At 37.5% G+C, this 72,089-nt stretch overlaps 2 protein-coding genes and 2 pseudogenes across 4 annotated transcripts; 2 read left to right on the plus strand and 2 right to left on the minus strand.

Moving 5' to 3' along the window:
- Positions 1–26,856: 26,856 nt before the first annotated feature.
- On the plus strand, positions 26,857–30,478 carry LOC143568125 (NADPH--cytochrome P450 reductase 2-like; annotated as a pseudogene). Its single transcript, XR_013141524.1, has 16 exons — positions 26,857–27,089; positions 27,179–27,238; positions 27,317–27,393; positions 27,512–27,569; positions 27,639–27,722; positions 27,852–27,888; positions 27,975–28,044; positions 28,118–28,294; positions 28,392–28,484; positions 28,560–28,869; positions 28,955–29,106; positions 29,193–29,289; positions 29,378–29,605; positions 29,692–29,814; positions 29,893–30,006; positions 30,312–30,478. The product of XR_013141524.1 is annotated as an NADPH--cytochrome P450 reductase 2-like (transcript).
- A 1,045-nt stretch (positions 30,479–31,523) lies between these two features.
- Positions 31,524–34,352, minus strand: LOC143568126 ((DL)-glycerol-3-phosphatase 2-like). Its single transcript, XM_077054359.1, has 6 exons — positions 34,184–34,352; positions 32,402–32,626; positions 32,265–32,325; positions 32,036–32,183; positions 31,861–31,940; positions 31,524–31,788 (listed from the first exon to the last, which is right to left on the minus strand). The coding sequence occupies exons 1-6, from the start codon at positions 34,350–34,352 to the stop codon at positions 31,650–31,652; spliced, it is 822 nt and encodes a 273-aa protein (XP_076910474.1). The 3' UTR covers positions 31,524–31,649.
- Positions 34,353–42,787: 8,435 nt separating this feature from the next.
- Positions 42,788–43,645, plus strand: LOC143568117 (DNA repair protein XRCC3 homolog pseudogene; annotated as a pseudogene).
- A 541-nt stretch (positions 43,646–44,186) lies between these two features.
- LOC143568118 (uncharacterized) lies at positions 44,187–47,230 on the minus strand. 2 transcript variants are annotated; one of them, XM_077054353.1, is made up of 6 exons: positions 47,148–47,230; positions 46,790–46,904; positions 46,180–46,686; positions 45,969–46,080; positions 45,106–45,157; positions 44,187–44,369 (listed from the first exon to the last, which is right to left on the minus strand). In XM_077054353.1, the coding sequence occupies exons 1-5, from the start codon at positions 47,228–47,230 to the stop codon at positions 45,132–45,134; spliced, it is 843 nt and encodes a 280-aa protein (XP_076910468.1). In that variant the 3' UTR covers positions 44,187–44,369; positions 45,106–45,131. The 2 variants fall into 2 exon arrangements, with proteins under 2 accessions (XP_076910468.1, XP_076910467.1); XM_077054352.1 differs by having other exon boundaries at positions 44,188–44,366.
- Positions 47,231–72,089: the final 24,859 nt, after the last annotated feature.

Raw genomic sequence — 72,089 nt, forward strand, 5'->3', positions numbered from 1 at the left:
TTCCCGAGCCGCAATTTCCCGAGTACGAGTTTGATGATGGGGTCCCGAGGGCATTTGTTCCACCGCACGTTCAGGGAGTTGAAAGCCACTTCATTCCACAAGTGGCCACGAACCCGCTCCCCATTGTGATCCCGGTTAGAGAAGAAGAACGTTTTCAGTGAGACAAAGCAACTTAACCGGGATGCCTACTTTTCATGGGAAAGCATCTGAAGAGTCGTACTTGCACTTGAGCTAGTTTAATGCTATTTGTGCCACCATCTCAAGCCAAGGGTTCATGCCGATAAGGTCAAGCTAATGGTTTTTCAGTTCAGTCTTAAACAACTAGCGAAGTAGTGGTTTTTATCATTACCGTCAGTAAGTATTTACATGTGGCAAGATCTGGCTCAGCAATTCTTGGATGAGTATTACACACCGCAAAGAAATTCCAAGGCCCGAACCTCCATCAGAAATTTTTAGCAGGGGTCGGGTGAGACTTTTCATGAAGCGTTTACGAGATTCAAGAGGTTGCTGAGGACTTGTCCTCATCATGGGATAGCATTGTGGGAGTTGATTAAAGCGTTTCATGACGGGTTGTCGAGTGACGAACGGGTTGTGGGAGTTGATTAAAGCGTGATTTTCAGTTGAACACAAATGGGTCGTTTTTGACAAATGATGAAAATGAAGATTGACAACACTTAGAGCGGCATGCAATGAACTCGAAGAGACAAACTCAGTAGAACCGCATGGTTAAAAGAGCGGTGGTGAAAGCCGTGGATAGTGGTGAGTCGGATGATCGTATGGATAGGTTGGAGAGAAAGTTGGATCAGTAGATGGGTGTGGGTGCGAAGGAGAAAGGCAAGTCAGGAAAGACGTATCCAGTTTATGAGGGTTGTGGAGGAATAGGCCATGTAGTGGAAACTTGTGGAGTTGTGATGGAAGACAAAGAAAAAGAGGAAGAAGAGGAGGTGAATTTTGTTCAGGGTGAGAAGAGGTACAACAACAATGGTAACATGAATTCAAATGCCTATCACCCTGGCCTCCGAAACCACCCCAATTTCAGTTATGGGAACCCGAACACACAACAAAACTCGAATTTTCAAGGTAATTCCTAAAAAGCAGGCTATCAGTCAAATCAGAGGCAGTATGGGAATGAGAGGGGTAACAGTCAAAGTGGGTACAATCAAAAGGAGTCGGGGGGTTATAACAAGAGTTATCAGCAGGGTCAGCAAAGTCAAGGGGCGGCTCAAGGTCAAAGTTCTTTGCAAGATTCGGAAATCCTAACACTACTAAAAGACTTGAGCCAAAGAATGGAGATTCAAGAAAAAAGCAAATGCCCACGAGATAAGCAAATGTGTCAATTGGCTGAAGAGATGGCCACCTTGAAGAAAGACCCGAAGAAGTTACCGAGTGACACATTGAAAAATCCGAACCATCAGAGTAGCAGTTTTTCGAACGGTAAGAGTGCCCAAGTCAACCAGGTAAGTACCCTTACGAGCGGAAAGGTTTATAATAATGGCGTAGCTCCACCACCTTTGGTTGAAGGTAGGGTGAAGGACTTGGGGGAAGATTGGAAGAGTGAAGATGAGGTTGAAATTGTACCGAAAAATAAACTGAAACAGATATATAAAGATAAAATTGAAACTAAAATTAAAACGGGAACACCAAACGCCAAGGAGACGGGTCCGACGAATAAAACCGTTCCGTTTCCTCGGGCATTGGTGAACCCCGAGACCTCATCGGCACTTAGAAAGAGGGGCCCACAGCAGGAGGAAATGTGGGAAATATTTAAACAAGAAAAATTAATTTACCCCTCATAGATGCAATTAAACAAGTCCCTGCATATGCTAAATATTTGAAAGACTTGTGCACTCAAAAACGAACTCATAAGTTGCCTAAACAAGTTGACTTAACTGCAAATGTGAGTTCGGTTTTGACAGGTATCCTCCCACCCAAGCTACAAGATCCGGGAACGCCAATTATATTATACCCATTCAAGTGGGTGATTTTAAAATGACTAGGGCGTTGTTAGATCTTGGGGCTGGGGTGATTATTCTCCCGGGAAGCTTGTACGACCAATACGACTTTGGTCCACTTAGAAAAGCCGACACCACCGTGGTGTTGGCCGATTTGACACTCAAGCTTCCTAGGGGAATCGTGACCGATGTGATTGTGATGATAGAAGATTTCTATTACTCGGTTGACTTCCTGGTTCTAGATTACGTAACGGTTGACCCGAAATGGCAACCGAACGTGATTCTCGGTCGTCCCTTTTTGGCCACCATGAATGCTTTAATAAACTGTAGAACCGGGGTAGTGGACATGCCATTTGGTAATAAGAATCTTCGGCTTAATGTGTTTTCAAACGTGCCTAACCCTCTGGTGAGTGACGAATGATTCGCGGCTGAAGTCATTGACGGGTTGAACCCTCACGAAAGTGAGGATGATGCCACAGAGGAGTGTGCCATTTGTTGCAGGAAAACTGTTGAGCATGTCTTACAGTTGCAAGAAGAAGAAAAGGCAATAGAGTTGTATGCTGCAAGTATTGAGAAACCGCCATGGTCTCAGCAAGTAGAGCGGTTGCCCGATACTATTGATTCAAAGTTGAAACCGTCATTGGAGAGTCCGCCTGCTGTTGAATTGAAGGAGCTCCCAAAACACCTGAAATACGTGTTCCTGGGGGAAGGAGAGACTTTATCGGCCATCATCGCTGCAAATTTGAATGACGAGCAAGAGAAGGCGCTGGTGGAAGTCTTGAGAGAGCATAAGGCGGCGATAGGTTGGTCGATAGCAGATTTGAGAGGGATCAGCCCATCCATTGTCATGCATAAGATCATCATCGATCCCGAGGCAAAACCCGCTCATGATGCACAAAGAAGGTTGAATCCAAAGATGCGGGAGGTAGTGAAGAAGGAGGTCTTGAAGTGGTTGGACGCGGGCATTATTTTTCCCATCTCAGATAGCACATGGGTAAGTCCAACACAAACGGTTCTGAAAAAGGCGGGTATTCAGATAACTCGTAACGAGAGAGGTGAGTAAATCGCCACCCGACCAGTAACCGGGTGGCGGATTTGTGTTGACTATAGGAAGTTGAATGCAGCAACATCTAAGGACCATTTTCCCTTACCGTTGATTGACCAAATCATCGAGAAACTTGTAGGTCAGAAGTTCTATTGTTTTCTAGATGGCTATTCGGGGTACAATCAGATTGCTATTTACCCCGATGACCAACATAAGACCACTTTTACGTGTCCATACGGCACTTTCGCATTTAGCCGAATGCCTTTTGGTTTGTGAGCCACCTTTCAAAGGTGTATGATTAGTATCTTTTCAGATATTGTCGGGGATTCACTTGAAATTTTTATGGACGATTTTTTTATTTTTGAGTCATCTTTTGAAAAATGCTTAAATGAATTAACTAAGGTTTTGTAAAGATGTGTGGAAACGAATTTGGTCTTAAGTCGGGAAAAGAGGCAATTTATGGTTCAAGAAGGGACAATTTTGGAACATGTCATCTCAAGTAGGGGGGTTGAGGTTGACTGGGCGAAAATCCAAGTCATATCTAATTTACCACCACCTACTAATATAAGGGGGATAAAGGCATTTTTGGGTCATGCCGGTTTTTACCGACGGTTCATTGAGAATTTTAGTGTTATATCTAAACCGTTGTGTAATTTGTTGTTAAAAGATGTGCCATTTGTTTTTAACAAAGAGTGTCTTAATGCTTTTAATGTATTAAAAAACAAATTGGTTGAAGCCCCGATCTTGTTGTCACCTGATTGGTAACTTCCATTTGAAATTATGTGTGACGCAAGTGATTATGCGGTCGGGGCTGCGTTGGGTTAACGGGTGGATAAGAAGCCTGTTGCCATATACTACTCGAGCAAAACCCTTTTCGATGCTCAAATTAATTACACCACTACGGAGAAGGAATTGCTTGCGGTAGTATATGCACTTGATAAGTTTCGATCTTACATTTGGGGGAGCAAGGTTATTGTTTTTTCAGATCACAGCGCAGTCAAGTACTTAATGGAGAAGAAGGATGCGAAACCGCACTTGATTAGGTGGATTTTACTGCTCCAGGAGTTTGATGTAGAGATCCGTGACAAGAAAGGAAGCGAGAACGTGGTAGCGGATCATTTGTCAAGAATTTTAGGACAAGAAGAGGAGGAGAAGGATGAGAGGGCCATCAATGAGTCATTCCCGGATGAGCAATTGTTTTCTGTTTCAACCTTACCATGCTATGCTGACATTATTAATTTTCTTGTTGCAGATACAATTCCGGATTTTTGGCCAAGGAAGAAGAAGCTGCATTTCCTTTCGCGGGTGAAGTACTACGTATGGGAAGATCCGAACTTGTTCAAAGTAGGTGCGGACCAAGTGATGAAACGTTACATACCGGAAGAAGAGATTCGGAGTGTTTTGCATCTTGCACATTCATCAGCATGAGGAGGCCATTTCAGCGGCCTGAATACAGGACATCGCGTGCTTGCATGTGGATTTTATTGGGCTACCATCTTTAAAGATGCAGCAGCTTTTGTGAAGAATTGTGTTAGATGCCAGCAGATGGGGGAGTATTTCAAAGAGGGACGAGATGCCCATGCAACCAATCCTCGTTGTCGACATCTTTGATGTTTGGGGGATTGATTTCATAGGCGCGTTCCCAAATTCATTTGGTAATCTATATATCTTGGTGGCGGTCGATTATGTGTCTAAATGGGTAGAAGCAATCGCCACCAAGGCGAATGACCATACCGTTGTTTGTAAGTTTGTCCAGTTTAATATTTTTTCACTTTTTGGTGTCCCCCGCATTATCATTAGTGATGGGGGTTCACATTTTAAAATTTTAAATTTTGGCAAACTACTTAAACGGTATGGCGTAAATCACCGTATTGCCACTCCATATCACCCTCAAACGAGTGGGCAAGTGGAGGCTTCTAATAGGCAAATCAAAGAGATTTTACAAAATACGGTAAGGCCCGATAAGAAGGATTGGTCAAATAAACTAAACGATGCTTTATGGGCTTACCGTACCGCTTATAAAACGCCTATTGGAATCATTCCTTATCGGTTGGTTTACGGAAAAGGGTGTCATTTACCTGTTGAGCTAGCCCATCGTGCTCTATGGGCAGTTAAGAATATTAACCTAGATTATGAGTGTGCAGGTAAACAAAGGATGTTGAACATATGCGAGTTAGAAGAATTAAGAGATGAAGCTTATGAATGTGCATCCGCATATAAAGACAAGAAGAAAAGAGTTCACGATGCTAAGCTTAGAAGAAGGACGTTCGAGGAGGGGCAACGAGTGTGGTTGTACAATTCGAGGTTGAAGCTTTTCCTGGGCAAATTAAAGAGCAAGTGGACGGGACCTTATCAAGTCAAGAGGGTTGGAAAGTTTGTAGAGGTTGAGATCGAAGATTTTGATTATCATCTGAGGCAAGTGGTGAATGGCCATCGGTTGATGCCCTATTTGGAGGATGCGGATTTGAACAAGGAGATACATGAGTCGTAGGTTTGCTTCTTGGTAGACGAGCCGGCCTATTCAATTGACTGAAAAAACAAAGGATGTCGAGCTGTAGACATTCAATTCAGCGCTAACCGGAAGGCAACCCGACATTTGTAAGTTGTAGTCTTTGTATATTGAGTCTCGTTAGCTAAGTGTTTTCCTCAAATCGTTCAGTGTAGAACAAGGATCAAGTGTGGGGAAGCGACACGATGATCAGCATTGGTGTAAAGCCCCGAACCCGGTAGCCTTACTTTAGCGTCGGATTTACTCATAAACACAGTTCTTACAAATCAGAGTTCATTAAAACTTTCGCGAAAACGTTTACTTGAAGCATTCGTTACAAAACATTCAATCTCTTCTTTGATATTATAAAACAAATCATTATATTTAAAACATCTTTTCTTCCATCTTAAGATGCCAGCTGTTCAATCCATGCCATGTGCCATCCTCATGCTAGTTCTTTGGTCTGATCACCTGCGTGCATACTAAAAGTCAGCTACGCTGAGTGAGTTCTAGTTAATCGGACGCCATACAATACATACACATACATACATATCCGAAGATACATATCCATACTTAACTAGTTACCCTTCTATTCTACATACATACTTACTACCATACATACATACATCTACAATCACTAACCTCAGTCTACCGAGAGTACGTTCATAGTCCGCCTTCTATACCTGTACTCAAGGTCGTGAACACGTAAAAGGTCCACAGTCCTTACCTATGTTCACCATTCATGGTACGTGCAAGGTCCGCGGTCCTTCCCTATACCATCCCACTTCCACAACACGTACAAGGTCCACAGTCCTTCCCTATGTTGCAACCTAATTCATAGCACATATGAGGTCCGCAGTCCTCCCCTATGCTACCACAGCACGTATAAGGTCCACAGTCCTTCCCTATGCTGATGCCTATCTATAATACGTATAAGGTCCGCAGTCCTTAACTACGTTGTCGTCTATTATCTGTAACACGTATAAGGTCCACCGTCCCTATCTACGTTTACATCTATCATCTACATTACGTATAAGGCCATCAGTCCTTAACTACGCCATCACCAGCCGAGTCTATGTCCGACAGAAGCTAGAGGGATTTGCCATCCTAACTTACTATGTCGAACGTAGAACTCACATACCATTCGTGTACCTGTATACACATACTTCACATATACAATAATTACATTATAGCATAAGAACACTCTAGGCGTTCTTTACATCCTTCATTTAGCAACCATACCCCTTGTCGTTACGTGCAATATCCGAAGATTGTTCACGCCCCGACAAGTATTCATTTGTAATATTCATACATCTTCGATATATAATATTCGTACCTTTATTTTTAACCTGACAGTACGCGCAATATCCGAAGATCGTTCGCGTACCGACAAGCAATCATTCATATCCATCACATATATCACATATGGCATACACTTATCACTTAGGATAAATGTATTAACAACACATCGAGTATACACACAGCCCCGAAAACATAACAAGGAAATGGGGCTAGAAACTCACCTGAACTCTGCTTCTTCCTCCGATAGTTGTAAATCCCTTCTTTAACTGAGCTCGGCTGACTGTATAAGTTACACGTATCAATACTCGCCTGATCTAATCTGGTGGCCTAGTATTAGCTTACTTTTACTTATCATTTTAATTTATTTTCTAATCGAACTTGACTTTAGGCGAAGTTAAACCTTAGGCGAACTTGGCTTTAGGCGAAGTTGTCATCAGGCGAACTTAGCTTTAGGCGAAGTTGTCATCAGGCGAACTTAGCTTGAGGCGAAGTTGTCATCAGGCGAACTTAGCTTTAGGCGAAGTTGTCATCAGGCGAACTTAGCTTTAGGCGAAGTTGTCGTCAGGCGAACTTAGCTATATGCGAAGTTGTCATCAGGCGAACTTAGCTTTGCAGGCGAAGTTCATCAGGCGAACTTAGCTTGCAGGCGAAGTTGTCGGCTGCAGCTACTGTTCGTTCTTAAATCCTTCGTTTCTTAACCAAATAACTCGATTTAGGTATCCACAGAATTGTCTGACCAGCGCCTACAAACCCCAACCATCAAATCGACCTAACATCGATGTTTAAAGGGTGCGATTTAGGCATATAGGTTACGGGTTCTTTTATCAATCGATTAACCCATCAAATCATAACCATTTTCAGTAAGTTTAGCTTTGTTGGATTCGTTTTTACCATACAAACACAGATCTATCATTTCTATACTAATCCAAACCTAAACGAACAAGTTCTCGATATAAACGTACCGTAAATGAGTCGAACTATGAACACGAGCTGGTCTTGTTGCTTTGGTTCGTCACGACGATCTAGCACCAACAAGCTCGGGTCCTCGCCTTTGGATCTTGGTTCGGGTTGTGTGTGTTTTGGGTGTGTGTAGAGATTAGGATGGATAAATGGATGGAATGGAAAGGATTGGGGTTTAACGGGGTATTTATACTCCCTCAAGCCCATGGACCGAAAGCCCATATTTCCTTTTGGTCCATATCCAAACCCATCTAATTATCCTACTAAGTCTTCATATTATGCTGTTCCACTAACTCGTTTATTTCACCCGACAAAATAATATATTAAATATTACTTAGAAATTTCGGGATGTTACAATTGGAGAAGAATTGGTAAGCACATGCGTCGCTAGAGGGATCCCCAGGTACGTAAGTGATTGGTATTTAGCGACCGAAGTTGGTGGCGAGGGAAAGCATCTCAAAAGTCACTTAAAAGATTGATATTTTAAAACGTTATAAGCCGTAAAAAGTTTTCTGTAAAACTGCAACTTCGCGCGTCGCGAAGTTGCTGGGCATGCATCTTCGCACGTCGCGAAGAAGCCGGAAGTCAAACGGTCAGTCAACAGTCAAAAGTCAAAAGGTTAACTACATCTTCGAGACGCGTGAAGATACAAGACGGGATGCTCGAATCTAACAAAAAAATATATAAAATCGGATTTCCGGCCGCCAACCCCTGTCACATCTTTTATCTATAACCCTATCCACACATACAATTCCGGCCGCCACCACCCCTGTCACCACCGTCGCCGGCCGCCACCATCACCACCGTCACTATTATCGTGTATTTTCATCCTCTGCACTTAGCCCGATTGAAAGGTATGTCGTTCGTTTCAATTAAAATTGGTTTATCTATGTTTAGAATCGGGTATCACAGATTGTTTAGGGGTATGGAATGCATGTTAGTGGGTATATATTTGGTCGGGATTGATGGATTTTGTTGATTCAGTGGGTATTTGATGTCGATTTTACCGGGTTAAGTTTACCGGATTGTTTGAATTTTTGGCCGGATTTTGAAATTATTGTTGTAGTTTTTGAAGAATGGTCGTGTTTTCAAAAGGTTTTTGGTTATCAGAATAATTTTCCAGCAAGTTGTTGAGTCGAAGTTTTGAAAAAGTTACCAAAAAAGTGTGATTTTGTGGTTGTTTGGGTCGGTATGTTGATAGATGTTGGTGATGTTGTGTGTGTTTTTTACTATTGGAAATCTTTTCGGCAGAGGGTTCTTAAAAAGTTTTGAAAATTAACAAGTATGTGTCGGGTATAATTTTTGGACAAAGAATGGGGTATGCTTATACATTTTGTTTTGCACGTGCGGTTTGGGGGTTCTGTTTTTATTCTTTTGAGTTTGAGTTAAAAAAAAGAAAAAAAGAAAATTTTTATGGTGTAAGTTTTATCTATTGGAGCAACCGCGACCGAAATGCTATACGGTTGTCGCCCGTCATTGTTTCAACATGGACTTACTTGGTATATTTATTTTCAGATGTCGAGGAAAAGATCTAAGTATCAGCAAATGTTTGATTTTACTTCTCAGCAGTATAGGCGTGTACAGATCAGATATGCAGTTAATGAGATTGAGGTTTTCAGAGCAGCAGTTGAGGATATCACAGGGGGAGACGAGGAGGATCACATCATATTACGATATCTCCCCGGCACTCCAGAATATGAGAGGTTTGATCAGATTCTTGGCATGACGTTATTACGACATCGTACGATTGATTGGGAGGTGTTGGAATCCATTGGACAGGTTAGGAGACTTAATAGTCTATTACCGGGACGTTGGGCCAATATTCTGAGATTTGATGATAAGCAGTACGTGGAGTTGGTCTATGAGTTTTATTCTACTTTTCGACATAGTCCAGGTGATTTTGATGAGCCACATGCAGTAAGCTTTTCGTTAGGGAAAGAATTGTTCCAGTTCACGGTGCCCCATTTTGCGGTGATAGCGGGATTGTACGGGGAGCATAAGGTTAATGGCCCCGGGTTTCGGGAGAGTATTCGGGGGTTTACCACGGGTTCTACTGCGTCTCGCCCGTTTTGGATTTCGACTGCTGAGTTGGCTGAGTTCTGAAGTAATATTGCAGTTGGCGCGCATTCGAGTAACGCTGTCTCATCAGCCATTCGGGATCCACTCCACAGGTATATGCATAAGGTGATAGATTCCACTATCATGGGCCGACAGTCGGGACGCGATAAGTGTAATAATATAGATTTGATATGCTTAATGGCCACAGTTGGGGGTAGGAATGTTAATCGGGTCACGTTGTTGTTGAGTTAATTGGCAAAAGGAGGTCGTAGAGCAAGCTCGGCCATGACGCGGTTGGCATTGGGACCGATTATTATGAGAATTGCTCAGTCATTGGGGTTTTTGGACGTTATCCGATAGAGTATTTTGAGGAGGGTCCGGATACCGATGTTGTGACACTTGATGATGCCCAAAAACCGAGCATAGTTACTTATGGAGATCCATCGCAGATGACAGATGTGAGAGTAGCATATAGTTCTAGGCAGCGTGTGGAGAGACCACCTGCTCGGCCACGTCAGAGATGACATCCTAGTCCACCACCGGTACAGCACCCGCGGCCCATGACCTTAGACTACATGTTTGAGCAGCAGTTGCAAATGAAGGATGAGTTGCATGGGTATCGAGATGAATTTCATGAATATAGAGATGAGTCACTGGGCTACTTCAGGACCATGTTTGATCATTGGAATATTCCACTGCCGGGTACTTTGCAGCAGCAGCTGCATGCTACTTGTGGCTTTGATAAGGGTGGCACTGATTATGGATATGGTGGAGGATCTGGTGGGTATGGAAATGTGTCTGTTGGGATATATTTTGTGGTTTATGCTTGTACTTTGGGCTTAGTTTGGGTGCATTATGTAAACCGAGATCCTTATGGATCTCGGTGGGCTTTGGGCTTTTGTTGGGCTAGTATGTTGGCTACCTTATATATAGATCTCTTTGTATAGGATTTAAAAGGTCGTTTAATTAGGTTTTGGCTATCTAGTATCGTTGTTGGTAGAACGAGTATTGAAAGCATAGTGCTTAAGCACCCGACGTTAATAATAACGTGTGTTTTGAAGCACTCCATCGTGTGTTTTACGTGTTCTTGCTTATTGTCTTGAATCATCTTGTGTTAGGATTCCGCACTAACATCAAGATACTTGATATCATATTGTAGTGATCCAGATTCGGGACTTACAATTGGTATCAGAACCTTTGACCTATTCAGGCTCGTTATTGTGATATCAAAGGATTCAAGATCTAAGTGTTTGGTGGTTTGGTTGTATTTCCGGTGAACTGTTGATCGGAGAAGAGAAAGGATTGCTTTTGGTGAAAGATTGATTTTGTTTTGGAAACAAATCAAATCCTACTAAACTCGGGAGTTTGTTATATTCAAAATCCAACTGAATATCTAGTTTTCGGCCAAGGAAATTGGTTCTCAGTTAGCTTTAGGGTTTTCAGCAATTTGCTCAAGTTTTCTTCTGAAATCTGATCGTTTTCAATTAGATTTATGGGTTCTCGGCCAAAATTCTGTGGTTCTCGGTCAACAATCTCTGTTCTCGGTCACCAACCTTTATTCTCGGTCAACATTCTTTAGTTCTCGGTCAACTCTTTCAGTTCTCGGACATCTTTGGTTTTCGGTCAACGCATACTGTGAACGTAGTTGGACCTGATCAATTTGATTTGGACTTTATGTATTGGAATTTAGAGTTTTCTGGACTTAAGATTTGTTTTGGACTGATTAAAAATAAAATGGATCAATTAACAATTAATAATGGGTCATCCAATGCTTCACTCCATCAAGAACTGGATTCCATAATGGGGACCACCACTCGTGTGCCTCTTCTACTATCTCATGAGGGGTTCAGCGAGTGGAAATTTCGATTCGAGAAGTATGTCAAGATGAAAGATGCAAAAATCTGAAGAAGCATAGTTAGGGGACCCCAAATCATCACGTATCAACGTGAGAACTCAACTGAAGTGTTTGTGAAGCCTATTGCTATGTACGATGATGATGATCTTGCTAAAATTGAAGAGGATGAAAAGGCGCTCTCAACCTTAACTATGGCACTCTCACCTGAGATTGCTCTGGGTTTTAGAGAACTCCAATCTGCTAAGGAGTTGTGGGAGGCGTTAATTGAGGTGTATGAAGGAAACAAAGACATGAAGAGAAGTTGCCAAGACTTGCTGCGACAGAAATTCAATATGTTTAATCATGTTTTGGGAGAGTCGTTGGAAACTCAACTTCAAAGGTTCATAGCTCTTGTGACTGAGATGAGATCTGCAAGCATCTATCTGGCAACTTCTGAAATTAACAACAAGTTGGTGAACTCACTGCCTAAAAGTTGGGATATGAATGTTGCCGTTATCAAGAAGACAAAAGATCTCAACAGAATGTCTATATCCGAGATGATGGCTACCATTAAGGCATGTGACATGGATGACAAGCAACGTGCTATAAATCATGCAAACTCCTACAGTGTAGTTGGGTACAACGTTGCTTCCAACAATGCCCTCATCTCACAAGACAGCTTCTCAATGTTTAAGGCCACTCAGCAACTTCCACCTCAAGGAAACTTCCAAATGTTTACGTCCAGGTAAATCTTCTTCCATCCCACCTCAACCAGCTCTAGTATTTTTCACCAAGTCTGCTCAATCTCCTGCTGCTAATGTTCAACCTCAATCATCTGGTGTTGCTCCCAGTCAGAACTCCAATCAAATTCCCACTATCCAAAAAGAAACTCAAGAGAACATAGCTTTAATGGCGGGATTCATGAACTGCTACAATGCATTTCTAGCTGGTGATCTGGTTCAACCTGTAGTTGCTGCGGAGCTTGATCAAATCCATCCAGATGATGTTGAAGAAATGGATATCTCTTGGCAAATCGCCATGGCAGTGTTTCGGGCCAAGAAATTCACTAAGAGAACGGGAAGGAACAATCGGAATATGCCAAACAATCAGAAGGTGGGTTCTAATAAGGACACTCTGAGATGCTACAACTGTCACGAGCTGGGTCACTTTGCTCGTGAATGTACCAACCTAGCAAAGGAAGGAAACTCGGAGAGGGGGCTGGTTCCAGTGGAAAATGCTAGAGGTGAAGTTGGGGGTAGTTCGGGAAATCGTGAAAGAAGTTTGGTTGCTCAACAATTTTCTTGGGATGATCAGATGGCTGCTCTCAACATTGGCAATCAGACCGCCAATTATGCTCACGTAGAGGATGCTGAGGAAGAAAATGCTGCTGAGGAGCAAATCAAGGAACTTCAATTCGCATTCATGGCCTTCACTCCTCCCAGCTCATCTGAGGTAAGCTTTCAACCATGTTCTCAAGATTGTGTTGATAAAATTAATTTATATAAACTCCACAATGATAACTTGATCAGAGACATGGAAAGAGTGAAATCTGAAAATTTTAAACTTAAGAAAAATGAAAAAGCTTTCTTAGATAAAATAGAAGCAAATCAAAAGGATTTTTCTAAGCTTAAATCTGAATTCAGCATAAAGTGTTGTCACCACTTAGATGCCAAGCAGGAAATTGCTGAATTAACCGCTAAACTGAAAGCCTCCGAAATAGAGATTTTGAATTTAAATGCTAAATTTGAAAGGGCTGAACTTGATTTCAAAAACTTCGAGGGCTCCAATAAAGTAGTTAGTTCAATGATTGATAATCAGTTATGGTGGAAGGAAAACGAAGGTGAGGTATAGGATATAGTCGGGTACCCCCACCTTACAATGGCAACTATGTTTGACTTCTTGTCACCAAAGAACAGGAAGAAAATGTACAAGGCATGAAGTACGGTAAACAAGATAAGAATGACAAGTCTGATCCTGTGAATACAAATGTATCCACTTCAGGAATGAACGATTCTAACGTGTTTGCTTCATGTGCAGAGAAAGTAATTGTTGAGGAATGGATTTATGAGGATGATGACTCTTGTGTTTCGTTTAATAAAGACATTAATTCTTATGTTTCTTTAAAACTACCTATTTTGAATTCTATTAGTTCGACTGTTTGTATGGGCTCTGGCTTTAAGAGCAAAGACAATTGAATGGTTAATTCTGTTAAAACTGTGAAATATGATGAGGTGGTTTTTAATAAGAAAAATAAAAATAAAACATTTGCTAAAAACTACCCACCACCCAAGTTCATTAAAGAGGGATGCTCAAATGAACAAAAGGGTATCGAACCGAACAACAGGTCTAATGGTAAACATCAAGCTAAGCGACCTGACCCACACAATAGGTCAAGACAAAAGGTTCACCACAATGATTTTTATATAAAACGTCAAACTTGTTATAATTGTGGGATTCCTGGTCATATTGCTAGAAACTGTCCACATCGTCCATATGTTCCATACTATGGATTTTATCAGAGGAATATGCCTCGTGATACCTATCGACGAAATTTCGGGCATTATAAGGCAAATCCCTCTGACGGTGATTGGAACAAGAACAAATCTGGTAGGTTTCGTCCTCATCAGACCAAGCCTAACATGTTTAGTAGAAGTGATAGAAACCATGATTCGACTTCAAAAACTAACTCGATTTCTAAATCACGGCCTGTCGGGAGAACAAATTCGTCTGTTCCCTCTACACGCAAACCAGAGACTGAACCATCCATTCGTACAAACAACAGTAAATCTTACAATGGTAAACATAAATGGATGCCTAAGTCTCCGGTAAAAAAGGTTACTTCTTCCATTTTAGATAATCGAGAAGATATGTCATGGCAGCCCATAACGAGTGTAGATGAGTCAGGTGTACCCAGTGTTACTATGGATTGGGTGCCAAAGTCTAATTAATCCCGCACTTCGTGCAGGAGCAGCTATGGAGGAATATCATCAGACCTTGGTATGTTGATAGTGGGTGTTCCAGGCACATGACAGGAGACATTTCCCAGCTACACGACATTCAAATTTTTAATGGTGGGTATGTGTTCTTTGCGGGTGGAGAAAAAGGGAAGATCACGCAGAAAGGTACTGTAAGTAACGGTGTTCTAAAATTCGAAAATGTTAATTTTGTTCCAAAGCTGAAGCACAATTTTTTGAGCGTGTCACAAATCTGTGGTAAAGGGTTTTCAACTCATTTTACTAAGAAAGAGTGCTTGATTTTGAAACCTGGAATCATTATACCAGAAGACCGGATTTTTGTTCGATCACAAAGAAAAGATAATGCTTACGTGATCGACATGAACAAAAATGTTCCTGATGAAATAACCTGTTTGTTTTCAAAGGTGTCTGAACATAATGCCATGCTTTGGCATCGTCGTCTTGGTCATGCTAATATGAAAAATCTGAATCGTCTTGCTAAAAATGATTTGGTGCGAGGTTTACCCGTCAAAGATTTTGTTACTATTGAAAAGTGTGTGACTTGTGCTTTGGGTAAACATCATCGAAAAACTCATAAACCAAAATTGCTTAACACCATTTCATCTGTGTTTCAATTACTGCATATGGATCTTTTCGGTCCGGTTCATGTTTTGAGTCTTTCTCGCAGCTCGCAGCTCTTATTGTCTCGTTATTACTGATGACTACTCACGTTTTACTTGGGTGTTTTTCTTGTCAAATAAGAGTGAAACTGCAGAATTGATCAAGCGATTTGTTGTGCTTATGGAGGATTAGCTGAATCTGAAGCTGAAGGGAATTCGGTGTGACAATGGTACAGAATTCAAGAATGCATCATTGAATTATTTTTGCTCAGAAAGGGTGGTGCTCCGTCAATACAGTTCAGCTCGGACACCACAGCAGAATGGTGTGGCTAAAAGGAGAAACAGGACTCTTATCGAGGCGGCAAGGACCATGCTGTATGATTCTAAACTGCCATTATTCTTCTGGGCAGAAGCTATCAACATGGCCTGTTATGTTCAGAATCGGGTGATAATTAACAAATCACAAATGAAAACTCCATATGAGATCGTATATGGTCATAAGCCTACTGTTGCACACTTCAGAGCCTTTGGTTGTCCGTGTACTCTACTGAATCTCGAGTCTACTCCGAAGTTTGGGGCCAAAGCTGATGATTGTTATTTTGTTGGGTATGCTGGTCACACCGCCTACAGAGTCTACAATAAGTCAACTAAACAAATTCTAGAATCCTATGATGTTCGTTGGTTGGAAGAAAACGAGACTGATGCTCGTGTTGGTCCGGACTGGTTATTCGATTACAATTAACTCTTCAAACCGTTCAATGTGCTTCCGGTCATCAACACAGAAACTTCAGGTGGTGCTACAGCAGATACTGAGAAAGAAGACCCACATGCAGTATCTCACATCTCTCCTCTTCTGGATGATGATGTCTCAGAACCACTTGATGACAACCCACCCACGTCCGTCAGTCAGCCGAAAGAAGTTACGGAAACTGTATATTCTCCAAACTCTTTAGAAAATGCTTCAACAGTTGTGGGGGAGAGTCCTATTCGTCAAATCTTTTGGAGCACCTTGTTTCCCGATATCATTCCAAATGAATACGTTGCCAGCACTTCATACTCACACAGTACTACGGCTTCTGGATGGAAGAATCCCCTCGCTGAGATTGATGAGAACCTGTCAAACTTACCTCCTACCGGTACCGTTCCCGAACATGTAATTCCATCAAGGACCCAGCGAAATCATCCAATTGAGAATGTCATAGGTCTTCTTGAAACAGGCGTGTCCACCAGAAGTCAGACGTGACACATAAACAGTTGTTTGTTTTCTTGTTTCATCTCTCAGATTGAGCCGAAGTCGGTGGAAATGGCTCTTCTAGAACCAAGTTGGGTGGATGCCATGCACGAAGAGTTGAATCAGTTCGATAATTTGAAAGTGTGGAGGTTAGTTGAACTGCCAAAGGGAAAGAAAGAATTAGATACGAGATGGGTTTTCCGAAACAAGCAAGATGACACGGGAGTTATTGTTAAAAACAAGGCACGGTTAGTTGTTCGTGGTTTTCGTCATGTTGAAGGTTTAGACTACACTGAAGTATATGCTCCTGTAGCTAGACTTGAGGCCATTCGGATTTTTCTAGCTTATGCGTCTTTCATGGGTTTCACGGTATATCAGATGGATGTTAAGACCGCCTTTCTGTATGGCGAAGTTCAGGAAGAGATTTACGTGGATCAGCCACCGGGGTTTGTAGACTCTAAGAATCCTAATCATGTCTACAAATTGGACAAAGCATTGTACGGTCTTCACCAAGCTCCTCGGGCGTGGTATGCTACGTCGACGGCACATCTTCTGGGTCATGGCTATACAAGGGGGACCATTGATCAAACTCTGTTCCTTAAAGCCATCGGGAAAGATTTGATTCTGGTTCAGATTTATGTGGATGATATTATCTTCGGGTCTACCAGTGCTGGGCTGTGTTCAGAATTTGAAGAGGTTATGAAGAAGAGATTTGAGATGAGCTCATTGGGAGAGATGACAACATTTCTAGGATTGCAGGTTCGTCAGAGCTCGACGGGAATTTTGCTGCATTAAGGAAAGTACGTTGAAGATATGCTTGCAAAATTTGAATTTCAAGATTCCAAGAGTGTCGCCACTCCAATGGTAGAAAGGCCTCTTTTGTCGTCTGATCCTGAAGGGAGTCCCGTAGATCAAACGTACTATCGATCGATGATCGGGTCTCTGATGTATCTCACCGCCAGTCGTCTCGACATCATGTTTACAGTCAGTCAATGTGCTCGTTTCCAGGCTAATCCTAAACTCTCTCATTTAATTGATTTAAATGCATTTTTAGATATCTGAAGGGACAACCGAAGTTAGGTATTTGGTATCCCAAAAACTCAGAGTTTGATCTTTAAGCTTTTGCTGATAGCAATTATGGTGGAGATAACATTGACAGGAAATCCACATCTGCCGGCTGCCAGTTTTTAGGAGATCGTCTCATTTCATGGCAGTGCAAGAAACAACAAACGATGTCTACTTCGACTGCCGAGGCGGAGTATGTTGCTGCGTCAGCTTGCTATTCACAGGTTATTTGGATGCAACATCAATTGCTGGACTACGGTTTGGAATTTCTTAACACTCCCATTTTTTGTGATAATGATGCTGCTATTGCAATTGTTAAAAATCTCGTTCAGCACTCCAAAACCAAGCACATTGACATCAAAGTCCATTTTATTCGTGACTGTTACGACCGGAAACTAATTCATCTTGAACAGGTCCACACTAATAATAATGTGGCGGACCTATTTACAAAACCGGTCGGAATAGCCAGATTTAATATGCTTGTGGGATTTCATAAGATGCTGCGTTTTGATGACTGAGTATTTTTGAGGTTTAAATTGTGTACATAAATTTTTCTTCGTGTCATAATTTCTGTACAAATTTAGGGGGAGAAAAAGGAAAACCACAAAAAGAGTGTGATTTTCTTTTTATCATTTAATAAAAAAAAATCAAATAGTCAAAAATAGTGTGTGTGCGTCTTTATCATTTTATAAAAATCAAAAAGTTAAAATGTGTGTTTGTTTATATTCACTCTCGCTTAAAATTATGTCGACGCTCAAGTTTGAAGAACATATATTTGTATATGTTTGGTCCGGTAATCTATTCGTAGATTCACAGGATAGCCATTTTATCTAAACACTGAAAGCATTCGGGGCGATTGTGATGTGTTTTATGTTTTGAACTCTTTCACATAAAATTATGTCGGTAATTCCAAGTTGGAGGGACACGTATTCTCATATGTGTTTGGTCCTGTTAATCATTTGTGGTCATACGGGATAGCCATTCACTTGAAAGCTAAAGAGTGACCGGGGTAACTGAGTTCTTAACATGTGTGTCTTTTGGAAAATGATAGATAAATTGTTTTTGCGTGTCTAGCGGGTGAAGTTATTAAGCTTAAAAGGCCCTAGAACAGTCACTGATTTGTATGGTAGCTTTCCATGATGCGTAAAAGTTGAAGTGATATAAACTAAAATTGCTAAACTTACTGTCGAGAGTCATTTTGAAGAAATGTGCATGCTTTCACATACATCTCTCCAAAGGATAGGCAGAAAAACAATTACCCAATCATACACAAGCCCGTTAGTGTCTTGATCACCAAAAATAATGTATTGCTTTGCTTATTATTCAAAAAAAAATATATTGTGTTATTATCTATTTATATATTTCTTAAACAAATTAGTTTTTAAAAGGCTTAAAGGGTCATACTAGAACTACAAGGGTGGGGCACTCAAGTAAGTCCTAAACACTCTAAATGAAAGGCCTATAAGTCCGGACGGCTTGTAAGTCCAACGTTCAACCTTAAAGCCTAATTTTTTTGTTGTCCACAAACTTATGATCAAGCACTAGGGGGTTGGAGTCAAACTGGGGAAAGCCAAATACGCTTTGAGAAGAGATAGGAGGCATCACAGGTCCATGAGTGATGTCCATCTAAGCTTTATGCCGAACTGAACGTAATTCATATCACTGATGCAATGAAAATCATGCTAAGTTCGGTATACCTGCTATCAGCCTGTCTCTTTGTGTCATAATAATGCTGAACATGAATCCTTGTGACAGCACCTTAAACAATATGATTCCATGTTCGGATTTTTTCTCAAAAAATGGCGTTTCTGCAAAACTGAAATTTGATCCCAAAATATGTTAATTCTACTGAAGGCCAGATAGGTAAATCATTTTTGTTTTTGTTTAGTTTTTATTCTAATTAAATTTTATTCTTAATTTTTAATTTTTAAATTTTTACCTCATATTTACTCGTGTCGAAACAAATATCATAAGAAATCGTTTTCACATGGATCGGGATCTGGTTTTATTTGACGATTGCAAAATGTCATGGGCCGTTCAGTTGGGCAAAGTGTGTCCATAATCTCTGTGTTGTCGGTCCTGTCAACTCTGGCCCAAGTTGTTTGTGTTAATGGTGTTCTCGGTTCTTCTTTGTTCTCGGCCAGATCATTTTGTGAGTTCCCTACTTTCAGTATTTGGTTCTCGGCCATATGTTTTCGGTAATTAAATGTTCTCGGTCAAGTTTGATGTGACCAGGTAGTTTCAAAGGCACTCATTACTACTTATTGATTATTCTTGAAACTCACAACTTCTATAATCTTCCAAAATCTTCTCTCATTATAACCATTATATCTTTTACCTACTTGCCACCATACATCATTTCCTGTCTACTTGTTCTTTCAAGTAGACATCTTTAAAGGGTAAGTAAATCTATTATGGTTGAAGGGTTTTCGGTGGTTATTAGATTTGATCGATTAATTACTCGAGAGGTTTGTTTGTTCTCTGTTGAAGTTACTGATTATCGGTTTAGTCATTGATTGTAGTTACAGGTTTGGTCATAAATGGTGATTGGTGGTATGATGAAGATGATGAGTAGTGCTATGAGGTTCTCGGCATGGACTGATCAGATTCTTTTGATCAATCAGAGAGATCTTCGTGTTGGAGAGGTTTTGAAGCATTCTCGGTCAAACCTTGACCGAGGACTTGTTGGTTCTACCAAAGATACATCGTGTTTGACTTCTCTGAGTCAATCAAGCCTAACACTTGCTGCTATTTATGATGACAAAAGTCATGTTCATCTACTTCATATGGGTAGTAGCATGACCTACGCTAGATTACTAGCCAGGTTTTAATAAAGGCCCTAAATAAGACACTCAACTTCCAAGTGTCTATTTAGGAGTCACAGTATATACGCCGAAATGTCTAAATGAAGGTATAGAAGCACGTTGATCGTCTACAGTTGAAGCAGTTGTGATCAAGCAATAAACCAAGGGGGAGAATGTTGAGATATATTTTGTGGTTTATGCTTGTACTTTGGGCTTAGTTTGGGGTGCATTATGTAAACCAAGATCCTTATGGATCTCGGTGGGCTTTGGGCTTTTGTTGGGCTAGTATGTTGGCTGCCTTATATATAGATCTCTTTGTATAGGTTTTAAAAGGTCGTTCAATTAGGTTTTGGCCGTCTAGTATCGTTGTTGGTAGAACGAGTATTGTAAGCATAGGGCTTAAGCACCCGACTTTAATAATAACGTGTGTTTTGAAGCACTCCATCATGTGTTTTACTTGTTCTTGCTTATTGTCTTGAATCATCTTGTGTTAGGATTCCACACTAACATCAAGATACTTGATATCATATTGTAGTGATCCAGATTCGAGACTTACAGTGTCAGCTGCTGGGTATAGTGGTTATGGACAGTATGGCACGAGTGGTTTTTATGATGCAAGTGTCGGAGGATCAGGAGCTGGTGGAGCTGGAGATGATGGTGATTGAGGAAGATTCTGGAGAGGAGCAGTAGGTGTTGATGGAGCAGCTGTCCCGATCGATATTTTGGGTCCTCTTTTCTTGTTTATTTTATTATGTTTTTATTTGCTTATTGGGTTGTACTAAGATAATCATTATTTTGCTTATGGGTATTATGGGCGGTTTAGTTGGGACACTTGAAGGGATTTATTCTTATGGGTGGTTGCTTATGTATATTTTGTTGTAGTTGAACTTTGTGGGTGTCATTTTCTATAAACCCTCACGAGACCATACTCGTCCACCCGTGCTACGGGGGGTTTAAAGGGCTTGTTGCATACGCTAAATGCAATCGTGATTCCTACGAAAGTGAGTTAGGTCTTTCAACATTTCTACTCATTTAACAAATTTGGTTATGAATTTATTAAGCTCGGTTGGTAATTTAAAATTAATTGTTTTGCAAACGGTTTAAAAGACCTATATTTTTAACATTGGTGAGAAGCGTGCTTCTACATGTTTGAGAGTTTGCAAATTTTATTTGGAGAATTGAAGAGGTAAGTTCACTGAGAGCATCAACGAGGGCACGAGAGTTGCAAATGAGAAGTTGTATTTTCAATCAGGTGATTTCGTTTTCATAACTTTATTTGTTTTATTAGTTTTTTTTTGTTAAAAGTGTAATTGTATACATGTATAATAAATAACTACCATCACATTAGGCCCGGGTTTTAAAATTGTCAAAGTGAATTTTAATCCCGTCCCTATTTTTTTTATTTGATAAAATTTTAAACATTGAGGACAATGTTTGCCTCAAATGTGGGGATGGGGGAGAAATTGAAAATTTAAAAGTTTAATGTTCTTTGAATTAAGATTTCTTGCATAATAAATGGAAAATGATAGAAAAATCAGGGATTATTTTTCAAACTTATTATATAATATGAGATAAATAAAACGGGAACGCACTTAATTTGGGATGTGTCGGTAGGCTCAGCCTTGAGAATGAAAGGATAATTTGGTTGTAGACTTAATTGAACTTTAAATGCTTGATTTTTAGTGGGAAACGCCTTCAGGGTTTTGTTTGTTTAGCTAAGCCTATGTAAGGACTGGAATGAAAGATTATGCCATACTCAAGCCTTTTTATTAGATTTGATCACCAAAAATAAATTTTAATATGAATAGTCTATAGTACAATGGTTGGATAGGCTTAGCGTTAGAGTATGCTAGATGGCTTGTGATATAAACATAAATGAAAATACTACTAGTTAAGTGGCTAACACTTCATAGGCGTATGGTTTTATATCCTTAAATCCTGTATTGATGGGATGCTCCGGGGTTCGGAGATCATGGGTCGGTATGCGGTTTATCATCTGGGTATGCGTAAATCCTAAGTGGATTTATGTATATTAAATAAGCTTAAAAAGAGCAAACCCGCAGTTTATCTGCCAATTCATAAGTCATTAAACATGATCACAAAAAGTGCTTTAAAAGTACAAATTCACTACTGGCTTGATCATCCACGCTGTTAGTCATATGGGGTCCCCGTGCTCGCGTCTCATTACCATTAAGAAACGGACCACACGGGACACGCCATATGTAAGCCCTACAGATGAATTCGTGTCTACTCACGTATGGTGATGGACTTCGGGGTATTGCTTAATAACGGGGGTATGCCATGTAGTGGGGCTATTTACTAATTGGTTACCTAATTGCACCTTAATCGTATCTAATGGCCATTTTGGTAGATTTTAATGCTTAAATTTAGGTTTTGGTTCGATAAAAATATCCAAGATTGTCTTAGCTATTACATATGGGCTTGAAAAATTGTTCAAATATGCAAAATTTTGATCGTCTAATTTTAAGGTTTAAGTCAAGTTAGAGTGGTCTGTTTCGGCAAAACTATAATGAAGCATGGTAAGGCGGCTTCAGGGCTTTGAGGTGTGGGTTCCATTTTAATCATATGAACTAATAAAACTATCACACCGTATTTTTCCCGGTAAGTATTGAGGCATGGGTTTAAGTGGACAACAATATCGGCAATCGCGGTTTTTGTGTTCCTTGTGCTTAATTAAGATAATCTAAGAAGTATTTTGTAAGAATGATCTCTGATTCTGATTCCATTGCAAAATCTTTTTCGGGATGAAAAAGGAAAAGTGTGGGGATGTGATGGTTGGGTAAAAATTAGTTAATTTGAGTTAAATAAGTGAATGAACATTGGTACTTCAAGAGTTGTTATGTGTTTTCAGGGACTTGGAAGTTATGGAGCTTATCGAGGATATTTACAAGATTGGAATGAAGATCTAGAAGTGAGAGATTGGAAGTGCACTCATCACAAGGCATTAAAAAGAAGAAAAAATGATTTTTGTGATATTGCATCTTCCCGATACGCGAAGATGCAAGAGGAACAACTTCGCGATACGCGAAGTTGCAGAAACCAGGCCTGACTATTTTGTCCTTCGCGATACGCGAAAAAGCAAGCCAGATCATCTTCGCGATACGCGAAGATGCTTAAGTCGGCAAAAGTTAGGGTTTTTCACTGTATAAACGATTTTTCGACCCTATTAGAGAGATCACGACTTCCAGAGGCAGAAGAGGTGTTCTAAGATGACTTTCATCCATCCCGAAGCTTCTGGTTCCATCATTGATCACATGTTCATCAAGATAAGTGTTTTAATCGATATGTTGATGCTCGGCTAAGTTCCCGTGTTCATTCTAGGCTAGGTTTTTGTGTATTTTAACTTCTGACCAGATTCATATGCTTAATGTTTAAAAGCTTGATTGAGTTATTGCTTTGGTCTTGCTTAATTCTTGCTTGATTATTTAAACAATTTGTGTTTGGGATTATTAATTAATGCATCACTTGTTTGGTTTTGTTCATCAACACTTAGGGTTAGGCTCTTGTGTCATTGAACTATTAATCATCAAATACTGTCTCTTAATTGGTCTTAACAAACATAAGTTGGTAATTAGGTAAACCGAGTTCAATTGTGTCATCAATTCAGTTAGGGTATCGTTTGTCATCACAATCAAACTACTAGGTTTAGTAATTATTGCGTAATCAAGATAAGTGAATCTGGGATTAAATTGAATGTCACATTAACCGAACCTAGAATGAATACTTTTATTAATATTGTCTACAAAGCTTTTCTAAGTAATCGTTTAGTTTAATTAATCTTTTCTAAAAACCGCTTGACATCGTTTGTCCGCCTTAGTTTAAAATTTAATTTAGTAATATTAAATTAGCACTTTCCTTGAGTCCCTGTGGAGACGACCTTACTTACCCGTACTTGTTATAGGTATTTAAGTCTTTTTAATTGATTGTTTGAGTAGATCGTGACAGCCTACGTCTGGTATGACGAATGGTGGCTTAAATGGGTTTATATAGTGATTAACCTTAATTTTCTTTGGATTAAGGCGATTCGCGTGGCGCGAACAGAAAAAGGGCTGTCATTCGCGTGGCGCGAACAGGAAATGGGCTGTTAGTCGGGTATGGAAGCATAAGCACCAGTCCTTCGCATCGCACGAAGGACAAAAACTTCGCTGACTCATTTTCTTTTCTTTATTCTGCCTCGTGATGCGTGCACTCCCATTTCCGCACTTCTAAGTCTTCATTCCAAGCTCGTAAATCAACCCCATAAGTCTTCATATCGTCCAATGCCCTGAAACACATAACGATGCTTGAAGTACCAATGTTCATTCATTTATTTAACTAATTATAACCAATTAATATCTAATACTACCTAACTTGTACCCAACCATCAGAAACAATTCCTAAAAATTAAAAAAAAACCTCCAATAAACTAAATCAATGTGTTAGGAACAACTTTTATTTAGAAAGTTTGTTCAGATTCGAACCCGAGATTAAATAACACAGTCATTCTTCTAAAAAGGTACAGATATGCGCACTAATTAGTTTGACCACTATGTAGTCATAAAAATGAATTAAAATGCAAATAAAACTTCCTTAGAACCACAACTCAATGAATTTAGTCATGGCATTTGGTCTTTCACCATTTCAATTATTATGACAAAGTTATGGCTCAACCTTTATTGTCCAAGAATTCTGTCAATCCTGAATCATTACAATTAGTAATGTCCTTTGCACTTTGAAATGGTTTTTGATGGAAATAAATTATAAGCCATTTGATGGGGTGATGGATACATCATATAAAGAATATGTATCATCAAACCCTTATGGTTATTGTATCAAAAGAAAATCAAATTAAAACATAAAGTTACAAGGAATGTAAGAACTTTTGTTATGGTGTGACTATTAAAGATCATCTTTCAACCTTTAGTTCTTTGTCTCCTCTACAACACACACCATGGTGTATAGATTATATGGGATCCTTGGCATGAATATATGATGACTTTGCAACCATGTAAATGAAGAAGATGAACAAGAATTAAAAAAACCTTGAAGATAGTACAACTAGTGTTACACAACAACTTGATTACCTTAATTTTTGACAAAATAGTAACAAGAAAAATCAAGAAGATGGAGATGAGAGAGGGAGATAGAAAATAAATTCTTCTTTGAATTTCAAAGAATAATAATAATGGAAAAAGAAAAAGAGAGGATGATAGTCTCATATAAATAACAAGATTTGAATAGGCTAACTTAGAAAAGTTTGTTTTGTAAAAGGTTGTAAAACTTGGAGAAGGGGAAAGGGGGTGGGGTGAACGGTTTTGGGGGAGTTTTGAGTTGAATTATATTGTATTTTTAACATATGGGAAGGAACATTTGCTACAATAATTAATTAGATATAGTACTTAGGTTAGTTATATGTTTAAAGGTCCATGTAACAATTTATTGTGTTATAAAATAAAGAAAACACATTTATGAGTTATAACTTATTATGTATAGGCAAAATACATATATATAACTTATTAGGGACTCCAAATATTGAGTTAGGTCATACGAGTTTTCAAGCGTTTTAACTACGTAAAAACAGTATAAGTAATGATGTGAGGTAACAATTTTTGATTCATCAAAATTTGAGAATATGTTAGCATAGTAAATATGATATAATGTTAATATCATGATTAAAACATAGACATCCAACATTTTATTGATTAAAACGGTTTCAATCACATTGAAAACTACAACGGGTTGGTTTTCGGGTTTGAAAATTAACTGTTAAAACATAGATATCACATGGACCTGGCAGTGGCGGAGGAATCCGACCTCGGTTCAGAACATTGATGAATTATGCAGGTGCCTTGATTTGATTTCTAAGATCTCGTTTACAAATGGTCCGGATAAATGGTTATGGTATGGTTTTGATGGTGAGTTAAAACTTTGAGACGGGAAATAGATATTGCAGAGCATCAAGTTGTTGGGTCTTCTTTTTGGTTGAAATGGGTAAAGTATACAAGCAAAAGTTCATAACTCAATTCAGAAAGTGGTGTAAGTTTAATTTTGTTAATTTCTCATTATAATTATCCTTTTATATTGCATTGTAATTATCCTTGTATTACTTGGGTCTTTGCTTCTTGTAATGGTTCTTTTAATTTTTATTGATATTGGTTTTTCAAAAATTAAAAAAAATTAAGTTGGATCAAAGAGAATCGTCTTGTTGTCATACATTGTAATTATTACTCGGAAAGTAGTCTAACACATTGCATGTAACTATGTAAGTGATGATATATTCGGGATACGAGAGAAATGTCGTTAAAACTTTAAATCCATTATCTATTTCCTACGTATTTATTTAGTTTAATAGAAGTATTAAAAATGAAAGGTAATAATAAATTAATAAATAAATAAGCATGGTTAAAACCGAGTTAGTAAGTTTGACCATGAGTCTGGTCTGGCGAGAGAGAGACTAACAAACTAAACTAAACTAAACTAAACTAAACTTGATTCAACAAATTTCTCTCTTTCTCTCTCTCTAGATCAACTCAATCGTCAACGATGCCGCCGGCGTTGACTATGCTCTTGGAGAACCATGACCTGCTGCTCATACTCACCACCTCAGCTGCCCTGCTGCTAGGCTGCTTTGTTTATCTGGTGCTGACTAGATCCAAGTCCAGTAAGCAAGTCGACCGCCCAAGCGCCACGTGGAGCCTGAGGAGGTGGATGACGGTAAGAAGAAGGTCACGATTTTCTTCGGAACTCAAACCGGAACCGCTGAAGGCTTCGCTAAGGTTAATATCATATATTTAGCTTCTATTTCAAATTTAGGTTTAAAGTTTTATTTTTTTAAAAATTGGATTTGACCTCTTTTCTTTTGCAGGCTCTTTTTTAAGAGGCGAAAGCAAGATACGAAAAGGCTGTGTTTAAAGTGGTTGATCTGGTAAGCGTTGACTTTAATTCTACGAATTGATTATGGATTTATGATAATAAGTAATAGTTGAATGGATTGATTTTACAGGATGATTATGCTGCTGATGACGATGAGTATGCGGAGAAGCTAAAGAAGGAGACTTATTCTTTCTTCTTCCTCGCTACGTAAGCTTCTTTCTTTCGTGTTTGTTTGACTTTTTTTTAGATTGCAGATCCAATTCGGTAAGATCTGTTTAGAGCTAGTAGCTGGTGAATGAATTTTGTGTGGTGTTTTGTTGTGTAGATATGGAGACGGTGAGCCGACGGATAATGCTGCAAGGTTTTATAAATGGTTTACTGAGGTAGATTACAACTGTTGTGGATTGAAGTTATGTGTTTAAGATCTAGGGTTTGATTTGGAATTTGTGTAGGGAGATGAGAAAGGCGTTTGGCTTGAGAAACTTAACTATGGTGTGTTTGGTCTTGGTAACAGACAGTATGAGCATTTTAACAAGGTAAATGATGATAATAAATCATGAATATGATGCTGCCGTCTTGATGATTGTGTTTAAGCTTGGCTAGCTATATCAACGGGTTTGTTAAACTAATTTGTGAGTTCCTGTTATTGTGTGTTGTGGATGCAGATTGCAAAAGTGGTTGATGATGGCCTCGCAGAGCAGGGTATGTTTATTTGCATACTATTTTGTCCAACATCAGTTCATATTGATTTTCATTTATCTAATGTTTATGGTTTTTAACATTTTCAGGTGCAAAGCGTTTTGTTCCCGTTGGCCTAGGAGATGATGATCAATCAATTGAAGATGATTTTACTGCATGGTACACTAAGAATGATAATATATTGTTAAAAAAATGTGAATTTATATAACATTTTATCGTTGTTCTTCTTCAGGAAAGAGTTAGTGTGGCCCGAGTTAGATCTGTTGCTTCGTGATGAAGATGACAAAACCGCTGCTACTCCTTACACAGCTGCCATTCCTGAATATCGGGTCGTGTTTCATGACAAACCTTCTGAAGATCATAGTCAAACTAATGGCCATGCTGTTCATGATGCTCAACATCCATGCAGGTATTATAGCGAATGCTTATAACTTGACGTTATGCTCTAACCTAATCACATATTCTTATCTATATGACCTAACTTGTAATTCTAATCTGTTTTAAAGATCCGATGTGGCTGTTAAAAAAGAGCTTCATACCCCCGAATCCGATCGCTCCTGCACTCATCTTGAATTTGACATAGCTCACACTGGACTATCGTAAGTTATTAACTGTTACAATATTATTATTCCCAATTTAACTGCTAAATGTTTAAAATTTTGTTTACGTTTTAGATATGAAACCGGGGATCATGTTGGAGTATACTGTGAAAACCTAACTGAAGTAGTGGAGGAAGCTGAGAGACTGATTGGATTACCAGCAGATACTTATTTCTCTCTACACACAGATAATGAAGATGGAACACCACTCGGTGGGCCCACATTACAACCGCCTTTCCCTCCTTGCACACTAAGAAAAGCGTTGACCAATTATGCTGATCTGTTGTCTTCTCCAAAAAAGTCAACTTTGCTTGCTCTAGCTGCTCATGCTTCTGATCCCACTGAAGCTGATCGACTTAGATTCCTTGCATCTCGGGAGGGCAAGGTTTGTAGTTTCCTTCATATCATTATTTCATCATCACTTGTTAACTTGATGTTCTTTATTATTGATTTATTATATTCTTGTTTAGGATGAATATGCTGACTGGATTGTTGCAAAGCAAAGAAGTCTTCTTGAAGTCATGGAAGCTTTCCCGTCAGCCCGGCCTCCGCTCGGGGTTTTCTTTGCTGCTATTGCTCCACGTTTGCAGCCTCGATACTACTCTATTTCATCTTCTCCAAAGTGAGTAAATTTATATATTTCAATCTATATGCTAAAAAGATTACTCAAATTATTTTCATGTGGTTTATGAATTATTTTTATTACAGGATGTCACCCAACAGGATTCATGTTACTTGTGCATTAGTTTATGAGAAAACTCCTGCCGGCCGTATCCACAAGGGAATCTGTTCAACCTGGATGAAGGTATTTCAACTGGTTTTAAAATTTTGAAAATTTTAATAAAAATATTAATTTGTTGACTAACTTTGATGGTTTAATTTAATTATTTCAGAATGCTGTGCCCTTGACCGAAAGTCAAGATTGCAGTTGGGCACCCATTTTTGTTAGAACATCTAACTTTAGACTTCCAGCCGACCCGAAAGTCCCGGTTATCATGATTGGCCCGGGAACTGGATTGGCTCCGTTTAGAGGCTTTCTTCAAGAAAGATTAGCTCTCAAGGAATCTGGAACCGAACTCGGGTCGTCTATTTTGTTCTTTGGTTGTAGAAACCGTAAAGTGGTAATTTCATACATTAAACTATGAACATTTTATTCCTTTTAGCATTAGATCTTAACTTGTATAATCTGCTTTTCGAAAATAATTAGGATTTCATATATGAGAATGAACTGAAAAACTTTGTGGAGGATGGTGCGTTATCTGAGCTTGATGTTGCTTTCTCGCGTGAAGGTCCAGCTAAAGAATATGTGCAACATAAAATGACCCAAAAGGTAAAAAAAGAATGAGAAACTATAATTTATGTAAGTCCTCTTTTTATTAAGTAATATTAATTGTTATGGGACTTGCAGGCTTCGGATCTATGGAACATGCTTTCCGAGGGAGCATACTTATATGTTTGTGGTGATGCTAAAGGCATGGCTAAAGATGTACACCGCACCCTTCACACCATTGTGCAAGAACAGGTACCATACATTTGTCTTTATTTCCATTAATATCTTTTTTGTTTTGTATTATAATGGCAATTATTAGGAATGGGCTAATGTTGACTAATCAGATTTTAGATGTGCAAAGTTGACTTTTTTGGTTTCAATTATGTCAACAAGCCCGACAAATTGGAAAACAAAGAATGTGGAAATTTGAAGTCCTAAATTACTTCTATGTGACTGCATAAATAGTGAATCAAGATTAAAGAAAATTAGAATCTGTTTATTATTATTATTTTATACAGTTTATGGGTTAAACATGATCGGTGTGTAATTTGTTACAGGGAAGTATGGACTCGTCTAAAGCGGAGCTGTACGTGAAGAATCTACAAATGTCAGGAAGATACCTCCGTGATGTCTGGTAATCAGTCTAATGAATAAAAGCAAAATAAAGAAGAGAGGGGAATTTATGAACAACTATAATTTTGATCCTTTATAGTCAGTCAGTCAGAATTTGGAATTCTTTTTCTACATATTCTTTTCTTGTAATTTATAAGGCTAAATATAGCTAGTTACTTATGTAATGTTATACAAATATTGTTTATTGTTTATCCAAGTGGTTATCATGTTATTTCAAGAAATTAAACAATAATAATTATTATTATATACACAGGAAAGAGAGAAAATAAAACGATTTATGCACCAAAGTTAGAGAAGTCTGCCCGTATAAAAAGCATATTACTGTATCTTAAATGAATATGCCTTAACAGAATTATTGATTCTTCAAATTATATTTTGATCTAACAAAACAACAATGAAACTAATTAACATTTTTGTAATACAGAATTTATGTTAGTGAAGTCTATTTTATGTTACTGTGTTGATCATATTTTGAATATATAAAGCTTTGTGTTATCTTTTTTTAATATATAAAACTTTATGCTTAATGTCTGTTCAGTAAAGTAAATATTTACAATATGAAAGGGAATCGATTTATGTAATCACTCTTATATAACTCGTTCAAGAAACTCGAAACTTACAATTGCCTGTCACCACCACCATTAATATATGGGTCCATAGTTTCATTTTGTTACTAATTCATCAGAAGAGTGACCACGTACCTTACCAGTGTTACGACGAAAGTGCAAACGCTTTACTTGCACGGTTTTTCTTCCTTGCCCATCAAGACACTTAGATGAGATACAAGAGTAGCCGAAAACCCAAACAGTTCAACACAACTCAAAAAACATTTGGCATATCACATCATTTCTAATGCTTAATTGCTTATAAGTTCTAAACTTATTGGAAGGTGATTTTCTCTAAAAGTTATTTAGTGAAAATTGATGTCTTCTTGAATTTTTCATTCTTAAGAACTCTTGAATTAAACAACTGTCCAAAGAAGTCAAAAGTGAGACAAAACATCATAGGAGAACCAAATTATCAACGCACGTTCACATACTTACCAACAACATGAGTCGGGCTTTGAAAATCATCAAAAATAGCGTCATATTTTCCCTTTTTGACAATCATATCATAGCAACGTACTTAAAAGTTCACCTCATGGTTTATGAATGTCAAATAAACGAAAGTGTCAGCCAGCAAACAATACTGCCCACTGTATCCAACAATAAAATATGATACAACAATAACTAAGAAACAATTTCAATCACCTTAAACACGCGCTAGGTTGACTTTGTCGCATCAGTAAACGGAGGAAGACTCCATTCAGCCGGGTCAAAATCTAACAATGAATTCAAAACCTTATCTGCAGTTTCATGAAAAGAGCTATCCAGTCTCGGATCTGGAACCATGACCACAGACCTGCATTGTAATTATATATTCGGGGTTAACGTATCATCATAATTTCTTCATTAAAAAAAATTAAGCACTTACATTGCAGCATTCTTAGCTGCAAGAACTCCCGAGGGTGCATCTTCAAAAACAAGAATCTTAGAAGGATGTACTGGTTCACCCTGTTTCATCCACATCATTTGAAGCAAGTTTGTCAACTAAATTATTATTATTGTTTTAATAAAAAAAATACCAACAGTTTTGGAAATAGATTTACCTCAAATCTTCTGGCAGCTGCAAGAAATATATCAGGTGATGGCTTCCCTTGTTTAACTTCCGGATCATCTCCCATCACAATATGATGCATCAAAGAAAATATTTCACCGTGTCTTTGTGTTTTCAGTGCAAAGTGTCGTTTATGAGTGCTGCAATTGCATATACGGTCAATTTTAATGATTGTTTAAACTTTTAAATCTAATATTTTGTCATTCATACATATGGCATACCCTGTTGCAACACAAATTGGGACTCCTGAGGCGTGCAGATGTTTGATTAAACGGCTTGCACCTACAATTGGCGAATGAAAATTTAATATATATTGAACTGTGATACTGATTTTAATTCATAGTGAAGAATATGACACCTGGCATGAGTTCACTTGTGGGAAACATTTCCTCAAGCATAGATTCGCGTTCGATTAGAAAGTCTTCGGCGGTGAGTGAATCGCTAATTCCAGTTTCTTCAACGAACACGCGTGCAGCCTCTATTGCTTTTTTTCCCATCATCTTTGCCTTTAGTGACCAATCAAATGTTTTGTTGAATCTTGAAAGTATAATCTCTTGAACTTCTGTATAGAACTTCTCAGTATCTGCCAACACAGCATTCTGTATTATTCTTTTTGATATCTAAAACATTAAGATGCTCACTTGTTCGTTTTAACCTCATTGTTCGTTAAACTAAATAGTAGTGTTGTGTGGTTTACCTGCTAAATGAACAACAATCTGGATGATAATAAATGAGCATTTTAGCCTTTACTACTGAATAACCTTACCTGTTTGATGGGTGTTTAAAGAGCAATGATAAGCTCCTACTTGTGTGCCAAAAAACCTTTCTAAGAATGTGACGATCAGTTGATGACACATAATGAAATCAAGAGAGTAGATGAGGAGAGAGAGTAAAAAAGCGGACATGTGTCATCATCGTATTTTTAGGAGGATGACTTTAAGGATGAGAATACCAGCTGCAGATTTATGATTTTTTTAAAGAGTAGTTTAAATAACACGTTCATATAAATTTCAGTAATACAAACTTTTATGATATTATGACGTTTCCAGTTTTGGATTAAGTCGGAAAAAAAAACGCCCTTAGTTTTTTAGTCAGTCTTAGTGTCTGTTGTGACTACAAAATTGATTTCTACACAGTAATGTTAGTGAAAAGTTTGTACTAATTACTAAACATGAACTCATGTACCTTTGATGTCATCTTAAGTTTTAGGGTCCCTTGATGTATCTTATCTTGATACATCAACTAACTTCCAACAAATTGCCATGGACTTCTTCTACACATATGAGATGACACCAATTGTAAACGAGTTCATGTTTAGTAATTAATACAAACTTTTCACTAACATTACTGTGTAGAAATCAATTTTGTAGTCACAGCAGACACTAAGACTGACTAAAAAACTAAGGGTGTTTTTTTTTTCGACTTAATCCAAAACTGGAAACGTCATAATATCATAAAAGTTTGTATTACTGAAATTTATTTGAATGTGTTATTTAAACTACTCTTTAATAAAATCATAAATCTGCAGTTGGTATTCTCATACTTAAAAGTCATCCTCCTAAAAATACGATGATGACTGATGACACATGTCCACTTACTCTCTTGATTTCATTTTGTGTCATCAACTCAACATCATATTCTTAGAAAGATGTTTGGGCACACGAGTAGGAGCTTATATCATTGATCTTTAAACCCCCGTCAAACAGCTATAGTTTATTCAGTAGTAAAGGTTAAAATGCTCATTTACTATCATTCAGACTGTTGTTCATTTGGCAGGCACAATACTACTATTTAGTTTAACGAACAAGTGAGCATCTCAAAGTAAAAGCTATAATTTAAGATCTAATCAACCAGCATTGTGCTCATTTATGAGGAAAATGTTTGTGAGAATTCGTATCAAAACTATATGAAATAGATTTTGTGAAGACCTAACTTCGACCTAAAATCAGAATGCTTTGTAGTAATAATGCAAAAAAGCTGATTAAAATTTGAATAGCATTGGTTCTAGCAATGAGGCTTTAATTTACAAACTGTAGCAATGAAAATTACAAGTGGCGATTAATAGATCTGAATATACGAGACAAATGATAAAGTAACAAATAAGTTTGTTTGATTGAATGAAATGAAGGTAGCAACTAACCGAGCAAAAGGCCGTCCATGTCAAAGATGACGTGAGTAATTGACTTGGCAGCCGGATTAGCCATTTTTGCCGTCGATTGAAACTGATACCGGAGCTTTGTTGCGGTGGATGTACGCGTATTAGTAACTAAACCCAAGATTTGCCAGTAGTTACTAGCTTTTAAAATCATGTCCATATTCTCGTTTTAAATATTAAGAAATCATAATCCATTTGATAAATGTTTGGAAGATGCTCTCTTCAATTTGCTTGTTTCGATTGTAAACAAGCTGCTCCATTCGGTTCGGTTTGTAAACGAGCCAAGCAACGAGCAAGACCTCACTCGGTACAGCTTGACCCGTGAATCAAGCCTATTTATAGGCAATAAGTAAAATTTCACTCGTGTAATGAAAAATTAAATCAAGCATTTCCTCTTTTTCTTTTATCGTTATTCTTTTTTGTTACACCGAGCATCTTTTACACTCAGGTTTTGTTATGAATCTCTTTCTTTTAATCAATACACTAAAAAATTGCATTGAAATTATTTTATGAAATACAAATTTTATTTATATTTGATTATTTGTATCAAACTAATTTTTCTATCCGACGGGGGCAGTTGGCAAAACCCCATCACTGAATCATGGGCGTTGGTAAAACCCAATGGTTACGACGATTAGTCGACACGAATTCGGTCAATATCGGTTGCGTTCGTTACGATATAGACACGATTGGTAAAATTTGAGCATTAAAACCCAAAATATTAATTCGTCAAATTAACATATAAAAACATTAACATATAATAAAACAAAATATTAAAGACGATGTTTATTTGGTTGGCAAACCCGGTTAGTGGTAAAACCTAAGCGTTGCCGGTCTCGAGCATTGAGGCGATAACTTGACACGAATTCAATCGTTTTGATTATGTACGTTACGGTACCAGAACTAAAAAACGAAAAAAAATATAAAAATTGAGGTGGAATAACGACCATTTTAAAAAAAAATTGGGGGGGGAGAGGTCTCGGTCGGTAAACTTACGCATTGGTAAAACCCGAGCGTTATCAGTCATGGGCTTTAAATAAAGCCATGAGTTTGCATGAACTCGGTCAATTTCTTTCAGGTTTGTTATGATGTCGGAACTAAAACAAAAAAATTGTCATTTGGTCGGTTTCTATTACATTTATTATGGTAACTAAACTAAAAAATCGTCAACCAATACGGTGCCGTCAAGTGGCCCAATAGGCCATTTGCGGCACTAAAGTTCTTCTTTATATATATACTAGCGTTACACCCGGCGCAACCGCGCCGGGACAGGTCGGTAAAACCCGAGCAGTGGTAAAACCCAAGAGTTGTCGGTCCCCAGACATTGAGGCGGTAGGTGGACACAAATTCGATCGATTTCGGTTACGTGCGTTATGGTATCGGAACTAAAACTCGAGCATCGATAAAACCTAAAAGTTGTCAATCCTCGGTGTAGAGGTAGTGAGTCTACGCCAATTCGGTCGGTCTCAATTACATTTGTTACGGTGTCATACTTAAACAAAAATAAATACCAAAACAAATTTAGCATTCGATTGGTTTTTGTTACGTTCATCAAGGTACTAGAACTAAAACAAAATGCGGTGGGTCTACGTTAATTCGGTCGGTTTCCCTCACATTCGTTACGATACCAAAGCTAAAACAATAAAAGAAAAAATAAAATTGGCATTTAATCGATTTACGTTATGTTCGTTACGGTACCAAAACTAAAACCTAAGTGTCATCGACCACTAAGGTGCCGCCAAGTTGCCCAATCGAGCACTTGCGGCACCAAAGTTTTCGTTTATTATATATAATAATTAATTTCACAGAATTGTACTTTGCCTTTAAAATTAATAGAATTTTTTATCGTTAAATAATGTCATATGCGTTGCACATGAAGACAAATTGATCATTGAGTAAACTGGGGTTTTCGTCCCTGTGGTTTGTCCAAATCTGCGGTTTTAGTCAAGTAGTTTCAATTTTGCGATTTTCGTCCATGTGGTTTCATTTCACTTGCAATTAACCCGAATTCACTAATTCTGTTAAGTCTGGTCGTTAAACCCATCAGCACGCCCTTCAAATGAGGGGCAGTTTTGTCCTTTTCTCCCCAAATAAATCTCGATCCTAATTCGCAAGCCCCCTCATGTGAGGGGCTGGGACGTATTTTGGAAAAAAAATGACAAAACTGTCCCTCACATGAAGAACACGTTGATGTGTTTAACGCCAAACTTAACGGGCTTAGTGAATTCGGGTTTAATTGCAAGTGAAATGAGATCACATAGACGAAAATCGCAAATTTGAAACTATTAGACTAAAACTACAGATTTGGACAAACCACATGAACGAAAACCGCAGTTCACTCTTTATCATTTTACCTAGGGGTGACAAATGGGTTGGGTTGGATCGACACGGGATCATGGGTCGGAACGGGTTAATGGGTCAATTAAAAACGGATTGTTTGCAGGTCAATTAAACTGCAGTTCACTCTTAATCATTTTACCTAGGGTGGAAAATGGGTTGGTTTGGATTGAAACGGGATCATGGGTCGGAACAGGGTATGGTCGAAATGGGTCAATTAAAAACAATGCCCCGTTTTACCGGCAGAATAAATATTGTTTTAAATATGGCATTATTGTCGTTACACATTTTCACTATATTATTTGGCATATTTTCTTTAGCTATATATTATAATTTCACGTTCTAAATGGTATGGCAACTAGTGATTTACATGTTCGTCATGCGATGAATTCGGTAGGTAAACTCAGGCGTTATAGTTGTGAGCAGGGCCGGCTTCAAGAAAGCAAAAAAAACTTTTGGGCCAAATGTGAAAATTTTTTAGGCCTTAAGTAGGAGTATTTTGTTGGGTTTAAACAGCTTAATTTTTATATAGGCTTACTTGGTTATAATTTGGGTTGTTTAAAAACTTTTGTATAAAAAAGGATTAAACATGTCTCAAGTGAGGCTAGAACACACAATCTCTTGATTACAAGTAATACTCATTTGCCACTAAACCAAGTTAGTGTTTATGTAATTGTGTTTAAACATTAAATATACGTATTGTTTTTAATAAAAGCACATATAATTTATGTCAAAAAAAAAAATCGGGCCTATCGGGGTGTCGGGTCTGTGGCCGTCAACCACCCAGCCAGCCCCAAGGGCTGGCCCTGGTTGTGAGTCAACGTGAATTTTGTCTGTATTGACTACGTTTGTTGCAGTACCGTAACTGAACCTAAAAATTAAGTTCATCATATTATTATACAACCACATATTTATGACATGTTTTTAATTAAAAGAGTAAGCATGTCTTTTGTTGTGTAGGGATAATTAAACAAGACATTAATGTATTTAATAGTTATTTATTCTTATGCGTAATCAATGCTTGTAAGTATAATAGTTTATCAATCTTTTCTTTTTTATTTTTCACATTAAAATTTCGTCAATAAAATTATAATATTTTTTTTCACAATTTATGGTTGTGCAAGTTTATTTTTCAGGATTTATTCATAAAGCACATAAACTATCCAACATTACGTTGTATAATATGTATTTGCTCATATAGAAACATACAGTTCTCTGTAAGGGGCTTAATGAAACTGTAGTTACCTATAGAATTCAAATTTGTATGTGTGGGCGGGAATAAACTTTTGTATATTAGTGTATTGCGTGGGTTCATATATTTTATCATGTATTATTTATGTTCATATATGTATCGTGCAAGTGGTCTTTCGAATTTTATATTATGTAGTTTAATATATTATACTATGTAGGGAGTATTTCAACATGTAGGGAATGTTAGTTCCTTTCATTTTATTCAACACGAAACTAATATTACGTGTGTAGGGTAATTTTGTTTACTATGTAAGATGTGTAGCACAAAATCTTTACTGTGTAGCATAATTGCGTTTACTACGTAGGGTATGTAGAATAAAATTTTTATTGGGTTGGGTGTGTTGGATAATTTTGTTTACTATTTATGGTATGTGGGATAAAATATTTATTGTGTTGGGTGTGTAGGATACTATTGTTAACGATTTAATGTATAGGGTCTGTAGGATAGATATCGAAATACCGATGGTGGTGTTAGAAATCTAGGATTGTGAACACAAACGTTTTTGTGTTCTTAAACGGTTGATTCAAAGAAACATAAAATAATTAATAAAGCAATAAAAGTCAATTGAAACCTATAAAAATAATTAACAAAGAAATAAAAGTCAACTGAAACCTATAATAATTGAAAGTTACAAAAGATAAGAGAAAATCCCAAAATAATTCATTTTACGAGAGAGAATCCTAAAATAATCCAAATTTTAAAATATTTCCTAAAATAATCCAATGAAAACTCACGTGGCGATAGATTTGGATTCTCGTCGATAGTTTTCGAGATCGAATAGTTTTTTGACACACATTAAAGGTCTAATCCCACCTGTGAGATTTCAAATGAAATCTGTCTCACCCGTGAGTTTTGATACCAAAACCGTCTCCTTGAAAACTCTCTCATTCGTGATGTTCCACTATGCTTTTGTCTCATCCATGAGTTTTTTTTGAAAAAAGTTGAGTCCACCACATTTCACCATTGATTAACAACCACAACCACTTGCCGGAAACCGGAGAAGATGACATAGTTGATGCAGATGACGGAGAAGGCAGCAGATGTTGAACCGGCGTTGAGGGAGGTTGGTGTGGTACTTGCGGTGGGCGCGACTGCTGGAGAAGGGTGGGAGGAGGCGGTGTGAGAGGAAGAGGAGAGAGCCAGAGGCTAGGGTTCTCGTGGCGATGAGGAGGAGAGAGGAGGAAGATGAGACGACCAGAGTATGAGGTGGTGGTCTTGGGTTTTTGTTGGTGTCTGGTTCGTCGGAGGTGGTGGTGGTGAATTAATGGTGGAATGGGGTTGATTCAACGTTTTCAAAAACTCACGGAGGAGACAAAATCATGGTGAAATATCACAGAGGAGATAGTTTTTAAGGAGATGGTTTTGGTATCAAAACTCGCGGGTCAGAAATTCCGTTAGAAATTCTCATGGGTGGGAATAGACTTTTAACACGCGCCAGAAAACTATTGAGTCTTGAAAACTTTTAACGCTTACGCTCATCTAGCCTTGTATATATATATAAATTTTAGCTATATTTTGTACTTCTATATATTATTTTCACACTACAATGCTAAACACGAGCTCATCTTATTTAATGATTTTTCTCAACATATAAAACACACAAAAAAAAAGTATATATAAAATAGTTAATAAATAATAAATAACTCAAACTGAAATCCAAAAGACGTTGTTAATTAAACTGAAATAAAAAAAAAAATGACGGCTCGAAAGGCTCATCCCATTTTCACCCGTACTGAAAAAAATAAAAATAAAAAACACTATATTCATTTTACAATCCATTTGAGAATAGGTAGATGAACCAATCACAACATTTGACACGGATCACTCCCCCATCAAAACCGATACACCAATCCAACGGTTGTCATTCCATCCCACCCCTCTCAATACCCAAAACCAATCACCACCATATATATAAACAACAAAACCCCTCGTCACATCTCACAGATCAAATAATAATAATAATAATAATAATCTCTGAAAAGAAAAACAATGTCCGGAAGGCGGCAAGGGTTTGGGAAAGGGCGGAGCCAAGCGTCACCGGAAAGTTCTCCGGGACAACATCCAGAGAATCACCAAGCCCGCTATTCGGCGTCTGGCAAGACGTGGTGGCGTTAAGCGAATCAGCGGCCTCATTTACGAGGAGACCAGAGGGGTGCTTAAGATCTTTCTCGAGAATGTCATTCGTGATGCTGTCACTTACACCGAGCATGCTCGCCGGAAGACTGTTACGGCTATGGATGTGGTGTACGCCTTGAAGCGACAGGGCAGGACTCTTTATGGGTTTGGTGGTTAGATTGATTGCAAGCTAGGGTGTGGAGGGTTAGGTTTGATTGGGTTTATTAGTAGATCTGTTGGTGTAATTGGCACTTTATTTCAATATAATTGTGTTTTGTTTTCAATTTCATTGTTTTATTTTGCAAAATTGTAGTTTTGACCATTTGGTTGTGGTATCAAATTGTCCATTACTTATGGCCAGCTATTATAACAAGTGCTAACTAATTATGGTGAGTTTGGTTATCTGGTTAATTATGTTCCTTCGTAGTTAACATGGACGTCAGTTTATATAGCTATCACTTTTAGCCAATGAAGCTAGGAACCCTAATGTTAAGAAAACAAAATACTTTTTCCTGTATATTGAGCTCAAAGAGAAGAAATTGTCATCAATTTGTTTTCCTAGGAATTATATACACAATATCAATATGAAGGCTCATTAGTGGGGTTGAGCCAAACATGAAATTGAACAACCGTGTCTATGTATAGGAGGATCCTGGACTCTTTAAGAAAACCGAAAACAGGATTATGGAATCGACAAACCACAACCATAAAAGTAACGTTTCAAGCTAAGTTTAGTCCATCATTCAAACAACCATTCTTCTACATTAATAAATTGCAATCAATGAAACTAGCGTGTTGATAAAAGAAGGGATTTTCTAGGGACACCAAACACCCTTCTATACGGAGGTGCCCTTAATAGTACCCTAAAAAAACATAGAACATGAAATAAGTAAAATACCCTTCATATGTAGGGCATCTTGTGGGATAAACCTAAGAAAATTGACAGTATTTTTATTTTCAATAAACGATAACCAAATATCTAATTTCAAAACCATTACAACGCATACCGTAATATAACATACATATAATCCATGCAATTAATTAAGGGTGTAAACAACCTGAGTCACTCGTGAACTTTTTGAGAGAGGTTTGTTAAAAACTCACATCGAACCAAGTTTAAACAAGCTAGAGCCCAAGCCTTTTATCAAGGTTCATCTAATAGACGAGCTCGGGCCGGCTCGGGAGCCTAAACAAATTTTACGGGTGTAAACAAGCCGAGCCACTCGTGAACTATTTGAGATTGGCTTGTTTAAAACTCGCATCGACTTGAGCTTAAATGAGCCTGAGCTCAAGCTGAGCCTGAGCTCAAGCTTTTTATTAAGGCTCACTTTAATAGACAATCTCGAGCTGGCTTGTGAGCCTAAACATGCTATTTATCTATAGAAGTTTTATAATAACTATTATTAAATATAAAAGTTTGACAAAATCATAAAATAATAAAGTAATTACATATTATATTATATAAACAAAATATATATAGAATGTGTAAATAATTATAGAAATATAATAATTGATGAATAATACACGAGCTCTAAATACTATTCACGAGTCAAGCTTGAACTTTAGAGATAGAGCCGTAAACCCGTTGAACTTGAACTCGAGACCTTTTAAATTAAAACGAGCCAAGCTTGAGCAGAATAAGTTAAGCTATATAAAATAACTAGTTTTAGAGCCCGTGTCACACACGGGATAATTCAAATTATAAAATTATAAGTAAAACAAATAATTACATAGCGTATATGAAAAAAATGTATTACATCTATGCTTGTATCTATACGATGCGTACATAAATTGATTTTATTTATATCACATAATGATTTTTTTAAATGAACTTAATAAAAAAAATGTCCGTGTAAAATCATACCCTAGAATGCTTCATTCTATTGAAAAATTCATTCTCGGTGTTATATATGTATAATTGAAAGAATTTTGGTTATGAACCAATTTCGAAAATAAGACTTCTCATACGATAGTAGTTCTAACCACTCAGCCTAAATACAAAAAAGGCGTTACCTTTATTGATATATTTATCAATTTACCACACATCAAAGGAAAGTAGTATATTAAATTGTAGCAATGAATGTTCTTTAAAAACCATGTTTTTCTAAGCTACACCATAAAAAAGATTTTGATAAGTTTCAGAGGGCTTCTCGACTTTGTCATAATGACAACATAAAAAAAACATGTTAATCCATTCAATTTTGTGAATATTTTGTTTCATTTGAGCATAGTTTTGCCTGACATGTTTCTCATACACCGTTGTGATCACCAGTGAAGGAAAAATTAATGTTAACGTAAATATTTCAAATTTGATAAAAGTTAAAAGAATTGATAGGCATGGAGGCGGCATGTCGAAAGTGCTCGCAATCTTTTAAAAATAATAAAAATTTTCATTTTTGACCCATAACAAATTTTGGCCAAAATGTAGTTAACTTGTACCAAACAATCTATTTACCAACTTTTGACCCATAAAGTCAAATTTAAACTTCACAAAAAACCTGAAACAATTTTATTTGAGAAACATGATTTGTTGTTGATTTTTGGAATTCACCAAGTATTTTGAAATATAGAGTAAAATAATATGTTAATATTTATATTTATAAAAATATATAGATATTATATAAATATAGTGTAAAAGGAAAGTGTATAATTATTGATTTATTACATATATTAGGGTATATTAGTTTTGGAGGAAAAAAATTATAAGAATTAATCAAAACATGACAAGTATCCATATTTATTTTAGAAGAGATAGATTAATATGAAAACTGAAAAAGGGGTTAATTTGTATTTTTGTGAAAGATAATGGCCCGCGAATTGGTCCAATTCAAAAAGTGAAGAAATCAAATTATTAATCACTCCACTCCAAACCAATTTCCCTCCAAATGAGACCGGAGAACCTCCTGGTTACCCACCAGCGGCGGCAATACTGCAGTGTGGGATGCCCCATTCTGGACTCCCTCCTAGGCGGCGGCATCCCCTCCCACTCCGTCACCGAACTCGTCTCCGAAAGCGGCTGCGGCAAGACCCAACTCTCCCTCCAGCTCCTCTTCACCGCTCAGCTTCCCCACGCCCTCAACGGCTCCTCCCTCTACCTCTACTCCGAGTTCCCCTTCCCCCACCGCCGCTTCCACCAGTTACTCCAATCCTTTCGCTCCGCCCACCCGGTTTTATTTGCCTCCGGTCGAGACCCCTGGGATCACATCTTCACCCGCGACTGCCACATTGCGCACGACCTGCTCGACGTATTGCTCCGTCTCGAATCTCGATTGAGAAACCCCAAGGACACCCGCTTGGATATCAAGTTGATTGTCATCGACTCCATTGCTGCCTTGTTCAGAAGCGACTTTGATAACAACCCCAATGATCTTAAACGGAGGTTGTCCTTGTTTTTCAAGATTTCCTCCATTTTGAAGTCCCACGCTCATCGGTTTGGGATCGCGGTGGTGTTGACGAACCAGGTGGTTGATTCGTTTGATAACGGTGAGGGGTCGTCGTCAAGTGGTGTTCGGGTTGGGAATTTGGAGTTCATGTACACGTCTGGGAGACGGGTTTGTCCGGCTTTAGGGTTGTCTTGGGCTAACTGTGTTAACTCGAGACTGTTTCTATCGAGACACGAGGTGATGGAAGGCGTAGAAACAAGACAAAGGAGGGAACTTCATGTTGTTTTGGCGCCGCATTTACCGTATTCGTCTTGTGAGTTTGTAATAACAAAGGAAGGTGTTTTTGGAGTTGAGAGATGAAAGAGCAAAGATCTTTTGCACTCTCTGTAAGTTAAAGCAATTGGATTTGAACACTGTCATTTTGTTATTAGATTGTTCAAGATTTTGCTTATCTGGAAATGTTAAATACATAATTTTTGAGCTTGAATATTTCATTCTACCTGCCCTGCATGTGGTAATGGATAGGTTTTACCACACAGAATTTGAGTATTTACTGTTTATAGGTTTAAGATCAGAGGAATCTTAATGCCGTTGTGCAGATTCTTTGTGTGTTTGTGCGAGCAGTCTGAGAGATTCGATAGTGTAAGCCGAACGCACATACATGTACCTACCTAGGTACCATTGTTTACAGTTGCAGGCATATACTGTCATTATTGTTCAAGAATTTGAGTATTTACTGTTGAGTTGTTAAGATTAGAGGAATATTTATGCTGTTGTGCAGATGCTTTGTGTGTGCATTGTGACAGATTCAACAGTGTGACCCGAACACATACAGACACACATACACGCATCTAGGCAAACATAATACAGTTGCAAGTATATAACCACCATTCTGAGAATAATATTGTTCAAGAAGCTGCATTTATGAAGTTCACACATACATTGTCATCTGTTACATGTATAATGTATACATAGTCTAGAAATCCTGAATATAATGGAGAAGTCATGAAATCCTGCAGTCAAGTTCTTCAGAACACAAAGACTCCTTGGCAGCCTTGTTCATTTAAACCTCCAGCATTACCTGCTAAAATGAATCAATGTTGAATAATTAGTATGGAAGTAATCAGCTTATATTAAGGGCAGTAGAAGATGGTGTATGGATGTGCTTCAGTTATTTGAAAATATATGTTTAAAAAAAATATGTTATGTGAAATGAAAGTTAAGTCTTAGATTAGGTTAAAGTAAAGTGCAAATATGAAACTTATTTTCCAAAATAGACTATTTGACCAATAAACATAGTTGTCAATAGCAAATAGCAGTCAATAGTGACGACCTACCTATACGCTGCGCAGCGATAAAGATGAAACAGCAGGCACTATTTCTGTTTAGCGTTAAGGTCTTAGATATTTCGTTTTTTTTTCTAAAGGGGGTTTCATACATGTAATTTTTACAGGGGACTGGTTGAGTTTGGTGCTGTTTAATCGATTGTAAGGGCTAATAATTCGGTTTCTGATATTTCATAGAAAAAACAACCCAAATTATTGCTATATCCACGTTATTAAGGCGCCATACATCAAATAGCGGGAAACTACATGTTCGCTGTAGCGAGCACTATTCTCACCATTGACAACTATGCCAGTAAATAGTAAGATAATTAAAACCATGGAATCAGTTCCAAAGTGGCAAAGCGTATATCTAAACACTCCTTAAATGTGACACAAAACAGTTGGATAAATCCTCCTTAAGGGGCTTGTTATAGACCCCATGTTAAATTACAAAGAAATTTAAGAAAGCTGTAAGTTGATTGAGTTGAGATTTACCTTTTATCTTGCTGATGATACCATGCTCAATTGCAATACATTACGAATGGCACTGTTAAAGCATGCAACGAATTTTAGTGTGTTTATAAAAAGTCTCATCTTTTTACAAGAATCGAGTGATTTGAAGGAACAGAAACAAAAGATTTATCATTAATGAACTCAGATGATATATTTAAACTACAACATGGTTAACTGTTTCATTGTTTCGGCACGAAGACATCAAAATCATGTATCACATGCATTCTTCATCGTTTAAGATATGGGTGTTAGATGGGCCATGCTCAGGTTTGACTGGTTGAACCTGAAAATTGTGTTGAGCACATAAAACACGAACATGACACGAGTTTTTTGGGTTGGTACTAACACGACCATTAAAATTGTAAGTAAATTTTTGGCATACTAAGACTTTAAACCACAAATTTACAATGACAAAGAATATAAACGTATATTAAATAATTATGTTCAAACTGTAACACCTAGGCTTGTTTATCTTCTAACTTTTGATATATAATACCCGAATAATCCAATTGCTTTATTTTATGACAAAACATATACATTTTTTTTAAAAGTTAGCAGAAATGAGAAGGCCAATCTGTGAACCTGACCCAAAACTGATCAAACCTGTTTAGACTAAACCAAGATCTGCAAACTATATGTTTAGATCTAGATATGTACACATTAAAAATGACAGTCTACCATGAGTATTTCACATATTACTTGCTAATTTACTTGTTAGAATCATCTACAAAACAATGATATTTATTAACAAGATCATGTAACATAGCATATTATGCCTGATTTAGAGAGTAATCCCACTTAGCTTGTTGGATCTACTTATGTAACAATCATGATGAAAAACCTACCGAGCAAAAAGATAGTTAGCATCAAAACAAGCGTGACCCGAAACGAACAACTTCTGTGCAAGTGTATTGAGGTCTGCAGTTGCCTTTGACTTCCAGCAGCCCTTTTAAACATCTGTAAAAATATTGACTTTTAGAATAATAAACTAATACCAATAATAATAAATAATAAATCAATAATATAATATAACACCAACTAAAATGACATAATAACCTGATTAATCCAATAATTCCCACATCTTGGTCTCCAACCATACCCTTTATCTTTTGGTGTAGACTCAACATCATTTGCCATCAACTGTTTCCGCTCTTCATCATCATGATCAACTGTAATCTTTAGAGTTCCAACATCTTGTACAACTCGTGCTCTTCTCGAACCACTTTTTTTATCAGTTTGACACGAAGAACCGTCACTCGTCCCCAATATTTCAACCGGTTCCACCTCTATAACATAACTGTCAACATCTTTACAACTTTTTATGTTCTTTGAGGCTTCTGCACTCCCAGATAAAAACATGGCTAAATCGTCACGTTCCTCTTCATCCAAATTCACCCATCGAAGCGGCTTTTGAATTTCATCACTGAAATACTCTTTTAATGCCGATTCAACCCCCGAAATCTGCGACGATATGACGGAAACAAACTGTTGGTGTCTCGCTGTTCTATTGTCATTAATATTGTTTTTGTAGCTCAGTCTAACAGCTCTTTGAAACTCATCCAACTGAATTCAATCATTGAAGTTGAAGCATAAAGTTAATAACAGATTAATTGGATCAGTTGATTATGATTAATAATTATTGAAAGAAACCAACCAACCAACCAACCTGCCATTTAGCTGTGCCTAAAGCAGTTTGAAGCTCTCTACAGAGTTCATCCAAAGCTGTTGATTTAACCCCTTCTCTCTTCTGTCTAACCCAATTTCTGTAAGCTGACTCCATTCTATAAAATCAAACAAAATTAATAAAATAATAATAATTAAAAAATAAAAATAAAAAATTTCTGGGTTGAAGAATTGTAATTATAAATTAATACAAAACAGACGCAGGGCAAACATAAAAATCAAGAAAAGAAATTTACAAGCCTAATTTGATCAACACCAATAAAAACCTAGGTTTTGAATCGAATTAAACGAAACCCAGATACGAAATCATGGAAAGAGCAAAACCCTTGAAGGAAGCTTACATATCTGCAGAGGCTTGGACCTCTTCTGCAGCGGAAAAGAAGACGTCTTTCTGCCATAGATCAAAGGTGTTGGCAACCAACATAATAATGGTTTGGTTGTGTTGTGTTGTTTCTTTACTCTTCTGATTCTCCTATCGTTGTCTTCTTCTTATTCTTCTTCGCTTCGATTGAAGAAGAAGCGAAGAAGAAAAGAAACAAAGAGAGAAGAGAGAGAGCAAAGGTTGAGAGAGAGAGACACAGAGATAGGAAGGTATAATGGTTTCTTTTCTTTATTATATTTATTATTATTATTATTATTATTATTATTATTATTAAAATGTGTATGTTTGCTTCATTTATCTTATTATCGTTTTTGGACTCAACTTCATTTATTGATGAAATGAATTAATTATAGTAACAATCAATTTTTTGAATTATATTTGTGGGTTGTGTTTTGTTGATTTAATACAAGTACTTACATGATTTCTTATAGTTTTTTTTTTAATTAAACTCTCACAGTAACATTATAATGTTTATGGGTGTTCATAGATTTGGTTAAAGATTATTTAGTAAAAACGAAAATCTAATCGGATAGAATACAAATAGTTCAAAATCAAAACCAAATTTGAATTCAGCTCATTTTCAGTTTTTAATCAGATAAACCAATTTAATTTTTTTTATTTTTTGAAGATTTTTTTCAGTTCTTTTTCATTATTTGTTATTGAATTAGGTTGTACTAAATAGGATTGGGCTAAAATATAATTGAGTTGAGCTAAATGTTATTGGATTAGAATGCACCAAATAAGATTGAGCTAAATTGTAACTAAATTGAGCAAAATGACAAAACTTAAACAATAATGATTTTTATGGAATTTATTCGGTTTGAGCGGATTTGTGGAATCGAAACCGAACTAAACCCGCTTTGGTCTGAAAATGAACGGTAAACTGAATATACAATTTGTTCTTATATTATGCGATTTTGGTTTAACTTATTTGAAATAAAATAATCAAGGCAATGATGAACACACAACATCTTACATCAACTAGTATGATACTTTTTTGTCACGACCAAGATATATTATCACGTGAACAAATATTAATGCTGTAGATATTAACTAAATGTTAGAAAATACTCCAACTAGAAAAAATATAAAATGGAAAATGTAAAGTAACTAAATTTTTAAAAGTTTTTTTTTCCTTTTATAGTCAGCAAGCTTTTTAACTTATTGTTGTTCATTGGTTACGTTTTCTACCTTCTTTGTTTTTAATCATAAAAATGGTAGCATGCTTCCCGTTGCAATCTAATCATTATTAGTGTTGATGTTTTATCTGATTGCTGTTGTTACTGCAACTAAATTGACGTTTTCTTTGTAACCCAATTTTTTTAGATTATTTTGGGTAGGAAGTTGTTTTCATTTGTTCATTAGTTTAAACAATGTTCTTAATGGCTGCCGTAAATTTAGTGTCATGAAATGTGCAAAATGGATGACTTCTCTATCACTCTAAAGTTATAATAAAATGACATTTCAAAGAAATTTAATACTTGTAAACTAAACATTATTACCCGATGAGGCGTAATCATACATTAGACACGTAAGATGGTACAAGTAAAGCAAGCATACATAATGTCATGACAAGACCATTGTTTAAAGAATATCATAGAGTTAGGATGTGACAAAATTATATGTTTGGGATAAGATGCAAGCAACTTAATGATGTGGATGCCGTGTTAGACATGCTCTTAAGAGATCTATTGTGTCTAGAGCAATGCATCTGACTTGCACATCGATAACAACTTAATAACATAATGTTGTGTATATCTACAAAACTAGGGTCACATCTAAAATGACCATACTATCTAAAAACCTCTAATATGCCCGAGTGTAAAGGTGTGCTTTCGAGCTGTAGAAATAAAGTCATATAACACTACTCTATTTATATATGGTGCACACCCTTACACTGCATTCTCGAGTTTAAAATACAAGGAAAAGAAATGATAAGATTGTATAAGGGAAGAAAGGAAAAGAAATTATATACTTAAAAGACATTCTCGAGTTAAAATAAAAGAAAAGAAAAGAAAGTGTTAATTACATTCTTGAGTTAGATAGGAAGAAAAAGATAGGAAAAAAAAATTTGTAACTTTACAATTATGCCCTCATTCTTGAGTTAGATAGGAATGAAAAGATGGGTAAATTAGTAATATATAAACTTTTCTTTCACAATCCGGCCATATTTGGCAGGAAAGTTTTGGAGGAAAAAATGCCTAACTTTTCTTTTCATTCTCTTTCTTTTCTTTTAATAAAAAAAACTCAAGAACAAAACAAGAAAAATTTTCTTATCTTTTCTTTTCCTAACCTTTAAATAAAAAACTCAAGAATACAGTGTTAAAGACAAGGAATAATATATGTGACTTAAGCCGAGGATCAAAGTTTATATCCAGGGCAATAAATTTATGTCTAACCAATATGTTTCTATCTCATGCTAAACTTACCAAAAATTTAATCTCTGAGAAACAATATTGTTCATCATGCATTAAAACTTTTAGGTGTTGTCATAAAGATCTTTTGACACAATTAAAATGACAACATAAACTATGTTAAACATGAATGGTTTCAACATAACCACACTGAAAGTCATCCCCATTCAAATTCGAATTCAAATTTCAACACATGACCAAATAGAAAAAAACAGCAAATTGAAACAATTTGAAAAAAAAAAATGATTTGCAATTAGTTTGGTTTTTAGATTTGAGTCCTAAAGTAAAAAAAAATACACACCCCGCTAGAGAACTATCCAAAGACAAAGATGTATATTGGCACGTCATCAAAAAGTGATTGTACAAAATGGTGCATATGTTAGAAGCACTAACCCTCGGTGGATGAGGAATCAGTAACCTATATTTGTTAGTTGGAAAACTATAGTGGACTTGATTGGGTGTGGTTTCATTATTGGTAAAGAATGTTTTGAAAAGTCAGGGAAATTTTTTATTGTAAATATAAACCATCCCATAACTATTTTAAAATTATAAAAATATTTATTTAGCATATAATATATATTTTAATTATTTATTAAAGTTGAGTTGCATTAAAATAATATGTTCTTAATATAATGAGTTAAAAAATACTTTATTTCGTATATATCTTAGTTTTGACTTCTGAACAAAGAAAATGCTAAGCTTGCTATTTTGTAACCCTGAGGTCATGAGGTCATACATAGCATCTTGCATAAAGTATATGATAAGACTATTATATCAAGTTATGAAACGATCAGACCCCTCCTCAAACCTTGCGCAAGAAACTGTAGCTAAGTCGGACATCGGGGAAACGTTTTTTTTTACTTTTGAACAAAAATGTAGTTACTCTATTTATAACAATTACAAAATTTCACCCCACGTGTTTTGTCTCTTCACTTCGTACCGTTTGCAATTTACTAGAAAAAGAATGTATTTTATTTTTAAAGTCAGGGCCAGCTCATGGGTGTGGTTGGGTGATCGACGGCCACATGCCTGACATCCCGTTAGGCCCGATTTTTTTTTTGAAAAAAATTATATGTATTTTTATTAAAACAATATTTATATTTAATGCTTAAACACAATTACATAATCAATTGCTTGGTCTAGTGGCAAATGAATATTACGCACAATCAAGAGTTTGTGGGTTCTACCCTCACTTGAGACACACTTAATCCTTTTTGATACAAAAGTTTTTTACACAGTCCAAATTATAACCAAGTGAGTCCATATAAAAATTAGATTGTTTAAACCCAACAAAATATTTCTTTTACTTAAGGCCCAAAAAAAATTTCGCCTTCGGCCCAAAAGTTTTTTTACTTTCTTGAAACCAGCCCTGTTGAAAGTGATCGGGCTTATAGTCTTTTAGATAACAAGTTATTTTTTTTAGAACAGCGACTTTCTTATATTTCGGCTACCTCAATCTCCAAAATTGAAGAGCCCCGATGCCCCACTCTTGCCAGACTATGTTGTCTTAACCGGGCCCACTCTGGCTTCAGAGTTTGGCTTGGGCGTTCTCCCAGGAAACCATACCGCCGGCTGCCACTTGACAACCGTTGTGCCACCACAAGAGCAGAACTCTCTGGCGTAACACACGGTAGGACGAAAACTCGGGTGGGCTCAGGATTCGAACTGACAACCTTTGCACAAGGCCTAGCTCAAATCCTTAATTGTCAATATCCACGCAAATATTACACAAGTGGAATTCGAACTTGAGTCCCCACTGAAAACCCCAAACCTCTTACCACTAGACCACGAACAGGAGATCTTTTAGATAACAAGTATTTATAGAAAACAAATAAAACGATTATTTTATTAGGTTAATAATAAAACGTGAAAATCCGTGTAAATAACTTTAGATTCAATTATATACCTTTGCTTGCTGTACTACTATCAGTCTATCATGGTATGTATCTCAATTATACAGTTCAACAAAATAAATAATGAGAAAAAAAGGCGTCGGCGGTTGGAGTTGGAAAGACAATAAAATATGGCGTGAACAGCCCACGTAAGGTAGTATGCGTCCACGCCCAGTGGCGGACCCAGGATTTTTTGTCGACGGGGTCCCAACTTTTTCGGTTTACAAAATTTTCAGGTCGGTCGTTATTCGGGTCGGGTCGAGACGAGTAACATAATAAAACACGGAAATATGGTGTCATTGGAAACGAGTAAGTAGAAAGAATCTAGATTAGAAACTAGATAGAACATACATTTTTAATTCATTTTTATTCATACTCGAAAAACATAAACATAAGCTATATATATATATATATATATATATATATATATATATATATATATATATATATATATATATATATATGGTCTTACATAAATAACCAAGACATGAAAAACTAACTCTTACACAAATAAATTATTAATTATAATATACATACATAAGATAATTAATAAAAGAATATGTAAAACCCATGTTGTTATTATATATGTTGGATGGTGATAATGACTATATGAGAGACTAAAAAAAACACAAATACCCAAACTAAATAACTAATATTGACTATGATATAAAAAAACAACAAAAACTGAGTATGGAGAGGCTTGAACCTGCAACCTCTCAAAGAAAAACAAGGGAATTTCCACTAGACCAGTTTAGCCTTAATAGTATGGGTTCCAAGTATTAATTTTTATGGGGTCCTTACAAAATTTAGTATACCGTCTCTAAGTATTTTTTAAAAAACATTGGTGTCCCGGGACCCCGATGAGACCTATGTAGGTCCGCCCCTGTCCACGCCAGCCACCCACCCACATTAGACCATTTGGGACCCATATAAAACATCACCATTACTTTTTTGAGGCATTAACGTATTTCCCATTCTTAAACTTTAAAATTATATATTTTCTCAAATCATGTTTAAAGGGTATTGTACATTTTACATTAAAAAATTGTATTTTGGAGAAATATGTAATTTCAAAAGTTTAAGAAGAAGAAATATGTAAAAATGCCTACTCGTTTTATATTGCTTTGTTAAATAGAAAATGAATTCATAATTGTTTTCATACACTAAATTACGATGGCTATATGTAGGGCTGACAATTTAGACACGATACATGAATATATGACATGAACCTACATGACTTTAACAGGTATCAGGTATGGCTTTAACATGTTTCGTGTACTAAACAGGTAGACACGAATCGACCTGTTAATTTTCGTGTCTAAATAGGTAAAATGTCCGTTTACATGTTAAGTACCAGTTAGTAACAGAAGTGCACAAATCGGGTTTGTTAAATACCTTTCGGGTATGGAATTGGGTTTGGGCATGAAAGGGTATTGGAAAATCGGGTAGTGGCAATACCACGGTCGGGTTCGGGTCCTGGTATTGTCTCTAAAAACCATACCCTGAGCATCGGGTTCGGGTCGGGTATAGAATCGGGTATTCTAAAACTAGGTATTTGAATACCCTATTTTCGGGTATTGAAAAAACCCTATTTTCAGGCTTTTTCTCGGTATTTTTAGGTATAGATTGGATTTTTTAAGGGGTCACACTTTTTAGGGGTATTTTCAGGTATTTTCTGGTAATTTCAGATATCGATTGGGTATTTGAAAAACCTGGCTACGGGTATCGGAGAAACTTGGTTCTGGATATGGAACCGGTTCCGGTTTTCTGGTATTACCGACTATGAATCGGGTCCGGTTCCGGGTACGAGTTTTGATACTGAAATGCATACCCGAGTATTAAAAACCCGGTTCCAGGTATTTTTCTCGGGTCCGGTTCCGGGTTCAGTTTTTTTTGCACCTCTAGTTAGTACCTGATTATTTTTTTATAAATAAATATATAATAATATAGTATGTTATATACCATAAATATTAACCCTAAATTGTTATGCCAAACAATTGAACATGACGCGCACCATTCCAATCCAATATAAGCAGACGGTGTACAAACGCTTCTTCGAGTCTCTCTCTCTAGATTTTTGGTAGTTTGTTGGTTTCCCTTAACATCTCTGGTAGTCACAGCCATTCGATTCTCAGGTCTACCTCTCCACATATCCGATTCTCCGGTAGTTCGGCTTCCTCGCAGTTGCAGTGGCGCCACTTGTATTAACAAGTTCATGTCTTATCGTGTATACCTGGTATTAACAGGTTCGTGCTTGGGTTTGGGATACAGATACACGATAAATTTTCGTGTCGTGTACAAATATACATGTTTCGTGTTCGTGTCTTATCATGTACGGGTATACACGATATGCCAGACCTAGTTGTGTATGCACTGAGTAATATATAAAATAATACTATTGTGAAAATAAAACAAATTACCATAGTCTACCGTGTCTATAGATGATTGGTTATGTTGTGAGCTAGAAATGATACCCTTTCATCAACCACACAAATTTATTCAGTAATACAAAAAGGAATGATATTAAGATTTGTTGAATTTAAATACGTTGTATTAAATTTCTTCATTTACCTAAACTTTTAACCAATTAATTGACATTCGTTGTTATTTAAGTTGTTTATTTCTATATTTTCAAACTCCTAAAATTAACCTATATGTTGTAGGACTCAAACCTGGATGTGTACCAAACCGTTTTTTTATTTTTCAATTTGAACCGGTTTATAAACCGAATCGGTTTGGTCAAATCCTGATCAAAACTGTTTAACCCAAACTTGTTTGGTTTAGAAACCAGTTTAGGAGCAAGAGAGGTAGACCTGATCCAGCTAGGTTTGGTTCAGTTTAGAACCGGTTTAATCAGGTTTAACCCAAACCGGCCTGATTTATAAACCGGTTTGGTAGATCATAAGAGGAACCGGTCCCGAACAACGTTTTGGGTCGGTTTTAGAGCCCGTTTAGATGAAACCGGTTCGGTCCGGTTTACATAGAACCGCCCAAACCGGTTTTTTTGGATACCTCTACTCAAACCCCATACCAATTTAGTAAAGATTAACACTAGATGACACTAGGCCCTGTGATGACTCTATCATTAATGTGGTTTTTGCCATAAAGAATCGTTTCTTTTTATTAATATGTGGTTTTTTAGCATGCACCATTTAAAATTATTCCTAGATCTACATGGTTGTTTATACGGACTATAACCCTCGATTTCGTTAACACTACTACATAACACACCTTGATGTCAATAACCAAAATCTCTTTAATTTTTCACCTGTTAGAAAACTTTATTCTTCATCTTCAACATTACAACTAGATAATAATCTTAGGATTTGAGAGTAAATTACGTTAACCAATGATAAGTTGATAAATCACTTTTGATAATTTACACACATAATCTCAATGAGCGTCACACTTCTGGTTTATTCAAGTGGATAGATGCTTGATTTTAAGGCCATATTTTTCTAGAATAACTATTATGCCTCATTAATTTTTTTTTTAAAAAAAAGAACAAGAAGTAAAACTAAATTTAACTTAGCCAAGTAGCCACCTTGTAAGGCCCCCGACCCCGGTGCCCTACTTTCTCGCTTATTGGATTTACTCATTCACATAATTCGTAGAATCAGAGTTAATTAAAACATTTCGCGGAACATAAACGTCAAGCATTCTTACATAACATTTAACATAACAAAACATAAGTCTTAAACATAGAATATAAATAACACATGTCTCTTCTTTCTTTCGATGCCAGTCTTCCTTTATTCGCCACGTGTCTCCCTCAAGCCACCTGTCTCATCCTACTCACCTGCGTGCATACTAAAAGTCAGCTACGCCGAGTGAGTTCTAGTTAATCAATTAACATACAGTACATTCACATCCATACTTATACGCGTCCGAAGATACGTATTTCGTACTTTACTTGTTATAACTCATTCATATACACTTTACGTACTTACATACATTTTTTACATACATTTTTACACACCTTCTTTACTACTTTCTTAAGGTATACCGTAAACTATGCTACTTCTACTATCTCGGATATTATTAGGGTCTGGTCCCTCCATCTCAGATATTTTCAGGGTCTGATCCCTCCTCTCAGATATTAATAGGGTCCGGTCCCTCTAATCTCAGATATTATAAGGGTCTGGTCCCTACTATCTCATATATTATTAGGGTCTGCTCCCTTCTATCACAATCTCAGATATTATTAGGGTCTGGTCCCTGCTATCTCATATATTATTAGGGTTTAGGTAAAAAAAATAGCAAAACATTTTTTTTATGTTTTCGATGTTTTGTATTAAATGTAACAACATATATTACATGCAACAAAAAAAACGATGTTACATAGGGTTTTCACAGGTTTTCTCAACTCAAGAGGGTTTTCAAACTATACTTCTCCTATATATATACACACACACACTAGGTTATTGACCCGTGTGCTGAAATATAGAAATCGCCAAGTAACTATATATACAATTTCAAATGACAAGTTATTTTTTAATATATTTTTTGAGACAACAGCATGATTTCTAATTGCAATTTATATTCACGCGCAAACAAAGTATTAAAGTGCATAAACTTATAAAGAATAACTTTACATAGTAGAATATTTATGAAGAAAATTTAAAACTTTAATACATAAGCTTCATAAACCTTAAAACATAATATTAACAGATGACAAACAAACTTCGCTAACATTAGTTTAGAAATCAAGCAAATCAGAAAATAAGCATCCATGAAAGATTCCCGATAAGCATCCAAGAATGATTCGGGCTACTTTTCTTCCTGGACCGGGAACGCAGTTGATGACATAAACATTCATATACCAATCTAACAAAAATAGTTACCAACTGACTACGAAAATTGTTTTTACATTTCATATGAAAAGTCTTGCACCCTAATAAAATGAAGCATGTCCAAAGCGATTTAAGAACATAACCAAATCGAAACCTTTTTAAAATGACATGTTTTGACCAGAATCAAATCGTTACATTTTGAGAATGACCCATTTTAACCCGAACCAAATCGATATCTTTTTATATTGACTCGTTGACCACAACTAAACCGATACCCTTTTAAAATGACCAATTTTGACCTGAGCCAAATCGTTACATTTTGAGAATGACCCATTTTAACCCGAACCAAATCGATATCTTTTTATATTGACTAGTTGACCAGAACTAAACCGATACCCTTTTAAAATGACCAATTTTGACCTGAGTCAAAGAAAATCGAAACATTTATAACATGACCCATTATCACAAATGAAAATTGAAATAACACACTTAAAGACTAAGAAAAAAATAAGGGTAACATATACAATGTTCTTAGATTTTGAAATCTTTTCTACCAAATGCTAATTCATTATTATTGGTTATGAAATTTTAAAAAAATATGAAGCTTCAATTACATCAACCCACTTGAAAATTGAAACTCAATTGAGTCTTTTGCTTAATTTGTGCACCCTCCATATTCCTTCATTTTTCAATAGACACTAAAACCAAACATCAAACAAACTAAATACAAATTGAAACGAAACTAAATAAAAAAAACAAAATAAAACCAAACCAAAACCGAAAACCTAAATAAAACCAAATACCAATAAAACTAAACAAAAATCGAAATGAAATTATTATACACATAATCTAATAAATCATATATTATTATTATTATTGGTATATTCTTTTTATATTATTATGCATGACATTATTATACATATGTATACGTACGTTTATATACATATATTATTATCATTATTGGTATACATATATACAACGTTTTTTTAAATACGTACGTTTAAAAAACTCTATCACATTATGTCATTTGGCCCTAACTCCGTTAATTTTTCTCGTTAACTTTGGTCCTGTGCAAGGCACGTGAGGGTAAATTCATCTTTTACTCTTGAAGGACCATTTGTGTAGATAAATTAAACCCTTGAAGGACCATTTGTGTAAATCTATCTCTCTCTATAACCTGCATCTTCATCATCTCCCTCTTTACACACCATGCCAACACCATCAGCAATCACTACTACCATCTCCGGCCACCATATATACCTGTAACCACCCACTCGCCACAACTATCAACGCTATAGTTCACTACCACACCTTCACCATCACTGCCCTCACTTGCCACCCACTCCACCACTGTCATCTACATCCACCACTGCCAACATCATCCTCCACCATCACTGCATCCACCATTGTCGGATCTGTAACTTGAGCTGAGAACAACTACCACCATTGCCACCATTTCCGGATCTGTAACTCGACCTGAGAACCCAATCCGCTAAACCACAAAACCTGATTAACCTACAACAACAATTCAAAATAATCGAAGCAATATTTATCGATGTATAACACCAATGTATAAACCTAATTTATAAACCTAAACTAGTGAATTCAGTTCGTTAGTTAACAGAAACGTTTTCGATCCGAAATCAAGTTGTACGACCTAGAATGAATCCGTATGTAAATCGAAAGAAAGATATAGTGGTATAGATCGATTTGAACTTGGGGTTAGGGTTCTTGCAGGGACTAAACTTAGGGGTTAGGGTTTCGGCAGGGACTGAACTTGAGGTTGGGATTCTGATGGAAGGGAAAGGGTGGTGGCTGATATGGTCTAAAATATACATATTATTATATAAATGTTTCCTACATGTTTAAATACTTTTGAGCCATGTTTTATTGAATTTTATTCTTAATTGGTTCATATGTGATTTTTTTAAGGATCTAAGAAACAACGAGTTAAAATAGAGTATTTTTACTAAACTTAAGACTAACGAGTGAAATGTAAAATAAATTTTGTATAATGATTGTTATTATTATTATTATATAATTAAAAAGAAAGAAAGAAAGTCACGTGAAAGTAAAACAAAGTAAATGAAAGTTCATAAAGTGATTAACTAATCTTTGTTTGCATAATATATTGAAATAGTTTACTGTATCAGGTGGGCTCCATTATGCCAAAAAGGAATTAAGGGAACAATGTTATTGTGGTGAGGAAGCCCACATGTGATTCGGTCCAACAAGTAAAAAGGATCAGGTCAACAATCTTAAGGTCTGCAATAAATTGAGAGATATAAAATAGACTTTGATGACTCATTGGATGAGGCCCCCCTGTTCGGATTGGAAATATACCAATCAAAAGGTTTAGGAGGCTTTTCGACTCAGCACACGAAAAAGAAAAGAAAGACGCAAAGAAAAGACAAAGCACGCCTTGGTTCGAGTAGAGAGTGTTTGGGGTTCAACACCTATTTATCCAAACATCCTTATTATTTGGTTTGAATTTATTATTTTTGTCATCAATTTATTGTTTGAACCTATTTACTTTCTTTTGTTCTTGAATATGGTTGTTGGCTAAACCCCATAGACTGCCTAGGTTATGATGAACCTACTGTGACATTTTGATTTGACTTGGGATTTATTTACGTTATAGTTTTTATGATTTAGTAAAAGATTTATTTATATTAAATTGATGCATATGGATACTTAGGATGGTTTGATGAGTTTTATTCCATAGTTTCCTTATTATTTGGTTTGAATTATTTGGTTTTCTTTATTATTTGCATATGGATACTTAGGATGTTTGGGGTTCAACACCTATTCATCCAAATATCCTTATTATTTGGTTTGAATTTATTATTTTTGTCATCAATTTATTGTTTGAATTTATTTACTTTCTTTTGTTCTTGAATATGGTTGTTGGCTAAACCTCATAGACTGCCTAGGTTATGATGAACCTACTGTGACATTTTGATTTGACTTGGGATTTATTTACGTTATGGTTTTTATGATTTAGTAAAAGATTTATTTATATTAAATTGATGCATATGGATACTTAGGATAGTTTGATGAGTTTTATTCCATAGTTTCCTTATTATTTGGTTTGAATTATTTGGTTTTCTTTATTATTTGGTTTTCTTTGAATTATTTATTGTTTGCCATTATGATAGGTTGCTATTAGATCAATTACTTTGTGTTTTTGATTATTTTATGATTGATTTCATGCTAAGGTCATATGAATAATATTGTTAAATAAACCTAAGTGTGTTGCTAATCTAAAATCTGTAAAGTGCTAGGTTATTGATAGATCTTTATTATTTAATCTTGCTAGATTTAGTTCTTCGTAAGGAGTCCGTCTAGGGTTGATTATTTATTATTGTCTATTGAATCAATTAAATATTTTGAATTGCCTTTAATTTCCGTGCTGTAAGGTAGGATTTCGTATAAAGAAACTAAATTATAATTAATTAGGTGACCGTAAGGAAACTTGATTTTTAATACTGGTGTGCGTTAAAACTTATTAGAAATCCATAGGTGTCTTCTTGAGAAGGGTCAGGGGTCCTGTTCGGGTTTTCTTTTAAGTGTCTATTTTACGATCCCAGTCCATAACTAAATATTTTCCGAGTTAATTCATTACTGAAATTTAGGGGATTCTAGCCTAGGTAGTTTTCTCATCATCATATTATTTAATAAACAAACTCTTGCTTTCGTTTAAATTACTTGCTTTCTTAATTAGTTTTTAATTATAGTATTAAATTAGTATTTTAAATACAAACCCCCAAACAAATATAATTAATAAGTCGTGTTTCGTAGTCGAGTCTAATTAGCTAATAAACGTAATTTAAAGAGTCTCGTGGGTTCGATATCCGGACTTACTTAGCTTTACTAGAGTCGATCGGTTCACTTGCCGATTAGTAGTTTAATCGAGTTTTAGAGAGTCTAGAGTATTACTTAGTGTTTATTTTTAGTTAATTTAGTTAATAAATATTAAACTACTTTTAGCACATCAGTGGTGGAGGCCGATAGAGAGGGGAAAGACAGGCGGAAGCAGTAGCTAAGCATGTGGTTGTATGGTGGTGTTTCTGGTGGCGGCATGTGGTGGTGGAGGTTGAGAGAGAGAGAGAGAGAGAGAGAGAGACATAGAGATAGAGAGAGAGAGAGTGGTGGTAGATGAAAGAGAGAAAAAGAGTTTTAATTTATTTATGAAAGAGAGATTGTGTTGGCTATAAAGAGAGATGGATTTATACACAAAATGGTCCTTCGAGAGTTTAATTTATCTACACAAATGGTCCTTCAAGAGTAAAAGACGAATTTACCCTCTTGTACCTTGCACATGACCAAATTTAACAAGAAAAGTTAACGGAGTTCGGGCCAAAGGACATTATGTGATAGAGTTTTTAAACGTAAAGGATGCTTTCTGCCATTTCTTTTGCTAAATGTAAGGCCCCGTACCCCGGGAACCCCACAGTTGGTAATCATTCAAAACACTCGTAAAAATAATTAAACTTAAAAACAATTCCTTTTCATTAAAATAAGCATCACAGAGTATAATTCGGCGGAAAACGTAAATAACAAAATAAGTTCCCAAAACCCGAGAATTTTGCCCAAAACCAACATAATTATCTTTAAATAAAATAAAAAAAAAATTAAATAAATGTTTGATAATAAAATCTTCAAATCCCGTATGCCCTTCACCGTCCAAGTAGCTTTGTGCACGTCCAAGCGATAAGGCATCCTCTTCCTAACCTGAAACTCACATTAACATGCACACAAAGTCAGCTTAAGCTGAGTGAGTTCAAGTTTTAAATAAGTAACAAAAGTCTTAATAATCATTCCAACGGTTTGAAAACGGAAATACGTCAGTTAGGTCATCACATTTAATAAATAATCATCCTTACGTATGAACATCTCTATACGTGCATTCCTATATATATAAATATATATAACATTCAATAATAACATTCAGGGCCGAGAAAACGTACAACCCAAACACGTAACATTCAGCGCATGCAAACACAAAGTAGGCATACGCAACATTCAGTAGTCGAGACGACTACAACATTCGCCAAATATTGGCCATTCTATAATATATATATATATATATATACATACACACACTCTTTAACATTCCAAGGTCTACCAATACTAGCAAGCCTATGTAAAATCGTTTAAAACATTTCATCAAGCAAAATCGCTTAGGTGTGCATGCTAGCCCAAAACTTAAAAAGAGTTAAACGGGGCATCAAGAACTCACCTGAGATCAACCAAACACCGGCAACGAGCTAAGGACTCCCTAAGTACTCACTCACAAGCAAGGGCCCGTAAATTGCACGCAACGCGTCACTAAACTGGACCGTAAGAACACACTTGCCTAATGGGCCGTTCAAGCCCAACACTTTGGCCCGAGGCCCAACAACTTGGCCCGAGGCCCAACCCATACCCAATTAATTTACCTCAGCACCTAAAACCTTTCAATTAACCAAATCTACCCTACGATTCGGTTGGTCATTCAATCGATTAACGCATCAAACTCAACAATTGACAATTCTACACCCGATAAACCCTAGTTTTCGAACTAAAATCGATTGACCGACCTAAACACCTCCAATGGCCACGAAATTTTCATACGATGTAAATGCCATACCTGGGAATCTTTCTACACCAGAAACTCTAATTTTTATCCATGGGAAGTGGGTCAATTATACCTTGGCCGAAATCTGTCCAACGAAAAGTATCGGCAAAATTGAGCATCAAAACGATTAGGGGTGAACGAAAAGAGTGTTAGGGATTGTAGTACATACCTTGAACTATTTCTAGGAGCTTGGAATTGATCAAAAAGTCGAAGCAATGAGGGGGGGGGGGGTTTCTCTGCCGATCACTGCTGCAGGGGGGGGGGGGGCTAGGGTTAGGTTAAATGTTTTATGATATAAATAAAATAGTTACATCCAAGTCCCTCCAATTTGAAGTGTAAGGCAAAATGGAAGGAAAAGTTAGGTTCTTTAACGTACCGGGATGACGTAAAGGCTTCCGAGAAACGTTGGGTAAATCCCGAGAATTATACATACTCTACAAGCTTTAATTCTTGAAACCGGAATTAACGGGCGTTACAAGTCCACCCCCTTACAATGGGATTCGTCCCCAAATCCCGATGCGACAGGAACAACTGCGGATAGTGCTTTATCATCTCGTCTTCGGACTCCCAAGTGGCCTCGGAACCCCTACGGTGTCTCCACTGCACCTTCGTCTGTCTAACCACCTTATTCCTCAGACGCCTCTCCTGACGGTCAAGAATAGCAATCGGTTGCTCAACGTAGTTCAGCTTACTGTCGAGCTTAATATCATCAAGAGGCACATGGGCCTCCTCATCCACTAAACACTTCCTCAAGTTGGACACATAGAAGGCAGGATGAATCCCCGCGAGCTCATCAGGCAATTCCAGCCTATACGCTACCTCACCAACACGGGACAATATACGGAACGGACCAATGAACCTCGGGCTAAGCTTCCCTCTCTTAAGAAAACGGATAATGCCCTTCCAAGGAGAAACTTTCAACATAACCCGATCCCCAGCCTCGAACACAATAGGCCTTCGCCTTTTGTCCACATAGGACGTTTGACGATCCTGAGCGGCCTTCATAAACGCCTTAATTTTATCGAGCTTCTCAGTCGTAGCCTCAACTACCTCCAAACTACCCAACGGTTTCTGTCCAATGGAACCCCAACAGATTGGAGTCCTACACCTCCTACCATACAGCATCTCAAACGGTGGCATCCCAATCGTGGCGTGATAACTATTGTTATACAAGAACTCTATCAACAGTAAGTGACGATCCCAACTACCACCAAAATCGATTACACAGGCCCGCAACATATCCTCAAGAGTCTGAATGGTCCTCTCGGATTGACCATCCGTCTGCGGGTGATAGGCAGTAGTGATAAAGAGTTTGGTACCCATCTCCTCATGAAACTTTCTACAAAACCTGGAGGTAAAACGCGTATCTCTATCCGAAACAATAGATACCGGCACCCCGTTCCTAGAAACGATCTCACGAATAAACACATCGGCCAACTGCTCGGAATTAAAAGTCTCTCGGATCGGCAAGAAATGTGCGCTCTTGGTCAACCTATCAACAATTACCCAAATGGTGTCATAACTACCCTTAGGAGTACGAGGCAACTTAGACACAAAATCCATAGTAAGATGCTCCCACTTCCACTCAGGTATTTCTAAAGGTTGAAGCTTCCCAAATGGCTTCTGATGCTCGGCCTTAACTTGTAGACACGTCAAACACTTACTCACATATTGAGCCACCTCAAACTTCATCGCAGGCCACCAATAAATTTTCTTCAAGTCTTGGTACATCTTGGTCGCGCCTGGGTGAATAGAATAGCGTGACCTATGTGCCTCATCCAAAATTTTATCTCTGAATCCCCCAAACTTCGGTACCCATAAACGACCATCCTTATATTTCACCCCATCACCGACGTCTTCCAACAATTTCTCCTGACCCCAAACACGTTCTGACATAATCCATTCCACCTGCAAAGCCTCATTCTGAACGCTGGCTATTTGCTTCAAAATATCGGGTTTAAGGATAAGCTGGTAAGATTTTACACGAATCGGCTTCGGTCTCTCCTTCCGGCTCAACGCGTCAGCCACCACGTTAGCCTTACATGGGTGGTACATAATCTTCAAATCATAATCCTTAATCAACTCCAACCATCGACGCTGGCGCATATTCAGCTCCTTTTGTTCGAAGAAATACTTTAAACTCTAATGATCGGTATAGATAATGCAGAGAACACCGTACAAATAATGCCGCCATAACTTAAGCGCAAACACAACGGCCGCAAGCTCCAAATCGTGAGTAGGATAATTCGCCTCGTGAGTCTTTAATTGCCGCGAGGCATACGCGATGACTCGACCTCGCTGCACCAGAACACACCCAAGCCCCTGGTAAGAGGCATCAGAGTAAACCACCAGATCGTCGGTGCAATCAGGTAGAGCTAAAATCGATGCATGCGTCAACCTGTTCTTCAACTCGCGAAAAGCCTCCTCCTGCTCAGTACCCCAAGCGAACTCAACAGTCTTCTTAGTCAACCTTGTCAGCGAAGAAGCAATTTTCGAAAGTCGGGAATAAAGCGGCGGTAATACCCTGCCAAACCCTGAAAACTACGGATTTCAGATGGAGAATTAGGAGACTCCCATTCATTCACGGCTTCCACCTTTGCAGGGTCAACCAGAATACCACTCGGGTTAATAACATAAACCAAGAATTGAACCTCACGCAACCAAAAAGAACACTTAGAAAACTTCGCATACAATTTGTTCTTCCGCAGAGCCTCCAACACTTCCACGAGATGACCGGCGTGATCTGATTCACTTTTAGAGTACACAAGAATGTCGTCGATGAACACAATAACCGAACGATCGAGCATCGGTCTACACACCCGGTTCATAAGATCCATGAACGCAACCGGTGCGTTGCTCAAACCAAAAGACATCACAAGAAATTTATAATGTCCATAACGAGTGCGGAAGGCAGTCTTAGGAATATCTTCCTCCCGAATCTTCAACTGATGATACCCGGACCTAAGGTCGATCTTCGAGAACCAACTAGCTCCTTGGAGCTGATCAAATAAGTCGTCGATTCTCGGGAGCGGGGTACCAATTTTTAACAGTGAGCTTATTCAACTCACGGTAGTTAATGCACATTCGCATGCTCATCCTTCTTCTTAATTAACAAGACCGGGGCACCCCAAGGCGAGATGCTCGTGAAGCCCTTATCGAGCAAGTCTTCCAACTGAGTCATAAGTTCCTTCATTTCATTCGGTACTAGGCAGTAAGGAGCTCGGGCAACGGGTTTGGCGCCCGGTACAAGGTCTAACTGGAACTCGACCTCGCGATCCGGCGGCACATCTGACAAATCATCTGGAAATACATCCGGGAATCCCGAACAATAGGAACATCACCGATGGTAGCCACCTCGGTATTTATGTTTATGGCATACGCCAGATACACCCCACACCCTCGCTGCATCAACTTTTCTGCCTTAAGCATGGATATAATATGTGGCGTCGCAACATTCTGATCACCGAAGACCATAATTTGAGTCCCATCCGGGGCCCTTAGACGAACAAGTTTCTGACCACAAATGATCTGAGCATCAACATTTCCGAGCCAATCCATCCCGAGCACCACATCGAAACAACCAAGCGGCATCAAATACAATCTCACCGGAAATCTATACGCAGACAACTCGATGGAACAACCCTGAATAGCCCTAGACACGGACACGGATTTTCCTACGAAGACCTCAACCTCAAACACATCGACTACATGCTCGGGTGATTTATTCAACGAGGAACAGAAAGCGGTAGACACAAAACTTCTACTGGCGCCCGAATCAAATAAAACTGACGCCTATAATTCATCAAGTAGAAAAGTACCTGGGACGATATTATACTACTGCTTAGCTACATGGTCATCGCATACGATTTGAAAGGAACAAGAAATTATAACGGTGTAATGAAAGCTAAATAAGGAAAAGTACCAGAAACGACATCCGCATCCTCTTTTGCTTCCTTCTTGGAGATGTTGAAGGCCCTTGCCCTGGCCTACAGCTTCTCTTTCATCTTCCCTCTTGAGGAAGTCCCCTGACCGGACCCCCCCACCTTACTGGTAGGACAGTTTAATGACAAGTGACCGGAACCCCTACAGCGGAAACAAGTCAGAGTCGGACACTCTAAATGGGGGTGCCCAACCTTATCGCAACGAAAACAGGTGCCGGACCCACTCTTACACTCCCCCTTGTGTAGTTTGCCTCACTTCTTGCAATTACTGAATGCCGCATCCCTCCTAAACTCAGAAGTCTTAGTCTTCACCCTTTTCCCAGACGAACTAAAATTGTGTCCCCCGGGCCGCTTACCATACGAATTAGTGTTCCAAGTCTTCCTAGCCTCGGTCGGCGGTAAATTCTCTCTCTGATCATACAATGTACCTACCAAGGTAACCACCGAGTTAAAGGAGTTCATGTCGGTGGTCACCACACCCCTACGAATATCCACCGGAAGGCTATTCACATACTTCTTAATCCTTTTTGCCTCAGGGGTAACCAGATCGGGACATAAGCGAGCCATCTTGTTGAACTTTGTGGTGTATTCCCGATGTGTCATACTGCCCGCCTCCAAGGTCAAGAATTCCTGTTCAATTTTATCCAATTCTTGCGGAGGACAGAACTGATCGAGAACCAACTTCTTCAATCCATCCCATGTCATCCTCCTAATCGATCGATCACCCATAGCCTGCACCAGATTATCCACCAACATAATGCCTCGGAATGAAATGAGGCGGTAGCATAAGTGACCATGTCATCTCCCTTACACTTACTAACCCTCAGAACGGCCTCCATTTCTCTCACCCACTGATGAGCTGCCAAAGCATCCTTAGTACCATCGAAAGAAGAAGGGTCACACGTTTTGAAGTCCCCATACGAACAACCCCGAGTAGATACACTAATAGTCCGAACCTCGTCCTCATCCCCACTTGGTACATACACCTCTTCCTCGACCAGTGTCTCCTTACCCTATTTCCCTTTAACCGAACCTTTACCAACCAATGACTCTTCCATGGCCCTAACGGCCTCAGCAACGATCTCGGGAATGGCGCTATGGAGCACCAGGTAAACCTCGTCGGCGATAGCCGCTCGCATAGCAGGATCTAAGGCGGGGTTATCCCCCTCCTCAAGAATCGGGGTCTCTTCCCGCTGGGGAGTAGGAATCTCTCTCTCGGCTTCCGCACGTGGCTTACGACCACGGCTGCGAACACTAGAACCACCTCTCTTAGAAGCTCTAGTATTAACCATGACTTATCCCTACAATGACATAATTTTAACATGGTCAAGTACAAGTGGTAATTTAGAACATGTAACGTAAGGGTAAACTGCTAATGATGTTGATCAAGTGTAATTAGTCGTTTACATTACCCGCCCGTCCTAACCACCTCCTGCCCCTAACCATGTTAGCCTTCTATCTAACACTTAAACAGTTAATCACATACCGGAAACTTTTAAATTTAAAGGAATGACTAAATAATTAAAGTTACCTCTTGGCGTACAGCTACTCGCGGTGGGCATACTGGACCCTTTTTTTACAGTTCGAGTCCAAGCATTCGGGGATGCTCGGATCCCTCGAACCATGGCTCTGATACCAACTTGTAAGGCCCCGAACCCCGGGAACCCCACAGTTGGTAATCATTCAAAACACTCGTAAAAATAATTAAACTTAAAAACAATTCATTTTCATTAAAATAAGCATCACAGAGTATAATTCGGCGGAAAACGTAAATAACAAAATAAGTTCCCAAAACCCGGGAATTTTGCCCAAAACCAACATAATTATCTTTAAAGAAAATTAAAAAAAAAATTAAATAAATGTTGATAATAAAATCTTCAAATCCCGTATGCCCTTCACCGTCCAAGTAGCTTTGTGCACGTCCAAGCGATAAGGCATCCTCTTCCTAACCTGAAACTCACATTAACATGCACACAAAGTCAGCTTAAGCTGAGTGAGTTCAAGTTTTAAATAAGTAACAAAAGTCTTAATAATCATTCCAACGGTTTGAAAACGGAAATACGTCAGTTAGGTCATCACATTTAATAAATAATCATCCTTACGTATGAACATCTCTATACGTGCATTCCTATATATATAAATATATATAACATTCAATAATAACATTCAGGGTCGAGAAAACGTACAACCCAAACACGTAACATTCAGCGCATGCAAACACAAAGTAGGCATACGCAACATTCAGTAGTCGAGACGACTACAACATTCGCCAAATATTGGCCATTCTATAATATATATATATATATATATATATATATACATACACACACTCTTTAACATTCCAAGGCCTACCAATACTAGCAAGCCTATGTAAAATCGTTTAAAACATTTCATCAAGCAAAATCGCTTAGGTGTGCATGCTAGCCCAAAACTTAAAAAGAGTTAAACGGGGCATCAAGAACTCACCTGAGATCAACCAAACACCGGCAACGAGCTAAGGACTCCCTAAGTACTCACTCACAAGCAAGGGCCCGTAAATTGCACGCAACGCGTCACTAAACTGGACCGTAAGAACACACTTGCCTAATGGGCCGTTCAAGCCCAACACTTTGGCCCGAGGCCCAACAACTTGGCCCGAGGCCCAACCCATACCCAATTACTTTACCTCAGCACCTAAAACCTTTCAATTAACCAAATCCACCCTACGATTATGGTCGGGGCTAACCATGATGCACAACTCACCCACCGGTAATCAAATCGAGTCGAATACGCGCGTAATAAATCTTAAAATCAATTGCCAAACAAATCAGACCCAAATGGACCAAATTCCCATTTTAATCTTTTCATACATCATAATTATGTCACCCGAGTTGATAGGGTTGACGGTTCCTTTTTACAACTCTCAATTTAACATTTAAACGAAAATTCGCGCACCGCCGACTCGATTGACCAATCACCAACCAAAACAACCCCGAGTATCAAAAAATTAATTTTCCCACAGCCCTTATACTCCCCTAGGGCTATGCAAACTTATTTGGTTGGTCATTCAATCGATTAACGCATCAAACTCAACAATTGACAATTCTACACCCGATAAACCCTAGTTTTCGAACTATAATCGATTGACCGACCTAAACACCTCCAATGGCCACGAAATTTTAATAAGATGTAAATGCCATACCTGGGAATCTTTCTACACCAGAAACTCTAATTTTTATCCACGGGAAGTGGGTCAATTATACCTTGGCCGAAATCTGTCCAACGAAAAGTATCGGCAAAATTGAGCATCAAAACGATTAGGGGTGAACGAAAAGAGTGTTAGGGATTGTAGTACATACCTTGAACTACTTCTAGGAGCTTGGAATTGATCAAAAAGTCGAAGCAATGAGGGGGGGGGGGGGGTTTCTCGGCCGATCGCTGCTGCAAAGGGGGGGTGGCAGGGTTAGGTTAAATGTTTTATGATATAAATAAAATAGTTACATCCAAGTCCCTCCAATTTGAAGTGTAAGGCAAAATGGAAGGAAAATTTAGGTTCTTTAACGTACCGGGATGACGTAAAGGCTTCCGAGAAACGTTGGGTAAATCCCGAGAATTGTACATATAGCTGTTGAACATGGAGGAGGGCCCACAAATACATCTATACCGCTGGTCTTAGTGAGGCGCTCCCCTTGAACGCCTCTACAATACCTCCTCTTGGTGGTGTTCAAATCCAATGTCACCCCTTACCTCGCCCATAACAAACCGTCCAAGCGACAAAACCATTTTGAGGCTCCAAAAACAATAAAAGATTGGAGCCTTTTTTCTTTATCCAAAAAGAATAAGCGGCTAAACCATTTTTCTTTCTCTAATAAGGGCATCAACAATCTATAGATGACGTTGTTGTGGTCATCCCACAAGAGTAATGTTAGGCATCAAATTTTCGGTATCTTAAACAGGCGACGTATTCAGGATAACCTCAGGATGCAGTATCCTCCAATGTAACGGATATCCTTAATATATTGTTATACTAACGGTTCAATCCATTTTCTTTGATGTTTACCAGGTCATACAACGTTCACATGTCTTCCTGAAGACTCGGACCACTCTCAACAGTCGGACATAAAACGTGCTTCGTGGAGTAATGGCTACAATGGACTTAATATAGCTTTTCCTGATTTATAGGGAACTTAGTTAGCTTATTTTTTGTATAAAGAGAGCTAGTCTTTGGATTACAAAACACACACAACTTTCACACTAGACTTAGCAACATTCTGTAACACGATCCAATGAGAAAGCTCCAACACTTTCAACAATTTTTGATTATTAATAAACTGGTGGTGATAGTTTTCACCACCCGGGGTTTTTTTTTTGTTATCCTCAGGATAACGAGCTTTTTCCTCACAACAAATCCTTGTGTTATTGCATTTTTACGTTCATTTCAATCAAGTACCATACCTCACTTACTGATTCGATTACGAAATTGCACTTGTTGATTTTTACCGAAAATAATTTGGCACCCACCGTGGGGCAATCGGTGCTTCAATATTTTAAAACCGTTTACTTCGTTCTCTGTATGACCCCGAATCTCGGGAATCTTTCATTTGGTAATCATATCCAAAATTTCACAAAAAATTTAAAATCCGAAACAATTCATTTTATTTAAAAGAAGTTCAGAGTAAATAAACAGCGGAAAACTCATAAGTATTAAAAATTCCCAAAACCCGGGAAGAAGTTCCAAACGATAAACAATGGGAAACAATTACTTATAAAAATCCCATGTCCAAGTATATGTTAATATGTTCTGTTTATAAAAGGTCTCGACTAGGAATGCCTTCAACCGCCCGAATAGTCTCTAGCATGTCCAAGCGATAATTTCCGATCCTCGACCTGAAAATTCAAACTAACATACACAAAAAGTCAGCTTAAGCTGAATGAGTTCAAGTTTTATATAATCAATGTTTATGATTCAGATTAGATTTCAAAAGTACAAAAACCTTGAAAATCATAATTAAATAAGTAAATGTTTTTCCTTTAAAATATTTATGCTAACACAGGCCTCGCCACCACGAGTCGTAACTCGAGTAATATATTGGATCCGGTAGTAGAAAACAGTATGTAATACGGGCCTCTCACCACGAGTTGTAACTCGAGCAATATATTGGACCCTAATACAGAAAATCCACACAATACGAGCCTCTCACCACGAGTCGTAACTCGAGTAATATATTGGACCCGATTGTGGGTTTAACAAGAGACGGGCCTCTCCACCACGGATCACAAGTCACGAAGTCGAGGATTCGAGCAATATATTTGAACCGTCCAAATCATGGATATGCAACACGGGCCTCTCACCACTAGTCGTAACTCGAGTAATATATTGGACCCGACCACAATCCATGCAAACACACACACCCAAAGGCACGCTTACACGTAAGTTCATCAAGTACACACATCAATAGATATACGTATAAATATATGCACTATAGCTTAATCACGACGAACTATTATATTTCCACAAGTATAGGTCATAGGTAATATGTATAATGCATCTAAAATACAATTACTTCAAGTAAACCTATAAGCAGTCACTTAACAGTTTAACGGGTAAAACAAGTAGGTGTGTATGCTAGCCTAAAACGTAAAAAGTAAAAAGGGGCATCATGAACTCATCTGTTACGAGGCAAACACTCACAATGAGCTATAGAACCCCTAAGTATTCCTACAACTCAAACGCCTGTCGGATTACACACAAGAATTACTAACGGTACCGAATTGACTCGTTTATCCTACGAGGCGTTCTAACATGGTTTTGATTAACCTAAGCCTCGACCTCACCAAGTTCAATTACAACTGTTTTGGTCAAAAAGTAACAAAGGTGATTTCGTAACCAAATTAGTAATTGGGACTTGATGCTTGCTTGAAATGAAACGTAAAAAATGCTAGAACATGGAGATTTGTTGCGAGGAAAAAACCCTTTATCCTGAGGATAACGGAAAAAAACCCCGGGTGGTGAAAACTATCACCACCATTTTATTAATAATGAAAATCGGTTACAAGTGGTGGAGCTCAAACTGGACCGTGTTACAGAATGCGAGTACTAGTAAGTCTCGGGTGCTAAGAGTGTGTGTTATGATCCGAGTGTTGCTCTAGTTATACATTAAAAAGCTAACTATTCCCTATAATTCCAGAGATAATTGACTCCATCCAATTAGCCACATTTCCTTTTTGAGCACGTTCTATTTAAGGTAGCCGTTTGATTTCC

This window comes from Bidens hawaiensis, unplaced genomic scaffold (genome assembly GCF_021521415.1).
Source record: "Bidens hawaiensis isolate Kalapana, Puna unplaced genomic scaffold, B.hawaiensis_p1.1 tig00023812_1, whole genome shotgun sequence".
In the NCBI taxonomy this organism is placed as follows: domain Eukaryota; kingdom Viridiplantae; phylum Streptophyta; class Magnoliopsida; order Asterales; family Asteraceae; genus Bidens; species Bidens hawaiensis.

Bases quoted from the DNA above. Each gene is read 5' to 3' on its own strand.
- LOC143568126 (XM_077054359.1), bottom strand. From the start codon at position 34,352: ATGATTTTAAAAGCTAGTAACTACTGGCAAATCTTGGGTTTAGTTACT. The intron at 32,627-34,183 runs GTTAGTTGCTAC...CTGTGTTGGCAG, and splicing joins CATGGACGGCCTTTTGCTCG to ATACTGAGAAGTTCTATACA. The intron at 32,184-32,264 runs GTATGCCATATG...ATGCAATTGCAG, and splicing joins CCAATTTGTGTTGCAACAGG to CACTCATAAACGACACTTTG.
- LOC143568118 (XM_077054353.1), bottom strand. From the start codon at position 47,230: ATGTTGGTTGCCAACACCTTTGATCTATGGCAGAAAGACGTCTTCTTT. The intron at 46,081-46,179 runs GTTATTATGTCA...ATATTTTTACAG, and splicing joins GGAATTATTGGATTAATCAG to ATGTTTAAAAGGGCTGCTGG. The intron at 45,158-45,968 runs GTAGGTTTTTCA...ATGCTTTAACAG, and splicing joins GCTAACTATCTTTTTGCTCG to TGCCATTCGTAATGTATTGC.